General features: G+C 54.1%; 2 long non-coding RNA genes across 5 annotated transcripts in view; both read right to left on the bottom strand.

Annotated features, from left to right (window-relative positions):
* Positions 1-49,629: 49,629 nt before the first annotated feature.
* LOC142005042 (uncharacterized) lies at positions 49,630-55,251 on the bottom strand. 3 transcript variants are annotated; one of them, XR_012643054.1, is made up of 3 exons: positions 53,923-55,251; positions 51,240-53,297; positions 49,630-50,707 (listed from the first exon to the last, which is right to left on the bottom strand). It is a non-coding gene; the product is annotated as an uncharacterized LOC142005042 (long non-coding RNA). The 3 variants fall into 3 exon arrangements; XR_012643055.1 differs by having other exon boundaries at positions 49,630-51,400; positions 52,840-53,297; XR_012643053.1 differs by having other exon boundaries at positions 49,630-53,297; positions 53,923-53,988; positions 54,274-55,251.
* A 15,060-nt stretch (positions 55,252-70,311) lies between these two features.
* Positions 70,312-70,553, bottom strand: part of LOC142005043 (uncharacterized) — a 13,913-nt gene continuing 13,671 nt past the window's right edge. For both annotated transcript variants that reach the window (XR_012643056.1, XR_012643057.1), the window contains one exon: positions 70,312-70,553. This exon is cut by the window's right edge and continues 3,383 nt beyond it. This is a non-coding gene — a long non-coding RNA (uncharacterized LOC142005043).

The raw sequence follows: 70,553 nt of genomic DNA, 5'->3' as shown, positions 1-70,553 counted from the left end.
ATGTTTGAAACGGTGTTTGAATTGAGACGCGATTGTCGTGCTCTCGCTGTCTTTCACACTAGCTTCGATTTCTCCTTCCATTTCAATTAATTGTCAGTCTAGGTTTGAGCTCTAACTCTTGCAGTGTTTGACTGACTCTTTCGGTGCAGCTCTTTGTCAAGCCTCTCGTACTACCGCTGTTAGCAACTGCTTTTTCACTCTGCCCTATTTGTAGTTAACTTGGACTGTCATTCAGGCTGCAGCTCCTCATTGTCCTTGCGATAATAGCTAACGTTCAGTCTTTTGACTTGCGCTACATTTATTTCAAGGGAGCGCTCAAAAATCTCTCCAATATCTGCCAAGCCTCCAGGTTATCTCTCAGATTCCTTCCGAAGTCTGCCTTTGATTGTTGTTCTCCAGCAACCTTTGATTTATGCTTTTGATGCAGTTTAATTTTTGGCCTATGTTTTTACTGTCCTATGCTCTATTTTTCGGAATAACTTCCAAAGGCTCACTTGGAACATATCTCAGTTTTCAGATTTGCAACGTTTGACTCTGCTTTGCTCTGTGTCACTTAAAGTTATTCACTCATATTTTACAGTAGCTCTAATAAGGTGAGGTCTCAGAGTAAAGTCCTGCAACCCTTTTATACTATAGCTCTATTGTGAGCATAGCGTCCTTCTTGATTTAAAAATAGGTCTACATTCAAATGTTCTACATTTAAATCTGTGCTTAGAGCACTTTAAACCTGGGCATGACTGTCACCGACACCAGTGACTAAAGTCGGTTTTGACTATTAGTGTTAATACTATGTCATGTCCAGCTTGTCAGATAGACTTTGTCAGCTCTGGCCCACACCTTTCTCTGGAAAACGACTCTTTAAACACCCACTGAAAACACACCTTCCCACTTATGAATGTGATGAAGGAGGTCTTATCGTCCATAATATCTGTTAATCTATAAAAGGCTACAAGACTTCTTTTTCTCAAAGCTGCAGACTGACACAACTACCTCTCTCACAATTCTCTACTTTAAAGTTAACGAGTGTAATAGTTCGGTAAAACGTAGCGGAAGAGTACATCGAGGAGTGAGTGGAAAGTGCGCTGACTGGAAGAGGTAGACTGGTAATTACTTTCAAGCCTAACTAGGCAGTTAGTTTGAAAACTGAGATACATTGAAATATACGTGCAAGAAATCTATATATCTTAAATTAGTTCATATTTTTGTCAGGATGTTATGTCCAAAGCTGAGGTAAACGAAGTGGTAAAGAGAGGAGTTTTTCTCTCAGTTCTAAGTTCTATTTGAAAAAGACTGAAAACTGGCTTCTAATTGATCCCGAAAGCTATATTGACAATTGAACTACAATTGACACTAGATTCCATGTCAGAGGATGAGTATATCAAGAGATGACTGGGATTCAGCATAAAATAGAGACAAGGTAATCCGTAGTTAGAAAATGGGGAAAAGATGATCGCAAGGTCTACTCTAAGTGGCTTCCAAATGCGGCAACTTGCCATGCCCGCAAATGAGCTTTAGTGAAATCTATATTCAAAAATAATCTGACCATAGCAATTAGAAATTTGACTGCCCTCCCTTGCAAAAAAGAGCCTAAGCTAGTGACAACTGAAGCAAAATAAACAAATAGCGCCAAGCAGTAAAGATTTTTTCGGCTGCCAGCATTCAAAGTCACGGAGAGGACTTCAGTGCATCATAGTCAGAAACTTATTTGCAGATTTATGCAGGATATTAGACGAAAAACGGAGGTCTAGTCCAACCTGCACTCAATTAAATATAAGCCCACACTGAGAGCTAAACAAATAATTTTGTCAACCGGAGCTTGTGGGTGGAGCGATGAGAAAGCGGGGGCGTGGAGAGATGAGCCAGCCGGCCTGGGCAGGCGAGAGGGTGTGAGCGAAGCTGCAGAACATGTTTTAGGGTGCCTGAAGCCAGGTCTGAAGATACGCTGAGGCGGAGCAAGACCGGCTTATATTTGTTATGAACATTAAATTTACCCCATGAATATTACATATACACTGGCCTCAGTGCTACTCTTGCTGCGGGGTGGTTTTTGGGGGCGGGGTGGGTGATCTATTTGGCGCTGTCTTCAGAACATGAGGCTTTTTTTAAAAAAGAACTACAAATGAGTGCACGCCTGCTAACTCATCTTAAGTATAGTCCGGAGGCTGCAATAGAAAGTAGAGTCTCACTCAGTTTAACATTCAAGAAAATGAGCGTTCAAACTAAAAAACAGTCTTTCTAGCCGATTTAATTGAAAAACACCAATCGTTGACCCTGGTCGAGTCTTTAAAAAAAAAGGTTATTCCAATTTTGCCCTACTCTCTAATAACTTAATTTTCAAATTAGCGTCTACCCTATATTTGGAAACGTGAACTACAGTCAAACACCCGAGGATAAAATATTGAAATGTCTACTGAGAACACACTTCATAGCCAGACACTCTGGAGTCCAGGATTATACAAAAAAAAATCCCAAAAAAAAACTCCTAAAAATTGTGAAACGTATACAGAAAAGGGTAGGTGCAAACTTATCTGCAAACATTTCGAAATTTTGGAGCCTGACTACATACGTCCAAGAGTGCTATTTAGTAAAGTGTGACTGAGTAAAACGAAATACTGAGCACAATGATCGATTTTTTCCTAAAAGTAGGAGCTAAAAGAGGAGCCTGAGCTCTTTCAAAGGGCCAAAACTGAGCAAATTGAAAAGTATGGTCAAAAGACTGAATATTTGATATAATCCCAAGGACAATGAGGAGCTGACTACAAATAGGGCAGAGAGAAAAAGCAGTTGCTAACAGCGGTAGTACGAAAAGGCTTGACAAAGAGCTTCACCGAAAGAGTGAGTCAAACATTGCAAGAGTTAGAGCTCAAACATAGTTTCAAACATTGAGAGACTTCAAATCTGGCTTGGAAAATTGAGCTTCATTAAAACCCATATTCAAAAAAAGAAGAGGAAGGTCTACAGTCAAAGAGCTGTGCCCATTGACTACACCTAAAAAAAAAAAAAAAAAAAGGTGCTCCTCTAACTTGCGATCCTGTCCAAGTAAGCGCATGAACTAAAAAAAAAGGGATTGGTAAGTTTCAGTACTGAGTCTATGTTTAAAAAAATTTAATATATATATATACATATACATACACACACACACACCTATATATATATAGACACACACAAAGTGGCAGTCAAACATTGCAAGTGGACTACATCATAATTTCGGGTGAGGAAGGAAGAAAGGGAACTACTGTATGAGCAACATTCAGCGCTAGTGAAGACCGACGGCCGGGCTGAAATTTGAGCTACAGTCATAAGTATATTCAAAAAAACCCCGAGATCTCTACAGTTAAACAGGCTGAAGAGCAACTCTAGGTAAATAGGAGATATTAATAGCCAAGTATTAATAAGCATCAAAAGAATAGAAGCAGAAATCAGCGATCGACTGCTAGCTAGTTTTAAATACTCTCTGGAGGCTACAAAAGAAAGTAAAAGCACACTCAGTTTTACATTCGAAAGACTGAGAGTGCGGAGTAAATAGTTTCCATAGGAAGTTTAAAATTTAAGATGTAAAAAACTCAACTGCTTCTGCGTAAACTGAAAACTAGCAAAACCGTTTACCGTTGTCTCTGCTGAAAAAGAGCTAAATTCCAATCCTTCCCTAGCGTCTAATCACTTAATTTTCAAATTAGCAGCTACCTCATATTTGGCAAGAGCTTAGTTTTCAGCTTACTGTTTTCATTCTCGTTCAAACGCGTATTCAGTCGAGGTCGTAAGGCGATTGCCTTTCATGGTATCTGATTTCATTTTCGAGCGCTTGCTTGGTGTAAGGCTAATTTTCAGGCAAGCGTAGGATTCTGCCTACGGTTGAAGTTATGGACGGTACTATACATTTTAGTCTCAGTTTCTGCATCGTTTAAAGTAGCTGTCAGCATTGTTCTTCATATGTGTCAGTATATTTCACTTTTATTCTTGCTCTTGCCTATATGTGCAGGTTATTTTCTGCCTAGCTTTTAATGTTAGTTATCGTCCTATCTTTCCAGTTATCTTTGACTCACATTTTTTTTTAGGCTATGTAGCTAAAATTTGAAACTGGTTCGCATTCTACCACTTTAGTGTATTTACTTTAGTAGTCTTTAAGGCACTTATTATTTCATCCAAGTGTCTCTGTTTTAGGTTTTTGAGCTATATCTCAGTCTGAGCTTAATGCAGTCCTCTTCCTAACTTTGAAACTAACTTTCAATATATCTAAATTTTCAGCCTGCGGTCCTTCTTACAAGTTTAAAGATAATTTTAAATCCAGCCATCCACGTAGTTACCTTTGACAGCGCCTCAATTTTTAGCCCTTTGCCTTTTGTGTGTTTGAAAATTGGAAGGTAGCTGAATTTTTTTTCAGCTGAGGGTCATGCGCAAGTTTGTACATTTTTCTCTGCCTAGGTTTTAATGTGGCGTAGTCCACTCTTTGAATGCAGCTCAAGTTTCAGGTCTGCTTCTCCGTTGCGTATACGTTTGAGCGTTCTGGGCAAAAAAAGGGGCGGAGCGGGAGGCGGCGGCGGGGCCAACAAGAAAAGATTTCTGTTGAAAGATTTTTTTCGTAGACTTCTACTTTTTTCTGCTCAGTATTACAGATCAAAAATATGCGATATAATAAGCTGTCTGCAGTATACTCTGAAAGGGATGCAGTAAAGACTCAGCCTCTCAGTGAGAGAAGTTGAGCATGCTGAGCTGCCTTATTGCAGAACGGTCATTTTGTTTCCAGGCCAGAAATGGCAGTTCAATCACTCAGGTCTCTGTCTCCAGAAAGAGGAAACTCAGAAAAACGTAACTATATCACAAAAGGAAGAGAATAGCTTCACAAAGAAAACCCAAAGAATTTCAGAAATTAAGATTACATGAAAGTCTAATATGGGAAAAGGTTCAAATTTCATAAGTTGTTACACTGTAAATTGACATGTCCCATAATGCCAGGAAAGTCAGAGCGAGGTAATATAAAAAGTTAGTCTGGGAACAAATGACAGAACTCTTTGTGGCCAAAGAAGCTAAGTTGAAATAGAAATTCTGTGACAAAAATTTGGAAGAAAAATAAACTATGGGCAGGATGTTTGAGTTACACCAAAAGCAATTGACAACTACCCTAAAAGCTAGTGAGTGGCTTCCTTTAATTGATGCCCTGCAAAGCAGTCTCAAATAAGTCAAGGGCATACTGCTGAAAACTGACCTTTATTCCCAGATGGCAAAAATTTTACTCAAAGAAATTGACTGATAATCAGCTACAATGGAAAATTTTACTGATTAAAACTAAGCTAAACTCCTCAAAGTAGTTCGGGAATTACTTTGAAGGACAATCGGAGAACTAGCACGTATGATAGGAAAACGGGGTGGGGGAAGGGCTGAAATCTCTCAGATAACAAAATCTACTTTCAAAGGCAGCTAGTGGGCTATCCTCAAGAGTGGAATTGAAGCGACTGTCTAACACAACCCAGACGATAGGCTGAAAATAGAAATTTAGGCATGCTAGCTAGAAAAGTACTTTGCAAGCTAAGTTAGGAATGCACCTAAATGCAAGGCAGAACTGCGATACATAGCGAAGCAGCTTCAATGACAGAACGAACGCTGGAAACACTAACATAGTGACCACTCTTCTGAGCCCTTCAAACATAAACAGGACTCTGGACAAAATTTGAACTACTTCAAATAAAAAAAATTGGAGAGGCTGATGCGAAAGGGGAGCCAGAGAACTAGCTTTGGAATGTTGGATGGGTGTTAGACAGGAAGTTGACTTACGTCGAAGAATTAAAGCGGCCATCTTTCCTGAAATAGAAGGTAGGCTGAAAAAGGAGCGTGAGGACTTGGAAAGGCTCCGGAAGGGATATATTAAAAGTTTAGATATTCATTAAAACTATTGTAAGCCTGATCCAAAAAAAACAAACAAGAAAAAAAAAAGTTAAACTGACAATGACTCTAAATTCACATTTACTGAAACATGCAAAGAGCTAGAAAGAAGGCCAGTGCGCCTGGCTGTAAAGAGCCGTGCATTCCTGGTGACCGAGAGTGTGATAAGAAAAGCTAGACGGAGCAGTAGCTCACGAAAGGAATAGATGGCCAAGCTGGGATCAGATCTGCATTCAAGTCTTGCGAGGGGTTTACACTTAAAGCCACACTAAGAAATAGCTTCACCGGAGGAGGGGGCCAAAAGGCTAAACACTGAGCTGGACTCCAAAATTGCTGGAATGAATTAGGCAATCTTGACTGAGAATACTTAAAAGGAAACAGACTTAAGCTCGAGCTTTAGTGAAGCAGACCTAAAGTAAACTTTGGGCGGGACGTTAGTCTGAGCCCTAAAAATAATTTAAAGCTAGAGCTATAGCTAATGAGGTGCTTTCCTTCATTGAAATGGCGAAGCGCTTTCAAACAGAGCAAGGAAATATTGAAACAAATGCGTCTATAGTACCAGCTAGTGACAAAGTTGCGAAAGAGCTCCACTGAAAACTAGCTACAATAAGTGGCAGAGTCGCTCATGAAGATAAAGCCAAAAATCCTTAAAAAGGAACAATGTAGTCTGATGGCGCACCGAAGTACAAGCTCATAAAACTGTATAACTCTGGGGATGAAAAGTGTTCAAAAATCATTATGTAATTACTTTCCAATTTAGTGAGCAGGACGAAGATCAGCTCTGCTTTTCGTTTCCCCAGGCTTGTAACTCATGTTCATGGTGGCTGCAGGCCAAAAGTTCAAAGTCTCTGCGATTGTAGCTAACCATTTTCCCTTAGCTTCTTGATGTTGTTTAGCCTTCGTTAGTTTTTAATAGTCCGCCTCTGATTGAAATCTTTCTCTGTTTAAATTATCTCATTCTTTTTTCTCTGATTATTAGGCTACCGTTTCTTGTAACGCTCCCACGATCTTTGAACATAACTCAATTTTCAAGTCTCTTCTATCCCTAGCGTTGTAGCGAATGTTCACTCTACCTTAGAATGGGAAACTCTTTCTTTTTGACCTATACATTTGAACGTCGCTCAATTGTCATCCCAGACTGCGGTCACCTTTGCAGCTAATTTTAAATTTAATTTTCACACTAGTCCCCTTGCTAGGTTTTAAAGTTGTTGTTTCTCCCTTCGTTTGAAGTTATTTCTTAGCCTGGCTAGACTCTAGTCTTTCTAGCCTGTCTGTAGTTGAAACTATGACATCTCTGTGTGTCATTTAATTTAGTCGTCTCCCTTTCAAGCTTCTTTTTTTTTTTTTGGCTTCTAAGCCTGACGTCCTGCCACTGCTTTTTTATTTTCAAAGTGTCCTCACGCCAGCTTTCAAAGTAGCTCTGTTGTCATCCCAGCCTCCAGCTTATGCCTCACCTTCTTTTCCCCAATCTAGTTTTGGTTGTAGTGCAGCTTTTGTAATAGTCTTTCGTTACAAATCATTTTTTGTCCCCAAGTTTTTCTAGCTTTTGAGCTATTTCTCTGAATAGCCGGCAAAGGCTCACTTGGAGTATAGCTCAGTTTTCAAGAGTACGTCCTTCAATGTGTGACAAACGCCGCCCCCCCGTTCCTCACAGATATCACAAATATTACAGGTACATATAAGCGTAAAATGGAGTTTTAGGTACAATATGGACTCCAGTTCAAAGTGGCTTAAGCAATGAAATAAGAAATAGAAAAGCTAATATGAAGGTAGAAATTATTATATGCAATAAGAGATCTAATGCAAAAGGGAGCGTCTGAGATTGAGCTACATAAGAATGGAAAGTTTTTTCAAATTTAGGGTTGCTACATGTCCCCTTCTTGAGGCCTCAAGAACCGTTCTTGAGTGAGTCAAGTTTAAAATTTTGTGTGTTTGTTTCACGGCTACATGACTGCCGACTGGGTTTTTAATTTCAGGTATATTCTACTCCAACAGCACATAAAACACAATCTCACAAGGCACATTTGGAAAATATTAATACAAAGTGTGTGAACCACAATAGAAAATATAGGCATGTTCATGTAAAGTATATGAATTTGTACATTTGGCGAATTTATTTGTATACATCCACTTATACAGCTAAAAATTAATATTATTTGCGAGTATTAACTTTTTTTTCCGTACACTAGATAATAACCTGACAGCACAAAAATCACAGACAGAACATTCAACGTATAGAACACAAGTTTTGTTGCAATAGGAGATCCATGGTTTTTCCGGGGTGCTTGTCAGTTTGCATGAGGCTTCTTCTGCATTTTCTGAAAGACAAAAAGAACATATTTCCGCCCCTTTTAAGGCTGGAAGCTTTATTTTAAAATATTTATTTGGCAGTACAGGTATCTCTGTTGATTTCGGGGAAACAGGACTTACTTGTCTCAGAAGCCTGAAGCATTGATCTATGTTTCAAAAGCAAGTATTAGAGATCCTTTAAAAGCTAGTTAATGACTTCAATTATAGCACAGCAAAGCAGAGGCAAACATTGCAAGGACGTATTGTTGAAAATTGAGCTATACACCTAGTCAGCCTTTGTTGGGTATTCGGAGAAATAGCTCATAAGACACTTAGAAAGTGGGGTGGGGGGGCCAAAAACTGATTTATATCCGTAGATTCTTACAGAAGTTGCACTGCAGTCAGCTCTTGACTGGGGAAGTGAGCCATAAGCTGGAGAATAAGATAAAAAGAGAGCTATAGTTTCAAAGAAAGGAAGAACACTTGGCTGAAATGTGAGCGCTTATACAGAATTTAAATGTGGCTCAGTTTTCAGCAGACACGCCCATCAACGTTTTGCTAGTTTTCAATTTAGCTCTAAAAGCAGCTGATATTTTTAGCTTCCTTTAGGTTTTTGGTATAACCCTAATGCCTTGCAGTGATTGTTCAATATACCTCGATTTTAAGGCTAGCATCCTTTTTGGGTTAAAAAAATAGTTCTCACTCTAGGTGGCATTCTGTTGTTCTCTTACTTTTGAAGTAAGAGGCTTCTGAGCCTCGGCTCTTTCAGGCGCCAGAGAACTGTCAAATTGCACTGCCATGTGCTGCCAGAAAGGGGAAAGGCAGTCCTGCGAGGAGGGGAGCACAGCACCTTGAAGACCGCGCTGTCAACAGCGGTCGCTATAGTGCACGTCTCGAAACAGTGTGCAGTCGACAGCATGCTATGTCGCTGTAAGCTCTCAGCCTGCACGCATGCAAATAAAGTTTACTTTTAGCTCTCACTGCTTTGACTGCCAGCCTCGGCTTTTGGAGGACATTGTGCCCCAGGAGACTATGGGTTTTTCCAACCCTCCAGGGCTTGGGAAAGTTGCTGCCTAAGCTCTCAGGAACTGAAGGCGCCCCTGAAAGAGCCAGCCCCTCCGCAATCCCACGAGGACTGTTAGGGCTATAAGCGGAGGCCACTGGGAAGACAGAAGGATCTCATGTGACTAACTGACCGACGAGCTAATTCACCCTAAACTACCTTAAAAAGTTAAACACCATTAAAAAAAAAACCACGTCTGCTCACAGAACGGAGAAAAATAAGTCCTGTTTTTCCCCCAAAATCAGCAAAGATAGATGTACGGCCAAAGCGATATATTAACCCCCCCCCCCACTCTGCCCGCAAAAGGGGCAGAAAAATATGCTTGTTGCCTTTCAGAAACCTCAAAAGAAGCTAGTACAAGCTGAAGAGCACCCAGCAATATCATGGATCTGCTATTGCAGCAAACCTTGGTGTTCTATAGTTTAATGGTTTGTGGCGTTTGTCTTAGAGCTAGCATTATTGTGTATTGTGTCGGATATATATTTTCTCTGCCAATTAGCATACCCGATATACACTATGATGAAAGACTTTTGTGCAGTAAAATTATTAGCTAGTGAATGGAAATACATGTTAATACTTGCAAATAATGTTCCTTTTTACAGCACAATTGGATTTATACAAATAAATTAACCAACTAATGCCTCTGTACAAATGCATACACTTGACATCAACAAGCCTCCAAAGGGAGTTTTTCTATTGTGTTTCACTCACATTGTATTAATATTATCCAAATTTCCCTTGTGTCGTATGTGCTGTTGGATTAGCATATACCTCAAATTAAAGACCCAACCAGAAGTCATGTAGCCCTAAAACAGCTACATAAAAATGTAAATGTGACACACTCAAGAACGGTTCTTGAGACCTCAAAGAGGGGACATGTAGCAACCCTAAATAGCTAGGTACAGTTTAATAGAACTTTGTATTCCTATGTATCTTGGTCTCAGCCTGTCCCTTTTTAATATTTTGTATTACTCTTTAGATCTGTTATTTTATATAATACTTTGTACCTTCATATTTGCCTTTCCAGCGGTTATTTTATGTTCATAACACACTTTGAACTAGAGTCCATATTGTACCTAAAACTCCATTTTACTTTTGTATGCACCTATAACATTCGGGATGTCTGTGAGAGGCAGAGCGAGAGAGAAAGTGTGTGTGTGTGTGAGAGAGAGAGAGAGAGAGAGAGAGGCGTTGCAAGGACGTACTCTTGTACACTGAGCTATATTCCAAGTGAGCTTTTGAGGCTATTCAGAGCAATAGCTCAAAAAAACTAGTAAAAACTTTGGCCAAAATCTGATTTAGAGCAAAAGATTCTTACAAAGGTTGCACTACAATCAAAAGGAGACTGGGGAGAGGAAGGTGAGCCATAAGCTGGAGGTTCGGTGAAATCAGAGCTCTTTGGAAGGAGAGCTAGAGGACAATACTGAAAGTTAAGAAAGCATTGACGTAAATGTAAGGCGGGATCTTAGGCTTAAAACCAACAAAAAAAAAAAACAAGATAGAAAGCGAGACGACTAAAATCATTGATACATAGTGAAGTTTCAAAGAAAGGAAGAACACTAGGCTGAAACGTGAACTACAGTCAAAGATAGCGAGACAAGTATTGATCCCTCTACTGAGTACATGCTTAAGAGACAGTCTGGTCTGTCGGCTCAGAAAAAAAACTTCTAAAAATTGTGAGAGGAGTAGAGAAAAAGGGTAACTGGAAAATTAGCTTCAAGCGTAGGACGTGAGACAATGCTCGGAATTACAGTGCGAAGAAAGGCTGGTTGACTTATTGGATGAAAAAGAAGCTAAATGAAAAAGGAGCTTGCGGGCTTTAAGAGGTCTGCAAGCTGATAAAAATTAGAAGGGGCATTCAAAAGACTGAGCATTAGCTACAATGGCAAGGACAAGCAGAGCTGCAACATGAAGCGACATTCAAAGTTAAGTACAAGCAACGGTAGAGTGAAAAGCAGTTTCTAATAGCGGTAGTACCAGAGGTTTTAAAAAGACTGACCAGAAGTTGGAAGCGAAGGAAAAACGCTAAGATAAAAATCTCACCTAGTTTCCTAGACAGCGAGATGACTAAAATCACCACTGAATTCAAATCTAGTTTCAAACACTGACAGACTTGAAATCTGGCTTGGAAAAATTGAGCTTCATTAAAATCTATACTCAAAAGACGAGGAAAATTTACACTCAAAGACAGCTTGACCATTAACCAAACCTAAAGCAGCATTGCTGAAAACTGATTTTCCGTCCGAGGTAACGCGCGCACTAAAAGAAAGGGACTGCTAATAAGTTTCAATCATTAGTATGAGCCTATGTTAACAAAGCTGCCCGCATTCAAAGCTGCAGTCAATGTTGGTAATGAAGGGAGAATAGGAACTACTGTCTCAGCTAGATTCAACGATGGCGAGAGGACTATCGACAGGGCTGAAATTTGAACTACATTCACAAGTATATTCAAAAAAGAGAGCTCTCTAGTCTGCAAACAGACTAACCATTACCTGCAGCTCTCGGTAAAAGGGACTAAAAAAGATAAATAAGAGAAAAGAAACAGCAATCAGCGATAGACTGCAAACCAGTTACAAATATAGGCGAGAGGCTACTCGAGAAAGAAGAGCTAACTCAGGAGAAAGAGAGACTAAAGGACGTTACAAAACTTAAGCTAAACATCTCAAATGCGTATGTTTGGAACTAGCTTAGTTTTCATCTTACTGTTCTGACTAGCTTTGAAACGTGTCCTCAGCCGAGTTCGTAATACAGTTGTCTCACTGTCTTTCAATCTAACTGAAATTTCATACTCTTGTGCTGGCTTGGTTTGAAGTTAAAATTTAAGTCTAGCGTTTATTGTTTTCCTCATGTGAGATTTTAGGCTAGATTTGCACTTAGCTCAGTGGTTGAACGAAAAAGCTAAAAGCACAGTGAGAAGACAAAATTAAAAACAAGATTTTTACTAAAAATAGACAAAAATTACAATCTGAGCTAGAGTCACACAGAGTGCAATGATGATCATACCCCAGCCGCTACACTATGCGCTACGTGCAAAACTCCGTTCAAAGCGAATGAGAGGACTATACTAATTGGAAGATGGAGAACTACCTTCAAACATAGACCGGAATGCGATGCTGTAAACTAGGCTCATTAACCATATTAAAGCTAAAGTCAATAAAGCGAAAGAAATAAAGTACAGCCTGGCCCGAGCATTAGCTAGGCCGGTGCTAGGTTGAAAAATGAGGGAGAAGCAAAGTTATCTGGGTGACAAGAATAAAAGCTAGCTTGAGACAGAATTTCATAAACAGGCTAAAAGCTGAGCTAAATACAAATCTAGCTTAATATGTCACAGGAGGAAACCAATAAACGCTAGAGAGAAAAGTAGCATTATATCACGCCAGCACTCGAAAAAGAAATCTGAGTTAGATTGAAAGACAACGAGACAACTGCATGACAAGCTCGACTGAGCATGCACATCAAATAGTCAGAACAGTAAGATGAAAACTCAGCTATTTGCAAACATAGGCTCGCCGCTGATTTGAAAATTAATTCATAAGACTGTAGCTCGGAATTTAAACGTAGCTCAGTTTTCAGCAGACGCTTCCGTCAACGTTTTGCTAGTTGTCAACTTAGCTTTGAAAGCAGTTGAGATTTTTAGCTTAACTTTTTAACTGCCTTTAAAACCACTCTCTGCTTCCCACTCTCATTTTCTTCAATGTAGCCCTGTGTGTAGCTCATCTTTCCAGTGTAACCCCCCCGCCTATATTTGAAACTGGTTTGCAGTCTATCCTTGACTGCTGTTACCTTTCTCTTACTGATTTTTTTAGGTCACTTTTTAACCTCTTCTTTTTACTGAGAGCTGCAGGTAACGTTCAGTCTGTTTGAATGAGAGATCTCTGGTTTTTAAATGTACTTGTGAATGTAGCTCAAATTTCAGCACTGCCGGTAGTCCTCCCGCTAGCGTTGAATCTAGCTGATACAGTACTTCGCATTCTTCTTTCATTACCCAACATTAGGGTATAGTCCTCTTGCAACTTTAGACTGCAGCTTTGAACTTACGATTGAAACTTATTTGCAGTCCCTTGTTTGTAGTTCGCACGTTACCTCGGACGGAAAAATCAGTTTTCAGCAATGCTTTCTCTATAGGTTTGTAGTCAATGGTCAAGCTATCTTTGAATGTAAATCTTCCTCATCTTTTGAGTATAGATTTTAATGAAGCTCAATTTGCCAAGCCCGATTTCAAGTCTGTCAATGTTTGAAACTAGATTTGAATTCAGTGGTGATTTTAGTCCTCTCCCTGGTCTCACAGACATCACAAATGGTACAGGCGCATACAAGAGTAAAATGGAGTTTTAGGTACAATATGGACTCCAGTTCAAAGTGGCTTATGAATATAAAATAACCAATAGAAAAGATAATCTGAAGGTAGAAAGTATTATGCAAACTAAGAGATCTAACTAATAATACAAAAAAATTAAAAAGGGACAGCCTGAGACCAAGATGCATAGGAATACAAAGTTCTATTAAAATATACCTAGCTATTTAGGGTTGCTACATGTCCCCTCCATGACGCCTCAAGAACCGTTCTTAAGTGAGTCACATTTAAATTTTATGTATCTATCTGTTTTAGGGCTCATTGACTATACTACTCCAATAGCATATACACCACACTCCCACAAGGCAAATTTGGATAATATTAATACAATGCGAGAGAAACACAATAGAAAATATCCCTTTAGAGACTTGTTGATGTGAAGTGTATGCATTTGTACAGTGGCATTAGTTGGCTAATTTATTGTTATAAATCCATTATACAGCTAAAAGTTAGTATTATTTGCCAGTATTAACACATTTTTTCCTAACAATAGATAATAATATGACTGCACAAAATCTTTTGTCCTGGTATGTCTCGGGTATGCTAATTTGGCACAATATTCAACAATGCTATCAACACAGACAAAACATTAAACCTATAGAACACGACTTTTGTTGCAACAGCAGATCCTTGGTATTCCGGGGTGCTCTTCAGTTTGTACTAGCTTCCTCTGATTTTTCTGAAAGACAAAAAGAACATTTTTTTCTGCCTCTTTTGGGGGGGGTGGGGAAGGTTTTATTTTAAAATATTGCTTTGGCAGTACAAATATCTTTGCTGATTTGGAGAAAACAGGACTTAGTTTTTAATGGTGTTTACCGTTTTAAGTTGGTTTAGAGTGAATTAGCCCATTGATCAATTAGTTAAAATATTTGAGGTGATGTACCTCTCTTTCCTTTGTATACAGAGGATTGTATTTTAATAGTTTCTCTGTTGTGCTAATTATTTACAGCTGACTGAGAAGATTTATTACTATAGTTAGCCCCCCCCGCCACCTTGCCCATTTTATCATGCGTGTGTTTTCGTTACCATTTGCAACATGCTTAAAGGCTGTTCTTTCACCAAATCGTTTGTTACAGTTATTTATGAACATTAAATACACTTCAGTGTTAAACAGTGTTAAACAGTATTATTAGCATTAGATTATTAGCATTAGATTCACTTCCTGGACACTACTGTGCAGATAAGCGATGGTCCCATAAATATCAACCTATACCAAAATCCCACTGACCGCTATGCTTAGCTACACACACCTCCAGCTTCCATCCACAGCATACTACATAAACCATAGTTTACAGCCATGTACTAAGGTACAAGCGTATCTGCTCTGAGCCATCAAACAGAGACAAACATCTACAAGACCTTTAACAAGCCTTCCTCAAACTCCAGTACCCACCTAAGGAGTGAGGAAACAGACTGATAGAGCCAGTCGGGTATCCACCTGCTCCAGGGCAGGTCTTGCGAGGAAAACAAGAGGCCACCACTGCCCATCACATACAGCCCCCACCTAAGGCCTCTCCAGTACACCATCAGTGATCTGCAACCATCCTGAACAATGATCTTTCATTCTCACAGCCCTTGGGAGGCAGGCTTGTCCTCGCCTACAGACAGCCTGCCAACCTGAAACAGATCCTCACCAGCCGCTACAAATCGCAAACCAGGATCATCACAGGACCTAACATCAACCTTACCATTGGGACTGCCTCACCTGCACATCTACTAACCTAATACATGCCATCATGAGCCAGCAATGCCCCATTCCAATTTACATTGGACAATCTCTAAGTAAAAGAATAAATGGACATAGACTTCGACATCAGGAATGGTAATGTGCAGACCACTTCAATTTCCCTGGACACTCAGTAGCAGATTTAAGAGTAGCAGTCCTGAAAACAAGACATTTCAAAAATCAAAGAGAGAGACAGCTCTGAGCTAGACTTTATTTGTAAATTTGACTCCATTAACCAAGGAGTTAAAGAAACAAAGACTGGGAATAGCTTGCAGGTTACTAAGGCAGTTCTCTGCCATATCTCCCCCATTAGACTCTCACTCTGTCTGATCTGACTTGTTTTTTCCCCTTTTGCTATTGTGGCAGACCGCTGCATAGAAGCTGCAGGAGCCTTCTAGAAGACAGCTATGCTGGCTCTATTTGGGAACCAGGGAGGGGGGAACCTATTAAAACACTATGGCCCCACCAGAATACAGAGCAGAGCTAAAAGAAAAACAGAAACGGGAGGTCAAAGGTTTAAAACAAGGGAACCAGAGGGAGGGGACATTGAGCAGAGCAGAGAACCCTGGACAGCACCCACTGCTCCTCGAAGGCATCAAGAGAGTAACCCAAAGGAACTCTGCCTGGATTCGTGAGTGGAGGGCAGAGCGGAAATAGGCCCCATACTCAGAGGCTTCCCCCTGGCCAGCCTCCTCTCCTGGGTGTTATAAATGGATACCTTAGCCATAGCCAGGAGGAGGCTGACGAGGAGGTCCTGTGGCTTAGTGGGGGCCACAGCTGGGGTGTGCCAGGATAAGAAGGTGTGGGGAAAAGTGCAGCCAGAGGAGGAGCTGGAAGAGGGGCTGCAACCGGCACACTCAACGGAGAGGTGCACCAGGGTCTCCCTCACGCTGCCCACGCCAGGCCAGCCAAAACTCCCAGAAGGATGCCACAAAGCCCACATCCTCCAACAGCCTGTCATTAGAGTGCCAGTAGGCCACCCCTGCCCCCCTGCTTCCCTGGCGAAAGGGAAGACTTCACAGCCACCAAATGGCGGTCCGAGAAGGGGGCCAGCCACATGCTGGAGGAGTGGACCCACCAGAGATGTTGCCAGGAGATATAGATGCGGTCCAACCAGGAGTGTACGGATTTGTGGCCCACCACCCGGATGTAGGTGAAGACGTGGCCTGGCACTGCTCCATCCCCGTACGGTCCCGCTTCTTGAGGGTGCAGTTGAAATCCCCGCTGAGGACCAGCCAGATCGATGGAGTGAGGAAGTCCACCACCTGCCAGAATCATAGAATCATAGAAGAGTAGGACTGGAAGGGACCTTGAGAGGCCATTGACTCCAGCCCCCTGCCCTCATGTCAGGACCAAGCACTTCCTAGACCATCCCTGAAAGCCATCTATCTAACCTCTTCTTAAATAGCTCCAGTGATGGAGATTCCACCACCTCCCTTGGCAATTCGTTCCGGTGTTTGATCACCCTGACAGTTAGGAACTTTTTCCTAATGTCCAACCTGAACCTCCCCTGCTGCAATTTCAGTCCATTGCCTCTTGTTCTATCCTCAGAGGCAAGGACAAGTTCCTTCCCTCTGCCTTATGACACCCTTTTAAATACCTGAAAACTGCTATCATGTCCCCACTCAATCTTCTCTTTTCCAAACTAAACAAGCCCAATTCTTTCAGTCTTTCTTCATAGGTCATGTTCTCGAGACCTTTGATCATTCTCGTTGCTCTCCTCTGGACCCTCTCCAATTTCTCCACATCCTTCCTGAACTGCGGTGCCCAGAACTGGACACAATACTCCAGCTGAGGCCTAACCGGCGCAGAGTAGAGCAGGAGAATGACTTCTCGTGTCTTGTTCACAACACACCTGTTAATGCATCCTAGAATCATGTTTGCCTTTTTCGCAACAGCATCACACTGTTGACTCATATGTAACTTGTGGTCCACTATAACCCCCAGATCCCTTTCTGCTGTACTCATTCCTAGGCAGTCCTTTCCCATTGTGTGTGTGAGACACTGATTGTTCCTTCCTAAGTGGAGCACTTTGCATTTGTCCTTATTAAACTTCATCCTGTTTACCTCAGCCCATTTCTCCAGTTTATCCAGATCCTTTTGAATTATGACCCTATCCTCCAAAGAAGTTGCAACCCCTCCCAGCTTGGTATCATCTGCAAACTTAATAAGTGTACTTTCTATGTCAATATCTAAATCGTTAATGAAGATATTGAACAGAACCGGTCCGAAAACAGACCCCTGCGGAACCCCACTAGTTATACTTTTCCAGCCGGATTGAAAGCCATTAATAACTACTCTCTGGGTACGGCTATCCAGCCAGTTGTTCACCCACCTTATAGTAGCCCCATCTAAGTTGTATTTGCGTAGTTTATTGATAGAAGAAGGATGTTCTCTCCAGGCTGGATGTCAGGGTGTAGCCATTGACAAGGTGGAGGGGCAGCTCGTCCACCCGGACCCAGAGATACAGCAGGCGGCCCAGCATGACTTCGACGCTTTCCAGCACCTCCAGCTGCAGGTCTGGGGATAACAGGGTCGCTACCCCTGGCTTGATGGGCTGAGAGGTGACTAAGGTCGACCCCGTCTCCCCACTCCAGCCACCAGCTGGCTTCAGTGGCCGGAGTAGTGTGCGTCTCCAGTAGGAAGGTGACCGAGTACCCACCCTCGGAGGAAGAAGCGCACCCGGTACCTGCGGAGACCCGACCCACAGCCCATGGTGCTCTCAGTGACAGAGATGATCGGCGGCATTTGGAGGGCTGGGGAGGAACCTTGCCGGAAGGAGCACCAATGGTCCCCGTGGGGCCACGCAGCAAACCGAGGCCGACGCCAAAGGTGATCAGGGCGTCACGGAAGCTGTGGGCCTGTTGGTAGGTTGTGGCGTCCCTCCTCCCGGTCCCCTTGCCCTCTTCAAGAGGGCCCTCACAGACTCTAGAGCAAGCACTGGAGGGCAAGAGCCACCTTGTCCCTGGACCCATGAATGTCCTCCAGGAACTGGCACATCTCATCCCCCAGCGCGTGGGGCGCTGAGGCCTCGAGGTTCTGAGTACCTGTCGGCCTCTCGTCTCTACGGGTAGGGAGGGGTGAAGGTTGGGGGGGGGGGTCATCAGTGGACAGTGGGGTGGGGGGGGGTAAAGTGGGTGGCTGGGCATAGGCGGCCAGCCCACAGACTTTTCCTAACAGGCCGCCCGTGTCCAAGGCAGCCGGGGTCAGACCTAGGGCCTCGACCTCCTGCAACAGGAGGGCGAGGCCAACACCCACCTCTTCCGGGCACCCCCCCCAGGATGGTGTGGGTGGCAGCCAGAGAGGAGGCAGAAGAGGGCACGGGCAAAGGGCTAACCACCCCCGCCCCCTTGGGCTCAGGCTCCGGGGCAGGAGCAGCGCCTTCCTCCATCGCTGCCGTGGCAACCTCGTCCACCCCCGGCTGATGGTCTGTGGCCAGGGATCCAGCAGGGGGATCGGGGCTGGCGGCTCTCTTTAGCGCCTTGTGCGGCACGTCCATCCCGTCCTCCAACAGGGTGGAGTGCCGGGTGCATGCTTCTCTTTTTGCGCTCCCCCCTCACCAGCACCCTGTCCTCTGATGAGGTGGGCTGGGCAGTGGAAGAGGAAGGGCCAGGGGCAGCGAGGAGGGGGAGAAGGAGAAAGAGGGAGGGACAGTGAGGGAAAGGGATGGCCCGCCCTAGGGTGGGCCCTGTACCAGTCCTGCCGCCAGCCCTGCCTCCCTTTCCTCCACAGGCCCAGCTCTAGTGCCCGCTCGAGCACCAGCACCTGCTTCTTCATGCCCCTCCCCACGCACCTGGGCATCCTCCGATGCCCAAGTGGCTATGGTACCATCTGGGGTGGGAAGAGGGGGGGCGGTGCCAGGGCTCGCTGCGGTAGGGGCATCGCTGGGCAGTTGGCCGGCACTCCCCGGGTTGGTGGGGGTCCTGGACTCCTCTTCCTTGCACCAGGCCAGGGACCAATCCCTCTGGATGTGCCCCGCTGCCCGGCACACGAAGCACCAGGCCTCCCCCATGGTGTAGTACACCCAGTTTTGGGCCCCTTGATGGGGCACCAGTATAGTCCCCTCCTGGGCCACCCCATCCTGTGCTGTTGCTGGCAGCAGTTGGACTCGTGCCTGCTGGTGGAAGGAGAGCACGTGACATAGGTCGGGGTTCTTGCAGCCTAGAGGGAGGGGACTTAGGACCGACAAGGGCCGGCCCAGGGCCGTGAAGAAAGGCAGTAGGGCAGAGGTGGGGAAGAAGGGAGGATGGAGGAGACCACCCGCACACCCAGATCTTCCAGCGGCTCGAAGGGCACATGGACGCCCCTGACCGCCAAGCCCCTCTCCACCGTCTCCTGGGTGGAGGCCTTCAATGCTAGGAAGAAGACGATCTTCCCGAACATTCGAGAGGCTGTCTCTACGGCCGTGGGCCCCATCACCCACACCAACGCCCCCATGTAGGTCTCTACATGGGGCGAGGCAGACACCATGAGGCAGCGGACCCTGTGCCTCCTGGTGAGGGCAGGGAAGGGGCCGCGACTGTCAGGGATGGTATTCCGAGCGGAGGCGGAAGGAGCAGGGTGCGAGGCTGTGGTGGGTGTGGGGGCAGCGGTCCCCACCACGGGAGGTTTGGCTTTCTGGGTGGGGCTTTTGCCCTTTCTGGTCCCCTGGCCCTTCTTGCCTTTCTGGGGGGTGGTTTCGGGGTGGGGGCACAGGAGGAGGATGCCGGGGCAGGAACAGCAGGAACCCCAGAGCCCACTCCCGCACCCTTGACCATTGCAGGGGCAGAGTTCCCAGTGGCCTCGGACGGGCCGGCTGCTTTTGCAGAGGTGGGAGGCATGACAGTGGAGGCGGGGGTCTCCAGATGAGCCCCCGGTAGACATGAAGGCCATTGTGAGGGGTGTAGGGACTGGTGAAAAAAAATGGGGGTGGGTCCTTTAACAAGCGGGGGAGGGGAGAGGGGAAGGAGGGCGTGGCTGCCCCTCCCCCATCAGCCAGGCTGAGGACCTGGGCAGGCAGGGGTGGGGCAGGAGGAGAGGAACACAAGGATGGCCACAACTCCCAGCACCAGATGGAAAGACGGCTCCTGTATCTGCACTGGGATGTGGGGGGATTCAGTATGTGCAGTGTGGGGAGGTGAGTGCGAGGAAAGGGGAGGGGCTCAGGTGCCTAACAAAACAAAAGGGGGAGGGGTCACAGGCACAAAACGAAGGAGAGGAAGGGGGAGTGGCAGAGCCAGCCAGAAGGGGGGCAGCGGATGTACAGGGAAGGGTGTGCCCTGAGCAGGAGCCCACAGCAGCTGCTGCAGAGCCTCACAGAGTGGTGGGAGGAGGAAGGGGCAGAGGGTGATGGTGGGGCCTTGGTGGAAAGGGCCCCAGCGGCAGCTGGAGGGGGGGAGTAACGGAGGCAGTGGCAGTAGGGGTGGGGCAGGGACCACAGCCTAACACCCCACCCCAGCTATGTTGCTGCCCCTCTGGAGCCCCAGTGGAGAGGGGCCCCACCCGAACCCACCCCCCAAAGCCACTCCACAGCAAGCTGGGGAGGGAAGCCCAGCCCCTGCTTGAGAGCCCCTTACCTCCTTTGAGCTGTGAGGATGCAGCAGCCGCTGGAAGAATTGTGGGCCCAAGCGGGGGGCCAGCAGACTCCCCCCAGAGGTTGGAAAGGCAGGGAGCAAGAGTCCCCCGCACACCACCCACCCTGCAGTTCCAGAAAAAGCTGGCTGGAAAGGGTGGGGCAGGGGCAGGGGAGTTGCAGCCTACCCAGGGCAGGAGAGAAGCCAACCCAGAAAGGGGCCAAAAGGACAGCCCTGAGGGGGCCTGAAGCCACCAAAGGCTGCCCGCCCCCAGTACCTCATCTCCTGACCATGGGGCCCCCAAGGGGGATCCCCATGGCACCCCCCAGCCTGTGGAAACAGGCTGCAGGAGCCCCCCAGAAGGAAGATAGGCCAGCCAGTGGACTAATCTGCTCCTGACTAGGCCCGAGGAGGACAGGCAGCTGGGGCCTTGTGAGGAATCAGCCACAGCTGAGTGTAATCAGCCCTGGGTGGTCAGCTGAGGCCCTGCACTCCCTGTAAAAGGCTCCCCCAGCTGCTTGCAGGGGAAGGCACCCTGGAGAGTGAGACCGAGACAGTACCACCGGGAAGCGGTGGCCCAGTGTGAGGTTGTTACATTGGGGCAGGGGTGAAGGCCCTGCCAGCTGCCTCTTGACCTTGTAGGGACCCTGGGCTGGAGTCCAGGGTAGAGGGCAGGTCTGGACTCCCCCACGCTTCCCCAGAGGGTCATTCCACTGGAGCAGGCGCAGCCCTGCCAGGGGACTGGCTGGGTCCTCCCCATTCGGGACTTACCTGTGATGAGGATGGCTCGCTAATTCCTGCCTCTGGAAAGGCCTAGGCAGATGAGGGGTCTCCGTGAGTCTCTGAGGCACAACTGAGAGCCACCAGGCAGCACAGGCACCCACAGGGGCTGACAAGGGGGTTTGTCACACAATATGGACTACTGATAATGGGCCATTTCCATCTTGCTAAATAGGGCCAGAGGTGACAAGGTCTCCCTCTTACTGGGACCCCACTCTTTAAATACCCCTCTGAAACCAGGCCTCCCCGGCTCAGGCATCTGACGAAGCAGGTCTTTGCCCATGAAAGCTCATGCTCCAAAATATCTGTTAGTCTATAAGGTGCCCCAGGACCTCTTGTAGACATTGTGGTGGGGCTGGCCTGGCTCCCGGGCTCCAGGCCCCTGTTTGTCCACTTTCCCCCAGCCAGGTCACCATTGCCCTCAAGACAGGGGTGCTTGCCTGGGGGGGGCCTGGGCCCTACCCACTCATTCTGGGTTCGGAGCCTGTGTGGGTGGGGAGGGATCCCCTTGTTATGAGCACTGCAGCTCTTCCCTGGGTCACTTCCCCAGACCAGTCCTCCCACCTGTACCTTCTCCAGGTAGTGGCCGTGGCAGGAGCAGCAGCAACAGCAGCCGCCGCCTGTTCTTCCTTCTGGCTTGGCTGCTCCTGTGTGTTGAGCCAATTTAGCCTTTCCCCCAATCCCAGGGTCTCCTGGGCAGCACTTTAGCCCCTTGTGGATGAGCATTGCTCTCCTCCTCCTGCTGCCTCTGGAAAACTCCTCCTTCTGTTCTGTTCTGTTCAGCTAAAAGCAAGCTTAAGTGAGACCAGCTGTTCCCTATTCTCTCAGGGCAGCCCCCTCCCCAGCTGCTCACACCCTGTAGGAGACCTGCAGGACTCCTGTGGGGTCCATCCCCCCCTTGGGAACCCTCCCCACCTATTGGAGACTGGGAAGTGGGCAGGCGTGGTGCTGGGAGTGGGCAGCCCTTGGCTGCTTGAAGCCCCTGTGGGGTTGTCTTCTTGGGAACCCCCCCTTCTTGGGCCAGCTTCTCTCCTGCCCCAGCAGGCAGGCTGCTTTTTCCCTCCCCCGACTCCCCCACCCTTTCCAGCTACTTTTCTCAGGAGCTGCTGGGTGGCTGGAGTGTGGGGGACTCTTGCCTCCTGCCCCTTAGCAGGAGGGCCCCCCCCTTTCCATTCTTTGTGGGGAGACTGCTGGCCCCCTGTTCGGGTCCACACTCCCATCTACCAGCTGCTGCACCCTCACTGCTTCGGAGGAGGTAAGGGGCTTTCTTAAAGCGGCAGTTGGGCTCCCCTCCACAGCCTCCTGTAGAGTGGCTTGGGGAGCGGTGAGTTTAGGGAGCACCCCTCTACTTGGGGGCTCCAGAGGGGTGGCTGCATAGTCAGGGGGTGGGGTGTTAGGGTGTGGTCCCTACCCCACCCTGCACCCACGGCCTCCCCACACCCAGCCATTGCTGGGGCCCTTCCCATCTCAGCCCCACTCTAACCAGCTGCCTCTTCCTCCTCCTTGCTCCTGTGAGGCTCTGCAGCAGCTGTTGTGGGCCCACCCTCTGGCACCCGTGGGCACACTCCTCCCCCCAACCCCCCCTCCTTTGGCTGGTTCTACCCCCCTTCCATTTTGCCCCCCCCTTCCTGTGCCCACGGCCCCCCCTTTTTTCTTTCTGTTAGGTGCCTGAGCCCCTCCACTTCCACTCACTCACCACCCCCCCCCCGACACAAACATCCCAGTGCAGGTGGAGCAGCTGCTTATCATCTTGTGCTGGGAGTTGTGACCTTCCTTGCACCTCCCTTTCCTCCCTCTCTCCTCCTGCCCCGCCCCCACCTGACCAGGTCCTCAGCCTGGCCAATGGAGGAGGGGTAGGCAGCCACTTCCTTCCTCCCTTCTCCTCTCCTCCTCCCTTCCCCCACTTCGTTAAAGTGCCCCAACAATAAATTCCCTCACCCTTGCACCCCTCATCATGGCCTCTACAGCCACTGGGGGGTCATCTGGTGATGCCCTCCTCCTCCACTAGCACCGCCTCTACCCCTGAAATGGCGGCCTCCTCGTCCAGGGCCGCTGGGGTCCTCGCCATCTTGTTGGCCAAGGGGAAGGGTGTTGGCTCCGGGACTCCTGCCACCCCCACTGCAGCATCCTCCGGTGACCCCGCCCCGAACCCCACCCCCCCAAAGGGTACGAAGGGCCAGGGGAAAAAGAAAGGCAAGAGCCCAGCCCGGAAGGCTAAACCTCCCATGGCAGGGGCTCTTACCCCTGCTGCTGCAACATCCGGCGCAGCTCCCCCTTCTCCCTGCCCCACTGTTCCCACCACCACGCCTGGGGGCTCCGATTCTTCGGCCCCCAGGTTGTACGCCCAGGTGGCAGCTGCTGCCTCGCACCCTGCTCCCTCCACCTCCACCAGGACTACCACCCCCGACGGTCGCGGCCCCTTCCCCGCGCTCACCAGGAGGCATGGAGTCCGCTGCCTCCTGGTGGCTTCCTTGCCGCACGTGGAGACCAACGTACAAGCGTTGGCACGGGTGGTGGGGCCCGCGGCCGTGGTAATGGCCCCTGGATTTTCGGGAAGGTTGTTTTCTTCCTGGCTTCAAAGGCCACCGCCCAGGAGGCGGTGGAGAGGGGGTTGGCGGTAGGGGGCATGCACGTGCCCCTGGAGCCGTTGGAAGACCTGGGTGTGCGGTTGGTGTTCCCCTCCGTCCCGTCCTTCCTCCCCAACTCCGCCCTTCTGCCTTTCCTCACTGCCCTGGGCCGGCCTCTGTCGGTCCTGAGCCTCCTCCCCCTAGGCTTCAAGGATCCCGCCCTATGGCACGGCAGGGCGGGGTAGCCCAGGAGGGGGCTATACTGGTGCCCTACCAAGGGGCCCAGTATCGGGTATTTTATACCCTGGGGGAGGGCCAGTGTGTCTTGTGCCGGGGGACAGTGCACATCCGGAGACATAGTCCCCTGGCCTGGAGCGAAGAGGAGGCCGGGACCTCCTCCGACCCAGGGGGTGCCAGCCACAAAACCGGCGGTGCCCCAACCGCGACAGACCCTGGGACCGCCGCTCCGCCTCTCGTCCCAGATGGATCCATCGGTGCTCGGGCCTCGGAGGGCACCCAAACCGGTGGTGCCGGGCAAGAAGAAGCGGACACTGATGTCCAAGCAGGCACAAGAGCCGGGTCCGTGGAGGAGAGGGAGGCAGGGCTGGCAGCAGGAGCTGTGCAGGGTGCACCCCGGGGTGGGCAATCCCGTCTCCCTGCTGTCCCGGCTCCTCCCTCCCTCTTTGTTGCCTCAGCCCCCTGGCCCTTCCTCCTCTCCCGCCCAGCCCCCTTCCTTGGAGGACTGGGTGCTGGTAGAGGAAAAAAGAAAAAAAAGAAGTGCGCGTGACCGGCACCCCAGCCCATAGGAGGACGGAATGGGTGTGCCCCGCAATGCACCAAAAAGAGCCACCAGCCGCAGTCCACTGATCACCTGCCAGGGGTGACCGGGGTCACCGTGGAGGCCATAAAGGACACCACCCCTTTTGACCGGGAGCCGGAGCCTGAAAAAACAGAGACTCCCTCTTTCGCCCACTAGCCCCCCTCTGACACCCCTCTGGCCGCTGCACAGCTTGCCCCTCTGGAGCACCCAGAGGAGGTGAGCCTCGGCCTCGCCTTCCTCTCGCAGGAGGTAGAGGCCCTGGGTCTCGCCCCGTCGGACCTAGATGTGCACAGTTGACTACTGGAGGCCTGCAGGCTGTTAATCTACTCCCCACCCACCCTCGCTGCCCCCTCCCCGTTCATAAGCACCCCTTTAACTGCTCCCCTTCCCTTCTCCGTGCCGATGCAGGGTGCAGCCCCCTCTCAATCGGGGATGACCTCCCGGCGGGGGTTGGCCAGCCTCCGGACGCCCCAGGAGAACCGTTGTTCCCATTATGCCCTCCCTCCCCTCTCGGACCTGAAGACCCTACCACCATTCCCCCCACCCCGTCCGTGCCTGCCGCTGAGTGCGTGGGCACCTTGCCCCTAACCACAACTCCCCTTCCACCACCCTTGGAAGTTCCCCCTCCCGACATCCCTTCCGCTCCCATCCTAGCCCCTACCCCCACCCCTGATCCCCTCTCCAATCAATATCCCATCCAAAAACCTGCAACCCTCCCCCCTCCAGACCCCTTCCCTCCCCCTTCACCCCTCATCCTCCACACCTTTACCCCCTCCCCCTCTACCGTCCCCTCAACATGTGTCCACCGACGTCTGGCGCCGAGGCTGTGATTGCCTGGGAGGCCTCTGCTGTACCACCCACTCCCAGCACCTCCGGGGCCGTCGGTGCTCCCTCCAGCGAGGATCCTCCCCAGCCATCCAAATATCGCCGATCATCTTTGCCTCATTCAATTCCAGGGGCTGCGGGTCAGGTCTCCGCAGGTGCCGAGTGCTCTTCTTCGTCCGGGGGGAAGGGTTCTTGGTCACCTTCTTGCAGGATAACCACACTACTCTGGCCACCGAAGCCAGCTAGCGGCTGGAGTGGGAAGACGGGGGTCCATCTTAGTCACCTCTCGGCCCGTCGGGCCGGGGTAGTGACCCTGTTCTCCCCAGACCTGCAGCCCAAGGTGCTGAGGAGCATCGAGGTCGTGCTGGGCCGCTTGCTGTATCTCCAGGTGTGGGTGGAGGGGCTTCCCTCCACCTGGTCAAACTCTATGCCCCGACATCCGGCCCAGACAGAACATCCTTCTTCCAGCAGGCAGCGGCCTTCCTCGACTCCATCCGTCCTCGCGAGGGCCTGGTCCTGGTGGGGATTTCAACTGCACCCTCGAGGAGCGGGACTGTACGGGGACCAAGCAGTTCCAGGCTGCTGCGGACGTGCTCAGGGAGCTCATCAATCATCGCTCCCCAGTGGACATCTTGCAAAGCCACCACCACCCTGACAAGGACACGGTCTTTACCTACGTCCGGGTGGTGGGCCACAAATCCATGCAGTCCTGGTTGGACCGCATCTACATCTCCCGACAACATCTCTCTCGGGCCCACTCCTCCAGCGTGCAGCCAGCCCCCTTCTAGGAGCACCATTAGGTGGCCGTGAAGGCTTCCCTTTCTCCGGGGAAGCAGGGGTCGGCCTACTGGCATTTTAATAACAGCCTGCTGGAGGACGTGGGCTTCATGGAGTCCTTCCGGGAGTTCTGCCTGGCCTGGCTGGAGCAACGGCATGCCTTCCCCAGTGGCATGGCGGTGGTGGGATCTAGGAAAGTTGCACACGCGGCTCTTCTGCCGCGACTATACCCGGGGGGGCCAGCTGGCGGCGGGATGTGCTGATAGGGCAGCTGGAGCGGGAGGTTCTTGAGCAGGGGAGGCGCCTAGCTACCAGCCCTGGAGCTTCATCCCTCTGCGGCACGTACCGGGAGAACAGGGACGAGCTGAGCACCCTCGATGCCCTTCCGGCACAGGGGGCCTTGGTGAGGTTGCCAATCCACCTCCTTCGGGCGATAGATCGTGGCTTCTATGATTCTTCTACGCCCTGGAGAAAAAGAGGGTTGCCAAAACATATACACTCTGCCTTGTTCCGGAGGATGGCACCCCTCTTACGGATCCAGCGGAGATGCGCGAGATGGCTCGTGCCTTCTACGCCACCCTTTTCTCCCCGGATCCCATTGACGCCGACGCCCGCAGGGTGCTTTGGGACCGACTCCCTTCGGTCAGCACGGGCGACCGGGAACGGCTAGAGCTTCCTCTCGCTCTAGCTGAGTTCTCAGAAGCCCTCCGTCTCATGCCCGCCAATAAATACACAGGCATGGAGGGGTCGACCGTAGAGATTACCGCTGTTTGGGACGTCCTCGGCCCAGACCTGGTCAGCGTCTGGGCTGAGGCCTTGCAAAGCGGGGTCCTCCCCCTGTCGTGCAGGCAGGCTGTCCTGACCCTGCTGCCTAGAAAAGGGGACCCCCGCGAATTTCGGAACTGGCGTCCCATCTCGCTCCTCAGCACGGACGACAAGATAATCCCCCAAGCCATCTTCCGCCACTTGGGGTCCGTGCTGCGTGAGGAAAAAGGAAAAAGAAAAACTGCTGTCGGGGTTAAACTTTTTACTTTTCCACAATAACCAGACCCCACTCTGTGAGAGGATATTAGGGGGGTCATCTGCACCTCTTTGAAGTTCTTACCTTGTCACTTAGAGACAATTTACCCTGAACACTCCTTTCTTTTGGTCATCATGTACTTTTGTAGGGTAAACTGAAGTCAGCAGAGCTGGTGTTTGCAGACAGATCTCAGGAGAAGTTGGCTGAGACTTTGCTATGTTAAAGAAGACAATTAACTACCAAAGTGTCTCAACAAACTGTATAAAAAGGCCTGAAAACTGATTCTCAGGGCTCCCACTTCTCTGGAAGCTGGCAGCCTGCAGATATGCAAAGAAACTTTCCTTTTGGATCTCTCTCTTGCCTCACTGCTTTGACCTCCAGCCTCGGACCTTTGGGGAACTCTGTACCCCAGGGAAAAGTGGCTTCCCCGACAATTTGGCGACCACGAAGGGACGGCTTGGAACTCCAGCTGGAGAGGCTGACGATGGGGAACAGGATCGGGCCACAGCGCGCACCTAAAGGGTGAGGGATCCATTTAAAATCCCCGCTCCGCCTCCCTGTTCTCCTCGCTGGCTGAACCGGTTGGCGGTAAGAGTCATCTTTCCTTCCTAAATTTTCTCCAGGAGGCTCGAGAGAGATTTAAAACGTTGGGTATAGCCAAAATAGGGGTTGGGTTGTTGCCGACTGACTGGTGGCGAGTCCAGGCGCATGGTTTTTAGTGAGTGAAGTCTGGAATAGAACCGCAGCCGCACCGGCGCTGTCAGTGCTACTGAACAGCTGCCGAAAGCAAGGGCGGTTTCTCTCCGGCGTGTGATAAGTGTGAGTGAAGCTGAGAGTTTGTCTGGACTCCCACACTGTCCTTGGAGAGGGTAGTGTTGCTAGACGCCTGTGCTGCCCTTGGAGAGGGTAGAACTGCTGGGCTCCTGTGCTGTCCTTGGACAGGACAGTGCTAACATGGGTGGGACTGCTCCCTCCAGTTTGTCTCCAACTCAGGGGAAAGGCACCTCACAGCCTGGGACTCCCTTGTCTCAGATGATAATAATTTACAGTCAGCTTGGGAAATTGCCGGCAGGTTTGCAACTTCGGAGACTTAAGAAATTGATGGACATTTGGAATGGCTCTACTTATGGGAATCCCCGAAAACAGTGGCCACTAGAGGGCAGTTTTGATTTGGAAAAGCTTGCCCACCTTCGAGGTTTCCTCGAGGAAACACATCCTAACCAGATGGAATATTGGTACCTCTGGCAGGATGTGGCAGAAAAGAAAAAGAACCAAAGCATAATGGCTAGCCAAAAAGACTCTATTGAGAAGCTGCAGCAACAATTGGCTACTCTAAAGAAACAGCCCGATTCCCCAGAATCGCCGTCTGCGCCCCCACTCTCCCCAGCAATGGCACAATTATATCCTCAGTTGCCTGAGAATAAGGCTACCCCAGCCCCAATCCCTGACCCGCCAGAGGACCTTTTGGACATGTGGACAGGCTGGCTACCGCCACCCCTGCCTCCCACACATCCATCCCCTCCACCAGATCACACTGCTTCTTCCTCACGAATAAACCAGACACTGCCTAATCAGCCAGAACAGCCCCCATCTCTGCGCCAGGTTGAATTATCCCTCACCTTACTTAAACCAGACCATCCTGATATGATCTTTGTACCCATGAAGCCTCTTAAGGAACATACTCTTCAGGAGTTGATTAATAGCCTTAACCCTATATTGTTTAAAGCTGGTTGGAAGCCAACTGGAATCCACACTGACACAAACCCTGTTGCAATTGCGAAGGGTGCTCGCCCATCTAAAGTTTCCTTGGAGCAATGCTACTTCCCGACCTTATTTAAGAACTCACAAGAGTTGTCACCAGCCACCAATATTTCTGATCAGGGAAACTCATCACAAGTCATAGAGGCTCCCCTTAGACTGTTTCCAGGGGCTTCAGGAGAGGCTCCACAGCGAATCCATGCACCATGGACCGCTGCTGCTATTTTAAATTTTAAGAGCATTTTGCCTCCTTTCCGAGAGGACCCCCAAGGATTCCGTGAGGAAGTACAAAGGCTTATTAACATTGATAACCCCACGCATCGGGACATGGACTGGCTCTTAAGAGGTAATCTGCCTCCACATGATTATGCAGCTTTAATTCGGCAGGCTCAATTAGCAGCCCCACATCATGAGGGTGCTCAATGGCCAAATGATCCTCTCCCTGGCCCCCCCACTAACGATAATGAGCAAAATGTTTTAAATAATGACTTCACACGCTCCACTTCCCCACCCTCGTGTCCCGCCCTGACCATAAATGGCAGGACCGGTTGCCACCATCGGAGGGTGGGCCAGCTTCTATTTTCCCTTTATTCCGTGGCCCGCCAGGGACATCAGCTGGAGGATTCTGCAGGGAGTGGTGAGCACGGGCGTGTACTTGGCGCGCTTCACCCCAAGGCCAGACACCTACGCCTTCTGCAGTATGAGGGAGGACCTGGCGCACATGTACACTGAGTGCGCCAGGCTGCAGCCCCTCTTCCGGCTCCTCCACAACCTCCTCTTGAGGTTCTGGCTGCACTTCTCCCCACACCTCCTCATGTTATCACACCCTAGCCGTGGCCCCACAAAGTCGCAGGACCTCCTCGTCGGCTTCCTCCTGGCCATGGCCAAAGTGACCATTTACAAAAGCAGGGAGAGGAGGCTGGCAGAGGGGGCAACCTGCGTGTGTGGGGCCTACTTCCGTTCGTCCATCTGCTCACGAATCCGAGCAGAGTTCCTCTGGGCATCGCCCACCGACTCCCTGGACATCTTTGAGGAGCAGTGGGCACTGTCTGGAGTTCTCTGCTCGGTGTGCCCCTCTGGTTCCCTCATTTTAAACTTTGACCCTCACCACTGGCCTGGTTTCTCTTTTCTTGTTCCTCGGGTCTATTAGGAGTCGCGGTTCCTTTAGTGGGTCCCTCCTTGTCCCGAGAGGGGTCTTTCAGTTGTGGGCGGGCTGCGTCCGCCAACCCATCCAGCCTTCCAATAGGTGCTCACACCCTGCAGGAGACCCGCAGGACTGCTGTGGGGTCTGTCCCCCCCCTTGGGACCCTCCCCACGGTGGACAGGCGTGGTACTGGGGGGTGGGCAGCCCCTGGCTGCTTGAAGCCTCCGTGGGGCTGTCTTCTTGGGACACCACTCCCTTCTTGGGCCAGCTTCTCTCCTGCCCCGGCAGGCAGGCTGCTTCTGCCTCCCCCCACTCTCCCACCCTTTCCAGCTAGTTTTCTCAGGAGCTGCTGGGTGGCTGGAGTGTGGGGGACTCTTGCCCCCTGCCCCTTAGCAGGAGGGCTCCCCCTTTCCATCCTTTTGGGGGGAGACTGCTGGCCCCCTCTTTGGCTCCACCCTTTCATCTGCCAGCTGCGGCACCCTCACTGCTTCGGAGGTGGTAAGGGGCTTTCTTAAAGCAGCAGTTGGGCTCCCCTCCACAGCCTCCTGTGGAGCGGCTTGGGGAGCGGTGAGTTTGGCCGGGGCCCCTCTCCACCAGGGCTCCAGAGGGGTTTCTGCATAGCTGGGGGTGGGGTGTTAGGGTGTGGTCCCTGCCCTGCCCCTGCAGCCACCACCTTTCCCACTGGCCTTCCCACACCCAGCCACTACTGGGGCCCTTCCCATCTGAGCCCCACTCTTACCAGCTGCCCCTTCCTCCTCCTTGCTCCTGTGAGGCTCTGCAGCAGCTGTTTTGGGCCCACCCTCTGGCACCCGTGGGCACACTCCTCCCCCCAAGCCCCCCTCCTTTGGCTGTTTCTACCCCCCTTCCATTTTGCCCCCCCCTTCTTGAGCCCATGGCTCCCCCCTTTTTGCTTTCTGTTAGGTGCCTGAGCCCCTCCCCTTCCACTCACTCACCACCCCCTCCCCCCCCATCCCTGCACAACTGGAGGAGCAGCTTACCATCTTGAGCTGGGAGCTCTGACCTTCCTTGCACCTCCCTTTCCTCCCTCTCTCCTGCTGCCCCGCCCCCACCTGACGAGGTCCTCAGCCTGGCCACTGGGGGAGGGGAGGCAGCCACTTCCTTCCTCCCTTCTCCTCTCCTCCCGCTCTCTTAAAGTGCCCCAACAATAAATTCCCTCACCCTTGCACCTCTCATCATGGCCTCTATAGTCACTGGGGAGTCGTCTGCTGATGTCCTCCTCCTCCACTAGCACCCCCTCTGCCCCTGAAATGGTGGACTCCGCATGCAGGGCCGTTGGGGTCCTCGCCATCTTGTTGGCCAAGGGGAAGGGCGTAGGCTGCAGGGCTCCTGCCACCCCCGCTGCGACATCCTCCGGTGACCCCACCCAGAACCAAACCCCCTAAAGCATACGAAGGGCCAGGGGAAAAAGAAAAGCAAGAGCCCAGCCCGCAAGTCTAAACCTCCTATGGAAGGGACTCTTACCCCTGCTGCTGCAACATCTGGTGCAGCTCCCCCTTCTCCCTGCCCCACTGTTCCCACCACTGCTCCTGGAGGCTCTGATTTTTCGGCGCCCAGGTCGTACACCCAGGTGGCAGCTGCTGCCTCGCACCCTGCTCCCTTCACCTCCACCAGGACTACCACCCCCGACGGTCGCGGCCCTTTCCCTGTGCTCAACAGGAGGCACGGAGTCCGCTGCCTCCTGGTGGCTGCCTTGCCGCACGTGGAGACCTACATGCGAGCGTTGGCACGGGTGGTGGGGCCTGCGGCCATGGTGGCGGCCCCCGTATTTTTGGGAAGATTGTTTTCTTCCTGGCTTCAAAGGCCACCACCCAGGAGGCGGTGGACAGGGGCTTGGCAGTAGGGGGCATGTACGTGCCCCTAGAGCCGGTGGAAGACCTGGGTGTGCGGTTGGTGTTCCCCTCCGTCCTGTTCTTCCTCCCTAACTCCGCCCTTCTGCCTTTCCTCACTGCCCTGGGCCGGCCTCTGTTGGTCCTGAGCTCCCTCCCCCTCGGCTGTAAGGATCCAGCGGTAGCCCAGGAGGGGGCTATACTGCTGCCCTACCAAGGGGCCCAGTATCGGGTCTTTTATGCCCTGGGGGAGGCCCAGTGTTTCGTGTGCCCGGCCACGGGGCACATCCGGAGGGATTGTCCCCTGGCCTGGCCCGAAGAGGAGCCCAAGACCTCCTCCGACCCAGGGGGCACCAGCCACGAGACCGGCGGTGCCCCAACAGCAAGAGACCCTGTGACCGCCCCTCCTCTTCTCTTCCCGGATGGATCCGTCGCTGCACGGGCCTGGGAGGGCACCCAAACTGGTGGTGCCGGGAAAGAAGAAGTGGACGCTGGCGTCCGAGCGGGCACAAGAGCTGGGTCCCTGGAGGAGAGGGAGGCAGGGCCAGCAGCAGGAACTGGGCAGGGCGCACACCAGGGTGGGCCGTCCCTTCTCCCTGCTGTCCCGGCCCCTCCCTTCCTCCCACCCTCTTTGTTGCCTCAGCCCCCTGGCCCTTCCTCCTCTGCCACCCAGCCCCCCTCCTTGGAGGACTGGGTGCTGGTAGAAGCAAAAAGACAAAAAAGAAGTGCGCGCGACCGGCACCCCACCCCATCGGAGGACAGCCATAAAGGACACCACCCCTTCTGCCCCGGAGCTGGAGCCTCAAAAAACAGAGACTGCCTCTGTCACCCCCTTGCCCCCCCTCTGACACCCCCCTGTCCACTGCCCAGCTTGCCCCTGTGGAGCATCCGGAGGAGGTGAGCCTCAGCCTTGCCCTCCTGTCGCAGGAGGTCGAGGCCCCGGGTCTTGCCCCGACAGCCCTGGATGCGCACGGCCAACTATTGGAGGTCCGCGGGCCGTCCCTCTACTCCCCACCCCCATCGCTGCCCCCTCCCCGCCCATTAGCACCCCTTTAAGCGCCCTCCCCCTTCGCTGCTCCGGGACGTCACAGGGTGCGGCCCCCCCTCTCAATCGGGGATGACCTCTCGGCGGGGGTCGGCCAGCCCCCGGATGCCCCGGGAGAACTGGTGTTCCTATTATATCCTCCCTCCCCTCTCAGACCTGACGACCCTACCAGCATTCCCCCCACCCCATCGGTGGCCGCCGCTGAGTGCGTGGGCACCTTGCCGCTAACCCCAACTCCCCTTGCACCGCCCGTGGAAGTTCCCCCTCCCAAGATCCCCTACACTCCCATCCCAGCCCCTACCCCCACCCCGATCCCCTCTCCAATCAATGTCCCATGCAAAAACCTGCATCCCTCCCCGCTCCAGGCCCTCCCCTTCCCCCTCTTCCGCCACTCCCACCTCCTCCAGACCCCTTCCCTCCTCCTTCAACCCTCATCCACAACACCTTTACCCCTCCCCTCTCTACCCCTCCCCTCAAAACTTCTCCACCCACATCTGGTGCCGAGGCTGTGATTGCCTGGTAGGCCTCTGCTGTACCACCCACTCCCAGCACCTCCGGGGCTGCTCTCCCTCTGCCGCCCGCATCCCCCCCCGAACTTGGACCCCACCCTCCACTTTGATTGCTTTTCCCGCCATGGGGCCCATAAGAAAACGGGGCTCATGGGTGCTCGGCACTCCGAAACCCCAGCACCCCATGCGCTGGCGGGCGAGATACACCAGGTCTTGGATGACGTTCACGGGTCCAAGAAGAAGGTCGCTCTCGTCCTCCAGCCCTGGGGTGACTTCCACGCCATCCTAGAGTCCGTGAGCCCTTTTAATAGAGGGCAAGGGGACCGGGAGGAGGGATGCCATGGTCTACCAACGGGCTCTTGGCTTCCATGATGCCTTAATTGCTTTCGGCGTCGGTCACGGTTTGCTGTGTGGCCCCACGGGGGCCTTCGGTGCTCCCTCCGGCGAGGATCTTCCCCAGCCGTCCAAATATCGCTGATCATCTTTGCCTGATTAAATTCCAGGGGCTGTGGGTCGGGTCTCCGCAGGTGCCGAGTGCTCTTCTTCCTCCGGAAGGCGGGGGGTACTTGGTCACCTTCTTGCTGGAGACCCACACTACTCCCGCCGCCAAAGCCAGTTGGCGGCTGGAGTGGGGAGACTGGGTCCCTCTTAGTCACCTCTTGGCCCGTCCGGCCGGGGTAGCGACCCTGTTCTCCCCAGACCTGCAGCCCGAGGTGCTGGGGAGCATCGAGGTTGTGCCGGGCTGCCTGCTGTATCTCCAGGTGTGGGTGGAGAGGCTGCCTCTCCACCTGGTCAAAGTCTATGCCCTGACATCCGGCCCGGAGAGAACATCCTTCTTCCAGCAGGCGGCGGCCTTCCTCGACTCCATCCGTCCTCGCGAGTGCCTGGTCCTGGTGGGGCTTTCCACTGCACCCTTGAGGATCAGTACCGTACAGGGACCGAGCAGTTCCAGGCTGCTGCGGGCGTCCTCAGGGAGCTCATCAATCATTGCTCCCTAGTGGACGTCTGGCACAGCCACCACCTGGACGAGGACACCGTCTTTACCTACGTCCGGGTGGTGGGCTACAAATCCATGCAGTCCCGTTTGGACCGCATCTACATCTCCCGACAACATCTCTCTCGGGCCCACTCCTCCAGCGCGTGGCCAGCCCCCTTCTAGGAGCACCATTTGGTGGCCGTGAAGGCTTCCCTTTCTCCAGGGAAGCAGGGGTCGGCCTACTGGCACTTTAATAACAGCCTGCTGGAGGACGTGGGCTTCATGCAGTCCTTCCAGGAGTTCTGGCTGGCCTGGCGGGGGCAACGTCATGGCGGTGGTATGATCTGGGAAAGTATCACAGGCGGCTCTTCTGCTGCGACTATACCCGGAGGGCCAGGCGGTGGCGGGATGCGCTGATAGGGCAGCTGGAGCAGGAGGTTCTTGAGTTGCAGAGGCACCTAACTGCCAGCCCAGGAGATTAATTCCTGTGCGGTACGTACCAGGAGAAGAGAGACGAGACGAGCGCCCTCGATGCCCTTCCGGCACAGGGGGCCTTGGTGAGGTTCGAATCCACTTCCTTCGGGCGATGGATTGTGGCTTCTATGATTCTTCTAAGCCCTGGAGAAAAAGAGGGTTGCCAAAAAATATATGCTCTGCCTTGTTGTGGAGGATGGCACCCCTCTTACGGATCCAGTGGAGATGCGCGACACGGCTCGCGCCTTCTACGCCACCCTTTTCTTCCCGGATCCCACTGACGCCGACGCCCACAGGGTGCTTTGGGACCGACTCCCTTTGGTCAGCATGGGCGACCGGGAAGGGCTAGAGCTTCCTCTCACTCTAGCTGAGTTCTCAGAAGCCGTCCGTCTCATGCCCGCCAATAAATACCCGGGCATGGAGGGTCTGACCGTGGAGTTTTACCGCTGTTTGGGATGTCCTCGGCCCAGACCTGGTCAGCGTCTGGGCTGAGGCCTTGCAAAGCGGGGTCCTCCCCCTGTCGTGCAGGCAGGCTGTCCTCACCCTGCTACCTAAAAAAGGGGACCCCCGCGAATTTCGGAACTGGCGTCCCATCTCGCTCCTCAGCACGGACTACAAGATAATCGCCAAAGCCATCTTCTGCCACTTGGGGTCCGTGCTGCAAGACGTGGTCCACCCCTACCATACCTACCTCGTCCCAGGCCACACCATTCTCCATAACCTGGACTTGGTCCAAGATCTCTTAGAGCTTGGGTGTAGGGATGGCCTGTCATTCACCCTCCTGTCCTTGGACCAGGAGAAGGTGTTAGACAGGGTGGACCATGGGTATCGCCTGGGCACGCTGCAGCCCCTTGGCTTCGGGGCCCACTTCATCGGGTGTCTCCGAGTGCTGTACGTTGCCTCGGAGTGTATGGTCAAGCTCAACTGGACCCTGACCGCTCCGGTCGGGGAGTACAACAATGCTGCCCCTCTCAGGACAGCTCTATGCCCTGGCCATCGAGCCCTTACTCTGCCTCCTTCGTCGAAGGCTGATGGGGTAGGTGCTTTGAGAGGTGAGGTTGCGGCTGGTTCTGTCAGCGTACGGCGACGACGTGCTCATCTTGGTTCAGGACCCGGGAGACCTGGAGTGGCTAGAGGCTTGCCAAGCCATCTACTTGGCAGCCTCCTCCGCCTGGGTCAACTGGGTCAAGAGCTCTGGCCTCGTGGTCGAAGCTGAATGGTAGACGAGCCGCCCCCCCCCAACCCTCGCTCCAGGCCATCTGGTGGACTGTGGGTCTGCTGCTGTATCTCGGCATTAATTTATCTACCACGCATCCCTCCCCGCCGGAAAACTGGCAAGGTTTAGGGAGCGGGGTGGCTGAGCGGTTGCAGAGGTGGACAGGACTACTCCCGTGTCTCTCCCTGCATGGGAGGCCACTGGTTCACAACCAGCTCATCCTGTCCATGCCCTGGCACCGCCTCAACACCCTGGTCCCACTCCCGGAGTTCCTGGTCCAGCTCCAGAGGCCAACCCTGGAGTTCTTCTGGCCAGGACTGCGCTGGGTCCCTGCAGGGGTACTCCATCTTCCCCTGGAGGAGGGAGGACAGGGCATGACTTGCATGCGCACTCTGGTCCATTTCCTCTGCCTCCAGGCCCTGCAGAGACTGCTCAACACCAGCAGTGCAGATAGTCCGGCATGGAGTACGCTGGCGCATGCTTTCCTCCACTGTTACTGGGGGCTCCAATATGATTGGCAGCTCCTTTCTACACCCAAGAGACTGTCCGTGAGGCCTTTCGGAGCTGCCGGCCTTCTACCAGGACCTCCTGCGCACTTGGCGGCTGCTCGCAGCCTCCAGGTCCTTAGGGGCCGCCACGGGGGAAGACCTCCTCATGGAGCCCCTGCTACACAACCCTTACCTTTATGTGCAGGCATCAGAGTCTCCCGCGGTGCACTGGAGGTTGGTCCTCGGTGGAATCACCAGGGTCGGAGACCTCCTGGACTACGACCAGGGATATTGGATGGAGGCCCCGGCACTCGCTCAGCGCATGGGGCTCTCCACCCTACGTTTCCCCCAGCACGTACTCGAGGAGGTGAAGGCTTCCCTGCCGCCCACTGGTCATGTCTACCTCGATTGGGTCCTGCGAGAGGGTGCGCCACGTCACCCTCCTACTCCTGGCCCTCCGGATCTCTGCGTGGGCCCCCAGCCTCGTGACCCCACCCACCACCCCCCTCCTCATCATCCCAGCCGTCTGCACACCTTGCAGCCGGTCCCCTTCCCAACTGCGCCTAGACATCTTTTCTACATGCTCGTGCTTTACACACCCCACTTCCCCACCCTCGTGTCCCGCCCTGACCATAAATGGCGGGACCGGTTGCCACCATCGGAGGGTGGGCCAGCTTCTATTTTCCCTTTATTCCGTGGCCCGCCAGGGACATCAGCTGGAGGATTCTGCAGGGAGTGGTGAGCACGGGCGTGTACTTGACGCGGTTCACCCCTACCCCAGACACCTACGCATTCTGCAGTATGAGGGAGGACCTGGCGCACATCTACAATGAGTGCGCCAGGCTGCAGCCCCTCTTCCGGCTCCTCCACAACCTCCTCTTGAGGTTCTGGCTGCACGTCTCCCCACACCTCCTCATGTTATCACACCCTAGCCGTGGCCCCACAAAGTCACAGGACCTCCTCGTTTGCCTCCTCCTGTCCATGGCCGAAGTGGCCATTTAGAAAACCAGGGAGAAGGAGGTTGGCAGAGGGGCCAACCTGCGACTGTGGGGCCTACTTCCTTTCCTCCATCTGCTCACGAATCTGAGCAGAGTTCCTCTGGGCGTTGCCCACCGACTCCCTGGACACTTTTGAGGAGCAGTGGGCACTGTCCGGGGTTCTGTGCTCAGTGTCCCCCTCTGGTTCCCTCATTTTAAACTTTGACCCTCACCACTGCCCTGGTTTCTCTTTTGTTGTTCCTCATGTCTATGTGGAGCCACGGTTCCTTTAGTGGGTCCCTCCTTGTCCCGAGAGGGGTCTTTCAGTTGTGGGCGGGCTGTGTCCGCCAACCCATCCAGCCTTCCAATAGGTGCTCACACCCTGCAGGTGACCTGCAGGACTGCTGTGGGGTCTGTCCCCCCCGCCCCCAGGAACCCTCCCTACGGTGGAGAGGTGTGGTGCTGGGGGGTGGGCAGTTCCTGGCTGCTTGAAGCCTCCGTGGGGCTGTCTTCTTGGGACACCACCCCCGCTTCTTGGGCCAGCTTGTCTCCTGCCCCGGCAGGCAGGCTGCTTCTGCCTCCCCCAACTCCCCCACCCTTTCCAGCTAGTTTTATCAGGAGCTGCTGGGTGGCTGGAGTGTGGGGGACTCTTGCCCCCTGCCCCTTAGCAGGAGGACCCCCCCTTTCCATCCTTTTGGGGGGAGACTGCTGGCCCCGTTTGTGTCCACGCTTTCACCTACCAGCTGCTGCACCCTCACTGCTTTGGAGGAGGTGAGGGGCTTTCTTAAAGTGGCAGTTGGGCTCCCCTCCACAGCCTTCTGTGGAGTGGCTTGGGGAACGGTTGATTTGGGCGGGACCCCTCTCCACCGGGGCTCCAGAGGGGTGGCTGCATAGTCAGGGGTGGGCTGTTAGAGCTCAGTCCCTGCCCCAGCCCTGCCGCCACTGCCTCCCTTATTGCCCTTCCCACCTCCAGCTGCTGCTGGGGCCCTTTCCATGTAGGCCCCCTGCAACGAGCTGCCCCTTCCTCCTCCCCCCGCTGTCTGTGAGGCTCTGCAGCAGCTACTGTGGGCCCACCCCTCAGGTGTCGGTGGGCACAGCCCTCCCTTTAAGTCCTGCCCCTTGGTCAGCTTTGCCACTCCCCCCCCTTCTTCTGAGTGCCCACGCTCCCCCGCTTCTGCTTTTTTAGGCACCTGAGCCCCCCCCACTCACACCCCCACACATGCACATATTTTGAATCCCACCCCCCACGCCCCAGTGCAGAAACAGGAGCCATCTTCACCATCTACTGCTGGGAGTTGTGGCCATTTCTGTGCTCCCCTTTCCCTGTCTCACTTCCCTCTCTCCCTTCCATTGCCCTTCCCCCACCTGACCAGGTCCCTGGCCACTGTTGGAGGGGCAGCTACATTTCTCCTTCCCCTCTCCTCTCCTCTCCCCCTTCCCCCGCTCTCTTAAAGACCCTCACTCTTAATAAATTTCCTCCCTCTTACAGAGGCCATCACGGCCTCCGTGCCCACTGGGGGGTCATCCAGTGTTGCCCCCTCCCCCTCTCCTCCACTGCTACCCCTCCCTCCCATCAAACGGTGGCCGACTCGTCCAGAGCTGCCAGGATTGTTACCATCATGGCGGATGAGGGCGCAGGCTCTTGGGCTCCTCTAAAGCTGAGCCCGCGGAGGAGGAGGTTGCCCCCTTCCCTTGCCGCCCTGCCCTCTCTTTCCCTCCCTCCTCGTTGCCTCAGTCCCCTGGCCCCTCCGCCTCTATCGCCCAGCCCCTCTCCTGGAGCCAAAAACCCAGACACCCACCCCTCCACTTTTGTTGGTGCCTCCTGCTGAGTGCGCTGGCCCCTTGCCCTTAACCCCTCTTCGTCTCCCACCACCTGAGGAAGCCCCCACCCCAAGACCCCTTCCATTCACATCCCCTGCCCCCCTCCAACCTTAGCGCCTCCCCTCACTCCCACCCCTACTCCTTTCTCCAACCAATGTCCTGCTCCAGACCCTGCAATTTTACCCCTTCCAGACCCTCCTCTTCCTCCACTCCCTCCTCTCCCCACGACCCTCCCACTATAATCTCCATCCTCCCTGTCCCCACCCCTCCCCCAGATCTCTGCCTATCAATAACTGCCCCCGAGGCTGCGACTCCACGGGAGGCCTGCCTTGCATCGCCCTCTCTCAGCACTTCTGGGGCTCCTCTCCCTCCACCACCCCCATCCCTCCCAAAATTAAACCCCAGCCCCTGCCTAGATCTCTCTTCCAGCCATGGGCCCTAGAAGAACACAAGGCCAATGCGTACCCAGGATCCCAAGGGCTCGGCACCCCACGCTCTGCTTGGCGAGATGCGTCAGTTCTTGGAGGATGTTCACGGCTCCAAGAAGAAGGTAGCTCTCGCCCTCCAGCACTGGGGCGACTTCCATTCCAGCCTAGAGTCCGTGAGGGCCCTTCTGAAGGAGGGCAAGGGGACCCCGAGGAGGGATGCCACAGCCTACCACTGGGCCCGCAGCTTCTGTGACACCCCAATTGCTTTTGGGGTCGGTCACGGTTTGTTGTGTGGCCCCGGTGGACCGTCGGCACTCCGTCTGGCGGGGATCCTCCCCAGCCCTCCAAATGGCGCTTATCATCTTTGCCACACTAAATGCCAGGGGCTGCGGCGCGGGTCTCCACAGGTGCCGAGTGCTCTCCTTCCTCCGGGGGGGAGGGTACTCGGTCACCTTTCTGCAGGAGACCCACACTATCCCAGCTGCCAAAGCCAGGTGGCGGCTGGAGTGGGGAAACAGGGCCTATTTTAGCCATCTCTCGGCCCACCGGGCTGGGGTAGCAACGCTGTTCTCCCCAGACCTGCAGCCCGAGGTGCTGGGGAACGACCGAGGTCATGCCGCGCCGTCTGCTGTATCTCCAGGTGCGGGTGGAGCGGCTGCCCCTTCACCCTCTTAACATCCATGTCCCGACACTCCCCCCGGAGAGACCACCCTTCTTCCGGCAGGTGGCGGCCTTCCTCGGCACTATTGATCCTCACGAGTGCCTGGTCCTCAGCGGGGATTTCAATTAAACCGTACAGGAACGGAACCGCATGGGGACTGAGCAGTGCCAGGCTGCTGCGGACATCCTCAGGAGGCTCATCAACCATCATTCCCTGGTGGTGTTGGTGAAGCCACTTTCCCCTGGGGTACAGTGTTCCCACAGGTTCGAGGCTGGAGGTCAAAGCAGTGAGGCAAGAGTGAGATCTAAAAGGAAAGTTGATTTGCATATATGCAGGCTGCCAACTTCCAGCGAAGTGGGACCCCTGAGAATCAGTTTTCAGGCCTTTTTATACAGTTGGTTCAGATACTTTGGTAGTTAATTGTCTTCTTTAACATACCAAAGTCTCAGCCAAGTTCTCCTGAGATCTGTCTGCAAACACCAGCTCTGCTGACTTCAGTTTACCCTACAAAGGTAGATGATGACAAAAACAAAGGAGTGTTCAGGGTAAATTGTCTCTAAGTGACAAGGTAAGAACTTCAAAGAGGTGCAGATGACCCCCTAATTTCCTCTCACAGAGTGGGGTCTGGTTATTGTGGAAAAGTAAAAATTATAACCCCTACAGCAGTTTTCCTTTTTCCCCCACAGTGGACGTCCAGCGTAGCCACCACCCGGACGAGGACACCATCTTCACCTACGTCTGGGTGGTGGGCCATAAATCTGTACACTCCTGGTTGGACTGCATTTATATTACCCGTCAACATTTCTCTCGGGCCCACTCCTCCAGTGTGCAGCCAGCCCCCTTCTTGGACCACAATTTGGGGGTCATAAAAGCTTCCCTTTCACAGGGGAAGCGGGGGTCGTCCTACTGGCATTTCAACGACAGTTTGCTGGAGGACGTGGGCTTCATTGCATCCTTCCGGGAGTTCTGGCTGGCCTGGTGCGGGCAACGGTGCTTCTTACCCTTGGCACGGCAGTGGTGGGATCTGGGAAAGGTGCACGCGCAGCTTTTTTGCTTCAACTATACCCGGGGGGCCAGCCAGCGGCGGGATGCGCTGATAGGGCAGCTGGAGTGGCAGGTTTTTGAGCTGGAGAGGCGCCTAGCCGCCAGCCCCAGAGATCCATCCCTCCACGGCACATACTGGGAGAAGAGGGACGAGCTCAGGCCCCTCGATGCCTTTCAGTCACAGGGGGCCTTGGTGAGGTCGCGAATCCAACTCCTTTGGGAAATGGGCCGCGGCTCCCGCTTCTTTTATGCCCTGGAGAAAAAGAGGGTTGGCAAGAAACATATCCTCGGCCTTCTTGCAGACGATGGCACCCCTCTTACGGATCCCGCGGAGATGCACGAGAGGGCCCGTGCCTTCTATGCCACCCTTTTCTCCCAAGATCCGACCGACCCTGACGCCTTCAGGGTGCTTTGGGACCAACTCCCCTCGGTCAGCGTGGGCGACCGGGACTGGCTGAAGCTTCCTCTCACTCTATCCGAGTTGTCGGAAGCCCTCCGTCTCATGCCCGCCAAAAAATACCTGGGCATGGATGGGCTGACAGTGGAGTTTTACCGAGTGTTTTGGAACGTCCTCGGCCCAGACCTGCTCAGCGTCTGCTCCGAGTCCTTGCAAAGGGGGGTCCTCCCCCTATTGTTCAGGCGAGCCGTCCTCACCCTGCTGCCCAAGAAGCGGGACCCCTGCGACCTCAGGAATTGGCGTCTCTTCTCGCTCCTCAGCACGGACTACAAGATCATCACTAAAGCCATTTCCCGCTGCTTGGGGTCCAGGCTGCAGGACGTTGTTCACCCCAACCAGACCTACACCGTCCTGGGCCGTACCATCCTCCATAATCTGCATTTGGTTCAGGATATCCTTGAGCTTGGGTGTAGGGATGGCCTGTGGTTCGCCCTCCTGTCCTTACACCAGGAGAAGGCGTTTGACAGGGTGGACCACGGGTATCTCCTGGGCACCCTGCAGGCCTTTGGCTTCGGGCCTCACTTTTTCAGGTTTCTACAGGTGCCGTACGCTGCCTCAGAGTGCATGGTCAAGCTCAACTGGACCCAGACCACCCCAGTCATCTTCGGACGGGGAGTATGACAAGGCTGCCCGCTCTCAGGCAAATTCTACGCCCTGGCTGTTGAACCCTTCCTATTCCTCCTTTGCCGAAGGGTGACAGGGATGGTGATTCCATAGCCGAGACTGTGGCTGGTCCTCTCGGCGTATGCCGACGACGTGCTCCTTGTGGTTCATGATCCAGGAGACCTGGCACGCCTGGAGGCCTGCCAAGCTCTTTACTCAGCAGCCTCCTCTGCCTGGGTTAGCTGGGTCAAGAGCTCTGGCCTGGGGGTTGGGACTGGATGGCAGGCGGGCTGCCTCCCACCCATGCTTCAGGCCATCCAAAGGAACACAAGTCCGCTGCTCTATCTCGGCATCTTTTTATCTGCCATGCATCCCTCTCCACCGGAAAACTGGCAAGTTTTGAGAAGCAGGGTGGTTGAGCGGATGTGGAGGTGGACACGCCTGCTCAGGTGTCTCTCCCTGTGTGAGAGGGCACTGGTGCTTCACCAGATGATCCTGTCCATGCTCTGGCACCATCTCAACACCCTGGTCCCACCCCCGGAGTTCCTGGCCCAGTTCCAGAGGTCAACCCTGCAGTTCTTCTGGCCAGGACTGCACTGGGTCTCTGCAGGGGTTCTCCCTCTTCCCCCAGAGGAGGGAGGGCAGGGCCTGACTTGCTTGCGCACTCAGGTCCACGTCTTCCGCCTCCGGGCCCTGCAGGCACATGTCATTACTAACACCAACAGTGCAGATGGTCCGGCATGGAGCACACTGGCTCAAGCATTTCTCTGTTGTTACCGAGGGCTCTGATATGAGCGGCAGCTCCTTTATTTATTCCTGAGAGATCATCCGTGAGGCCTCTCGGAGCTGCCAGCCTTCCACCAGGACGTCCTCCGTGCCAGGCGGCGGCTTGCAGCTGCCAGGCCCTTAGGAGCTGCCGCAGGGGAAGACCTCCTCACAGAGCCCCTGCTACATAACCCCTACCTTCGTGTGCAGGCGACAGAGTCACCCGCGGTGCACTGGAGGTTGGTCGTAGGTGGAATAACCAGGGTCAGAAACTTCCTGGACTACGACCGGGGGGACTGGATGGGAGCCCCGGCAGTCGCCCTGTGCATGGGACTCTCCACCCTACGCTCCCCCTGACATTTACTCGAGGAGGTGAAGGCCGCCCAAACGCCTACTGCTCATGTTTTCCTCAGGCGAGTCCTGTGAGAGGGTGTGCCCTGCCCCCTTTAACTCCTTGCCCTCCGCACCTCTCTGTGGGCCCCCGGCCCCGCACCACCACCCTCCCTCCTTCCCCTCATCATCCCAGGCGGCTGCATACCCTGCAGCCGGTCCGCTTCCGAACCACGCCTAGACATCTCTTGAACACGCTCGTGCTTCACACGCTCCACTTCCCCACCCTCATGTCCCACCCTGACTATAAACGACAGGACCTCTCAATGCCTTCAGAGGGTGGGGAGCCCCGATGGACCAACCTCTATGCCACATTGGTTCCGCGGCCTGCCGGGGGCTTCAGCTGGAGTTCTCCATGGAGCAGTGAGCACGGGCATGTACCTGGCGGTGTTCACCCCTACCCCAGACACTTGCACCTTTTGCAGCATGAGGGAGACCATGGCGCACATTTTCATCGAATGCGCCAAGGCAACAGCTCCTCCTCCAGTTCCTCCTTCTGAGGGTCTGGCTGCAATTCTACCCACATCTTCTCATCCTCTCACACCCAATCCGTGGCCCGACGAAGTCGCGAGACCACCTCGTCAGCCTCCTCCTGGCTGTGGCTAAAATGGCCATTTATAAGACTAGAGAGAGGAGGCTGGCAGAGGGGGCAACTGGCGACTGTGGGGCCTACTTCTGTTCCTACCTCCAGTCACGAATCTGGGCAGAGTTCCTCTGGGTGGCGTCCACCCACTCCCACGATACCTTTGAGGAGCGGTGGGCGCTCTCTCGGGTTCTCTGCTCGGTGTCTCCCTCTGGTTCCCTCATTTTGAATCTCTGACCCTCACTCACTCTGACCCTGTTCTTTCTCTTTTGTTGTCCCCCGAACTCACTTGGGGCCGTTTCTTTTCGCAGGTCCCTCCTCGGCGTCCAACAGGTTTTCCCTCTCGTCCTCTAGGCCTCATGGTTGGCTCCTGCAGGGCTGCCGTGGGATCCCCCTTGGGACCCTCCCCCCCACAACTGGGAGGTTCGGTTATGGGGGGGGGGGTGGACGTCCCTTGAATGCTTCAAGCTCCCATGGGGCTGTCTTTTTGCCCCCCCCAACTTCTTGGGCCAGGTTCCCTCGTGCCTCGGGTAGGCTGCTCCATCCCCCCCCCCACTCCCCCTCCCTTTGCAGCTGGTTTCCTCTAGAGCTGCTGGTTGGGTGGAGTGTGGGGGACTCTTGCCCCCTACCCCTTCCATCCCCTGGGGGAGACTGCTGGCCCTGTATTTGGGCCCACGCTTTCATCGGGCAGTTGCTGCCCCTCACTGGTTTAGAGGCGGTAAGGGACCTGTTCAGGTGGTGGCTGATGGTTTCATGGAGGGGTGAGTTGGGGCTCCAGAGGGGTGGCTGCATAGATGGGGGTGAAGAGGCATCCACACAAGACCCCACAGTACGAAACTTTACCAGTGCCAGACAAGATATTTAGAAAACACACTTCTTCCATCTAAAAAAAGGAAAAGAGAATAAATTTTCTTCATTACTTCAGTCCTCAGGATACTTCAACCACAAGAACAGTAGCTCAACCAACAACATTGTTAACCTCTCAAACTACCAGCTCAGCCCCGCAGAGGAGTTTCTCTTATCCCGGGGTCTTTCCTTCTGCCCTACTTCCCCCACAAACTTCATACAATTCTGTGAGGACCCTGAAGCCTTCTTTCGCCGCCTCCGTCTAAAGGAATTTTTCCAGCACACCTAGCAACAACAGTCTGACTCTCTCAACCCCCACTACCAACAAAAAAAGAAGAAGAACTCTACGTGGACTCCCCCTGAGGCTGGTAGTGAAAGTCCGGACTTCTACGTACACTGCTTCCGCAACCGTGCTCAGTCTGACCTCATACACAAACAATGTGAAAGGAGACCCAATCTCAACTATGCTGAACGCTATGCTGTTCAGAGTCTCAAAAATATCCAAGACATCCAAATCAAACCAGCTGACAAAGGGGGTGCTGTTGTCATCCTGAAGAAGTCAGACTAGGAACAGGAGGCATCCAGACAACTCTCCAACACCACATTTTACAGACCTCTGTCTGCTGATCCCACTTGGGAATTCTAAAGGAAATTACAACTACTGAAGGAAATCCCTGCTGCTACTCGGGACCTCATTAACTCACACGCACCATCTGAGCCGCAGCCTGGATTATTCTCTTTACTTTCCAAAATCCACAAACCTGGAAACCCTGAACGCCCTAACATTTCAGGTATTGGCACCCTTACCACCGCACTATCCAGTTACGTGGACTCCCTCCTCAAACCCTATGCCACCAACGCTCCCAGCTATATCCGAGATACCACCGACTTCCTGAGGAAATTACAAAACATCGGAGAAGTTCCTGATAACGCCATCCTTGCCACAATGGATGGAGAGGCTCTGTACACTCATATTCCACATAAAGATGGATTACAAGCAATCAGGAACACCATCCCTGATGCCACCACAGCCAATCTGGTGTCTGACCTCTGTTACTTTCTTCTCACACAAAATCATTTCCATTTTGGGGACAATTTATACCTCCACATTAGGGGAACTGCTATGGGCACCCGCATGGCCTCACCACATGCTAATATATTTATGGCTCACCTGGAACAACATTTCCTCAGCTCTCATCCCCTATTACCACTCCTGTACTTAAGATACATTCATGACATCTTTATGATTTGGACCCATGGGACAGAGGCTCTAGAACAATTCCACAGAGACTTGAACAATCTACACCCCACCATCAACTTATGCCTCCATTACAACATGCAAGAGATACATTTCCTGGACACTACAGTACTAATCAAGGATGGCCTGATCAGTACCACACTGTACCGAAAACCTACTGATCGCTATACTTATCTACACCCTTCTCGTTTCCATCCTGCACACGTGACTAGATCCATTCTTTACAGTCAAGCTCTTAGGTATAATCGCAATTGCTGTGATCCAACTGACAGACACCAAAAACTACAAGAACTTTACCAAATATTCATAAACCTGAATTACCCACCAGGAGAAGTAAAAAAACAAATCGACAGGGCCAGACACGTACCCAGAAACCAGCTACTCCAAGATCAGCCCAGAAAAGCCAAGAACAGAACTCCACTGCTCATCACTTACAGCCCGCAACTCAGATCACTGCAACGAATTATTAAAGACCTACAACCTATTCTTAATCAGGATGCTACACTCCAGAAGGCCCTGGGTGACATGCCTGTTGTCTCCTACAGACAACCTCCCAACCCGATGAGGATCCTTACTAACAGCCACAGTCTATACCACAGGAACACCAGTCCTGGAACCTTTCCCTGCAACAAAGCCTGCTGTCAGCTTTGTCCACATATCTTCTCTGGAAACACCATCATTGGACCTAACCAGGTTACTCACAGAATCACGGGCACTTTCTCATGCTCCTCTACGAGCATCATATATGCCATCATGTGTCAACAATGCCCAAATGCTTTGTATATTGGGCAGACTTCTAACTCCCTGAGACAAAGGGTCAACGGGCACAAAACAGACATTAAAACACTCCAGATCCACAAACCACTTCGTTAACATTTTAATGGAATGGGCTGTTCTGTCAACGACCTCAAGGTATGTGTTTTACTGAAAAGTAATTATCGCTCCTTTCTAGAAAGGGAAGCGGACGAATTGACATTTATATTCAAATTCGGAACGTTAACGCATGGTTTCAATCAGGATGTGAACTTTCTGAGTCACTATAGGGGCTCGTCTGCATGCTTAACGCAATCTAATGCTTGATCTTGCCCCCCACCCCTCCACTCTCTGATTTGCTCACCTTAATTATCTTTTTCTGATTTGTCCTCCTTGCTTACTGTTTTTGGTTCTTTGTGTCTTAAATATTGAATCTCTTCTGGTCTGGATATGGTCTGAAGAAGTGGGTCTGTCCCACGAAAGCTCACCTAATAAACTATTTTGCTAGTCTTTAAAGTGCTACTTGACTGCTTTTTGTTGTGATCAAGACTCTTTATACAGTTTGTTCAGACAGTTGAGTAATTAATTGTTTTCTTTAACATGTGAAAGTCTCAGAAGACTTGTCCTGAGAAGTGTCTGCAAACAGCAGCTATGCTTGAGGCCAGTTTACACTACAAAAGGTACATGATAACCCAGACTGAGGAGCTTACAGGATAAATTGTCTCAATGCAGCAAGGTAGGGACTTCAAAGAGGTGCAGATGACCCCCTAGTATTCTCCTACAGAGTGGGGTCTCGTTATTGTGGGAAAGAAAAATTTTAACCCTTACAGCAGTTTTTTCCCCCCAGCCTTCAGTGAGACTTCTTTAAAATACTTCCAGTTCTCTTCAACTCTTTTCCCCTTCATCTTTGTTTCCCAAGGGATCCTGCTCATCCAGTCTCTCAGGGAGTCCAAGTCTGCTCTTCTGAAATCAAGGGGTTGTATGTTACTGCTCACCTTTCTACTTTTGTCCGGATCCTGAAATCTACGATCTCATGGTCGCTGCAGCCCAGGTTCCCTCCCACTTCTATTTCTTCTGCTAGTTCTTCCCTGTTTGTGAGCAGCAGGTCAAGTTGTGCATGGCCCCTGGTCGGTTCCTTGAGCGCTTGTCCCGAGAAGTTATCCCCAACATTGTTCAAAAACTTCCTGGATTGTCTGCATGCTGATCTATTGGGCTTCCAACAAATGTCCAGATGATTCAAGTCTCTCATGAGAACCAGGGCCTGTGATTTGGAAGCTTCACTTCGCTGCCTGAAGAAAGCCTCATCTATCTCCTGTCCCTGATGCGACGGTCTGAAACAGACACCAACTACAACATCATCACCTCCCTAACGTCCACCTCTAAGCTTAACCCAAAGACACACAACTGGATTTTCTCCTTCCTTGTGCTGGAGCTCTGAGCAATCATACTGCTGCCTCACACAGAGCGCAACTCCTCCTCCACCTTTTCTCCCCTATCTGGCCTTCCATGACCATTCTCCCATTATGCAAATCATCATGGGGCTGGCGTGGTTCCTGGGCTCCAGGCCTCTGCTTGTCCACGTTTCCCCGGCCAGGTCACCATTGCCCTCGAGATCGGGGAAGGGGAGGGAGATGGTGGCCTGGGGGAAACCCGGGCTGTCATGGCTCCTTCCCCACTCTCACAAGATAAATGTAGAAATAGGGGGCAGCAAAAGTACCTCCAAAATCTTATCTACCGGGTTTTGGAATAAACTTTCCCCCAAAATCCTAAAAACCTTAGATTCTGGGGATAAAATTCGCTGCCACCACCCAAGTAATAATAAGGAAACCAGGAAGCGACTACTTCGGAAATCTCAGCCCCAGAAGTAAAAACCAGGACACAAACTTTCACGAATACCAAGTTAATAAATAGAAAAAGAGAGAACTTTTATTATGACAACAATATTTGTGTTGCGAGCCTCATGACTAGATGGAAGAGTCAAAGTAAAACACGTGGGGAGTCTCCACCATGGGCCTAGATCTTAGTTACAAAGAGAGTAAAATGACATTTCTAAAAAGGGCACAGACATCAGACCCCACTTCCCAAACCATAAAACAGTCAAGCCTAATGGATCTATCTAAACTTTAGCCGACTTACAGAAGATTGGAGGGCCTGTTCTTGGAGGGAGATATTCTGTCTCTCTCTCCCTCATGGCTGGAAAGAAGAAGAAAAGAAAGCAGAGAACAGAAGAGGGAGGAGCCAAAATTTAATTGTGACCTACATTCCTATAGGAATATAGGCCAACCCCACCTGGCTTAGGAGGTTAACCCTTTTACTCCCAGGGTGCTGGAGAACCCTCATGATCATCACACGCCCCTCCAAATCACACACAGTGCTGGACAGCCTCTGGCCACACTGGCTGTGATTTCTGCCTGATGGTCTGACAGAAGACATAGAAAACAAGTACATGCACGCTTTACATTCTTAGCAACTACATGAGAAATAACAAAATGTTTCCACATTCGTGGAGTACCAACACAGATAGAGAGAATGTCCTTTGTAATTGAGTCCAGAAATTCCTTTCGGGAGAGGGAGTCAGCTGCCTCATTTGCGACTCCTGAAATGTGCTGGACATCAAGGTCAAAGTCTTGGAGTGCCAAACTCCACCGAAGGAGTTTCTTGCTGGTTCTTTTGACTGAAGGAAGCCATTGAAGAACAGAGTGGTCAATCGGAAGATGGAAGCGCTGTCCAAAAACATACGGTCTTAGCTTAACTAGCGCATATACAATCGCATAGCTCTCTTTCTCTGAGACAGACCAGTGGCTTTCTGTTACAGACAATTTTTTGCTGAGAAATAGAAGAGGGTGCAGTTGTTAATCTGGTCCTTCCTGCATCAGAATTGCTCCTACTCCCCACTCAGAAGCATCTGTGGTGATGACGAAAGGCATATCATAGTCTGGGGTCCTCAGCACAGGCTCAGACATCAGAGCCATCTTGAGCTGGTTAAAAGCTTCCGAGAGGTGTTTCATTGCCCCTGCCAGGGAATTGGTCCCAGAATCAGTGAGGATCTGAGGGCCAACCTACCCTGGCAAAGATATCTGTCAGTGCCTGGGCCATGTTCCGAGCTGTCATGCTGCCTAGGGCCATGGCTTCCAGCCATCGGGTGGCAAAGTCCACTAGGGTCAATATGAACTGTTTCCCTCTGGGGGTTTTCTTCTGGAATGGATCCATAATATCCACAGCTACCCATTGGAATGGGACCTCTATGATGGGGAGGGGTTGGAGGGGTGCCTTGATCCGGTGTCGGGGCTTTCCCACCGACTGGCACATCTTACAAGTACGGACATAGCTAGTGGCCTCCTGGCCCATCCCCTCCCAGTAGACTGACCTTCTCAACCAGGCTTTGGTTCGGCTCACCCCAGCATGGCCACTAGGATGATCATTGGCTAAGCTTCAGAGCTTTTCCTGGTACTTAGTAGGGACCACCAACTGTCTCTGAGGATGCCAGTCCTCTTGGTGCCCATGGGAAAGGGACTCCCGGTATAAGTCCTCTTTCTACCACAAACCTGGTTCTGTTCGAAGAGCTGAGAGGCAGGGGGTCATTTCTGGCCGCCGTCCAAGATCCTTGGAGGCTCTCATCTCGTTCTGGTTCTGCCTGGAACTGGTCTCTGAGAGCTGGAGACATCAGATCAGGTCCCACAAGAGGCAATGTAGGAGCAGAGGGCACCTGTACAGAGGAGGGATCACTTTTTTCTGGTGTATGGGGGAGCATTGTAGATTCAGCTGTCACCGCCAACTCCATGGTGTCCCTCGTGGCCAACTCTGACCATGGCACTGGCTGTGCCACCCCCTCTGGGTCTGGAGCCAACCTGGCCTGGGGCTCAGGAACTGGGTTACAGGCCGTGTTTGCAGCTACTGGTCTGAGTTCAGGCACAATCACTGCAGGGTCCAGGGTGTTTGGTAATACAGCCTGATCCCTGTTAGGCTCAGGAGAGGTTTTAGGTGTGGAGGTCTGGTTAGCCTTGCTTCATGTGATCACTCCCACCCTCTTAACCTGGTTCACGTGGTTGCCTAAATCTTCCCCCAGCAGGATAGGAACAGGGTAGTCATCATGGACTGCAAAAGTCCAAGTCCCTGACCAGACCTCGTACTGCACTGGTAACTAGGAAGTAGGGAGGTGAAAGGGGTTATCCTTGAAGGGTTGAATGGTGACCAGAGTCTGTGGGTCTATGGCCTTGGGGTGCACTACAGATTGGTGGATCGCTGACACCTGTGCTCCGGTGTCCCTCCAGGCAATAATCTCCCTCCCTCCCACACTCACAGACTCCTGCTGCTCTGGGGGGATCTGTGAGACATCGGAGGCCTGAGGCTTCTGGAGGCAACCCCAGAGTGATGAGCTGCAGCCTATTGGTACTCTTGGGACAGTTGGCCTTGACATGCCCCATTTCATTCCATTTAAAGCATCACACCATGAGTGCACCACTGGAGCAGGGAAGGTTCCCAGGGGATGGAATGGAGGGACAGGGGGAACCCCAGAGTCTTGCTGGAGGTGTGTCGGGCTCTTCCCTGCAAAGTGGGGGTCTGGATGGTCCCCGGTTGTTGAAGGTCCCTCTCAGACTGCTCTCCTGGCTGCTTTTCCCCCTCAGCTCAATCCATTGGGCACTGAGTACTCCTGCCTCTCTTAGGTTTTTCGGTTTTCCATCCAGGATGTATCCTCTAATTTCTCCCGGAACCCCCTCAAGGAACTGTTCCCTCTGCATCAGGAGAGATATTTCTTCCTGGGTGTGGGCTTTCTCTCCAGAGAGCCATGTTTCCCAGTTTTTTTAGTACACAACTGGCATGTTTGGGGAAGGGTATGGTTGGGGTCCACTTGGAGGCCCTGAAGCGACACGGGGCCTGTTCAGGAATGAGTCCCATCCTGAGTCTGGCCTCTTGCTTAAACAGTTCATAATCATTTGCCAGGCCCCCTGGCAGGTCAGCTGCCACCACCAGTAGAGGACCAGTGATTTGTGATCTTAAGTCCATCATGTACTGACAAGGAGGAATGTGGTACCCATGGCAGGTCCTCTCAAAGTTGAGGAAAAAGTCATCGACATCATCCCCTACTTGGTACACGGGGAGTCTCCTGGGGGGGCAGAATGGTGATGGGGTTGTTGGGTGGAGTACCTGAAACATCCGCCCGCTTTGCTTTTTCCAGTGCAACTTGGGCCTCTAGTTCCGCGCTCCTCGTCTCTGCGGCTATCTCGGCCGGCTTTACTTGTGCACGTCTGTCCTCCATCTGCATGAGGAACTCCATCTCTTTGTCAGTTAGAGTCCGGCCTGCACTTGAGGCATAATCCCACATAGAGAGAGCTGGGGAGGGGGAAGTAGGGCGGTTGCTGACCCCTCCTGCCTCCTCAAGGTCACTTCCCCTTGGACTCATCAGAACATGCTCCTGTTTCCCCTCTCCAGTGTCTGAATCTTCCCTGGAGCTGGACATCTTGCCTTGCTCTGAGGCTGCTTCCACCTCAGGGTGTTGTTTAGGAAGGGTTGGTTTCTCTAGGGCTACTTTGCCCGATCGCAAAAGCATTTACTGGGCTCCTTCCCTGCCCTCTTCTAGCTTAACCATCCAGTTGTCCTGAAAGCTAGGAAAAAAACCCAACTCTTTGGGGTGGTCTGTGTGTGGCTAAAAGTTAACCTTCTGTCTGCCCCACCCTGAGGCAGCACAAAAACAAAACAACAAAAACAAAGGGGAAAAAAAAAAAGAAAAAAATTGCAGATCTTGCAGCTCAAAAGAAAAACTTGTGTCCTTTTAAAAATCCTGGGTTCTCAACACCACTGCCACCATGTCATGGCTCCTTCCCCACTCTAGCAAGATAAATGCACAAATGGGGGCCAGCAAAAGTACCACCAAAACCTCATCTACCAGGGTTTGGTATAAACTTTCCCCAAAAATCCTAAAAACCTTAGATTTTGGGGATAAAATTCGCTGCCACCACCCAAGTAATAATAAGGAAACCAGGGAGAGACGACGTCGGAAATCTTAGCCTCAGAAGTAAAAACCAGGACACAAATATTAACCAATACCAAGTTAATAAAAGGAAAAGAGAGAACTTCTATTTTGACAACAGTATTTGTGTTGCAAACCTCATGACTAGATTACAAAGTTACAAAGAAAGTGAAAGAACATTTCTAAAAATGGCCCAGACATCAGACCCCTCTTCCCAAACCATAAAACAATCAAGCCTAACAGATCTATCTTAATTTTACCTGACTGACAGAAGATTGGAGGGCCTGTTCTTGGAGGGAGATATTCTGTGTCTCTCTCCCTTATGGCTGGAAAGAAGAAGAAAAGAAAGCAGAGAACAGAAGAGGGAGGAGCCAAAATTCAATTCTTACCTACATTCCTATAGGCCAACCCCACCTGGCTAAGGAGGTTAACCCTTTTACTCCCAGGCTGCTGGCTAACCCTCATGATCATCACACAGGCCCTCCCCGCTCGTTCCCAGTTCCGACCTAGGGAGCCTGTGTGGCTGCTGGTGGGTGGGGAGGGTCCCCCTTGTTATGAACACTGCAGCTCTTTCCTGGGTCACTTCCCCAGACCAGTTCTCCCACCTGTACCTTCTCCAGGTAGTGGCCGTGGCAGGAGCAGGAGCAGCAGCAGCAGCCGCCTGTTCTTCCTTCTGGCTTGGCTGCTCCTGTGTGTTGAGCCCACTTAGCCTTTCCCCCAATCCCAGGGCCTCCTGGGCAGCACTTTAGCCCCTTGTGGATGAGCATTGCTCTCCTCCTCCTGCTGCCTCTGGAAAACTCCTCCTTCTGTTCTGTTCTGTTCTGCTAAAAGCAAGCTTAAGTGAGACCAGCTGGCCCCTATTCTCTCAGTGCAGCCCCCTCCCCAGCTGCTCACACCCTGTAGGAAACCAGAAGGACTCCTGTGGTATCGTCCCCCCTCTTGGGAACCCTTCCCAAATATTGGAGACCAGGAGGCGGGCAGGCGTGGTGCTGGGACTGGGCAGCTCCTGGCTGCTTGAAGCCCCTGTGGGGCTGTCTTCTTGGGACCCCCCCGCTTCTTCTGCCAGCTTCTCTCCTGCCCTGGCAGGTAGGCTGCTTCTGCCTCTCGCCACTCCCCCACCCTTTCCAGATAGTTTTCTCAGGAGCTGCTGGGTGGCTGGAGTGTGGGGGACTCTTGCCCCCTGCCCCTTAGCAGGAGGGCCCCCCCCTTTCCATCCTTTGGGGGGAGACTGCTGCCCTCGTTTCGGTCCACGCTTTCATCTGCCAGCTGCGGCACCCTCACTGCTTCGGAGGTGGTAAGGGGCTTTCTTAAAGCGGCAGTTGGGCTCCTCTCCACAGCCTCCTGTGGAGCGGCTCGGGAAGCGGTGAGTTTGGGCGGGGCCCCTCTCCACCAGGGCTCCAGAGGGGTTTCTGCATAGCTGGGGGTGGGGTGTTAGGGTGTAGTCCCTGCCCTACCCCTGCAGCCACCGCCTTTCCCACTGGCCTTCCCACACCCAGCCACTGCTGGGGCCCTTCCCATCTGAGACCCACTCTTACCAGCTGCCCCTTCCTCCTCCTTGCTCCTGTGAGGCTCTGCAGCAGCTGTTTTGGGCCCACCCTCTGGCACCCGTGGGCACACTCCTCCCCCCAACCCCCCCTCCTTTGGCTGGTTCTACCCCCCTTCCATTTTGCCCCCCCCCTTCTTGAGCCCATGGCTCCCCCCTTTTTGCTTTCTGTTAGGTGCCTGAGCCCCTCCCCTTCCACTCACTCACCCCACCCCCCCACATCCCTGCACAACTGGAGGAGCAGCTTACGATCTTGAGCTGGGAGCTCTGACCTTCCTTGCACCTCCCTTTACTCCCGCCCCACCCCCACCTGACCCGGTCCTCAGCCTGGCCAGTGGGGGAAGGATAGGCAGCCACTTCCTTCCTCTCCTCCTCCCTTCCCCCACTCTCTTAAAGTGCCCCAACAATAAATTCCGTCACCCTTGCACCCCTCATCATGGCCTCTACAGCCACTGGGGGCTCATCTTGTGACGCCCTCCTCCTCCACTAGCACCCCCCTACTCTGAAATGGCGGCCTCCTCATCTAGGGCTGCTGGGGTCCTTGCCATCTTGTTGGCCAAGGGCAAGGGAGTAGGCTCCGGGGCTCCTGCCATCCCCGCTGCGGTGTCCTCTGGCGACCCCGCCCCGAACCCAACCCCCTGAAAGGGTAGGAAGGATCAGGGGAAAAAGGAAGGCAAGAGCCCAGCCCAGAAGTCTAAACCTCTTATGACAGGGGCTCTTACCCCTGCTGCTGCAACATCCGGTGCAGCTCCCCCTTCTCCCTGCCCCACTGTTCCCACCACCGCACCTGGGGGCTCTGAATCTTCGGCCCCCAGGTTGTATGCCCAGATGGCAGCTGCTGCCTCGCACCCTGCTCCCTCCACCTCCACCAAGATTACCACCCCCGACGGTCACAACCCCTTCCCCATGCTCACCAGAAGGCACGGAGTCCGCTGCCTCCTGGTGGCTGTCTTACCTCACGTAGAGACCTACGTGCGAGCGTTGGCACAGGTGGTGGGGCCCGCAGCCGTGGTGGCGGCCCCCGGATTTTTGGGAAGATTGTTTTCTTCCTGGCTTCAAAGCCCACCACCCAGGAGGCGGTGGACAGGGGCTTGGCGGTAGGGGGCATGCATGCGCCCCAGGAGCCGCTGGAAGACCTGGGTGTGCAGTTGGTGTTCCCTTCAGTCCCGTCCTTCCTCCCTAACTCTGCCCTTCCGCCTTTCCTCACTTCCCTGGGCCGGCCTCTCTCGGTCCTGAGCCCCCTTCCCCTAGGCTGCAAGGATCCCGCCGTATGGCACGGCAGGGCAGGGTAGCCTTGGAGGGGGATAAACTGGTGCCCTACCAAGGGGCCCAGTATTGGGTCTTTTATACCCTGGGGGAGGGCCAGTGTTTCGTGTGCCAGGTGACGGGGCACATCCTGAGGGATTGTCCCCTGGCCTGGCGCAAAGAGGAGCCCAGGACCTCCTCCAACCCGGGGGGTGCCAGCCACAAGACCGGCGGTGCCCCAACCGTGACAGACCCTGGGACCACCCCTCCTCTTCTCGTCCCAGAGGGATCCATCGCTGCTGGGGCGTCGGCGGGCGCCCAAATCGGTGGTGCCGAGCAAGAAGAATCGGATGCTTGCGTCCAAGTGGGCACAAGAGCCGGGTCTGTGGAGGAGAAGGAGGCAGGGCCAGCAGCAGGACCTGGGCAGGGTGCACCCCAGGGTGGGCTGTCCCTTCCCCCTGCTGTCCCGGCCCCAACCTTCCTCCCTCCCTCTTTGTTGCCTCAGCCCCCTGGCCCTTCCTCCTCTGCCACCCAGCCCCCCTCCTTGGAGTACGGGGTGATGGTCGAGGGAAAAAAGAAAAAAAAAGAAGTGCGCGCGACCGGCACCCCATCCCATCAGAGGACGGGGTGGGTGTGCCCCGCAAGGCACCAAAAAGAGCCACCAGCCCCAGTCCACTGATCACCTGCCAGGGGTGACCTGGGTCGCCGTGGTGGCCATAAAGGACACCACCCCTTCTGCCCCAGAGCTGGAACCTCAAAAAACAGAGACTTCCTCTGTCGCCCCTCGCCGCCCTCTGACACCCCTCTGGCCACTACCCAGCTTGCCCCTGTGGAGCATCCGGAGGAGGTGAGCCTTGGCCTCGCCCTCCTCTCGCAGGAGGTCGAGGCCCTGGGTCTCGCCCAGTCGGCTCTGGATGTGCACAGCCGACTACTGGAGGCCTGCGGGCTGTCCCTCCACTCCCCACCCCCCTCGCTGCCCTCTCCCCTTCCATTAACACCCCTTTAATTCTCCCCCTTCCCTGCTCTGGGACGTAGCAGAGTGCGTCCCCCCTCTCAATCGGCGATGACCTCCCGGTGTCGTGTTCCCATTATGCCCTCCCTCCCCTCTCGGACCTGAAGACCCTACCACCATTCCCCGCAACCCGTCAGTGCCCACCACCGAGTGCGTGGGCACCTTGCCCCTAACCCCAACTCGCCTTCCACCACCCATGGAAGTTCCCCCTCCCAAGATCCCCTCCGCTCCCATCCCAGCCTCTACCCCCACCCGATCCCCTCTCCAATCAATGTTTCATCCAAAAAACTGCAACCCTCCCCCCTCCAGGCCCCCCGCTTCCCCCTCTTCCGCCACTCCCACCCCTTCCTCCTCCCCCTCCTCCCCCCACCCCCTCCAGACCTCTTCCCTCCCCCTTCAACCCTCATCCTCCACACCTTTACCCATCCCCTCTCTACCCCTACCCTCAACACTTGTATACCCACGTCTGGCCCCAATGCTGTAATTGCCAGGGAGGCCTCTGCTGTACCACCCACTCCCAGCACCTCCGGGGCTGCTCTCCCTCTGCCGCCCTCATCCCCCCCGAACTTGGACCCCACCCTCCGCTTTGACTTTTTTTTCGGGCCGTGGGGCCCAGAAGAAAACGGGGCTCATGGGTGCTTGGCCCCCAGAAACCCCAGCACCCCATGCGCTGGCGGGCAAAATACACCAGTTCTTGGAAGAAGGTCGCTCTCGCTCTCCAGCGCTGGGGTGACTTCCACACAATCCTAGAGTCCGTGAGCCCTTTTAAAAGAGGGCAAGGGGACCGGGAGGATGGATGCCACAGCCGACCAATGGGCCTGCGGCTTCCGTGACGCCTTAATTGCTTTCAGCATTGGTCACGGCTTGCTGCGTGGCCCCACGGGGGCCGTCGGCGCTCCCTCCAGAGAGGATCCTCCCCAGCCCTCCAAATATCGCCGATCATCTTTGCCTGATTAAATTCCAGGGGCTGCGGGTCAGGTCTCCGCAGGTGCCGAGTACTCTCCTTCCTCCGGCAAGGGGGGTACTCGGTCACCTTCTTGCTGGAGACCCACACTACTCCGGCCGCCGAAGCCAGCTAGCGGCTGGAGTGGGAAGATGGGATCCACCTGAGTCACCTCTCGGCAGGTCGGGCCGGGGTAGCGACCCTGTTCTCCCCAGACCTGCAGTCCGAGGTGCTGGGGAGCATCGAGGTTGTGCCGGGCCGCCTGCTGGATCTCCAGGTGTGGGTGGAGGGGCTGCCCCTCCACCTGGTCAAAGTCTATGCCCCGACATCTGGCCTGGAGAGAACATCCTTCTTCCAGCAGGCAGCAGCTTTCCTCGACTCCATCCATCCTCGTGAGTGCCTGGTCCTCGTGGGGATTTCAACTCTACCCTCGAGGAACGGGACTGTAGAGGGACCGAGCAGTTCCAGGCTGCTGCGGACTTCCTCAGGGAGCTCAGCAATCATCGCTCCCTAGTGGACGTCTGGCACAGCCACCACATGGACGAGGACACTGTCTTTACCTCCGTCTGGGTGGCGGGACACAAATCCATGCAGTCCCGGTTGGACCGCACCTACATCTCCTGACAACATCTCTCTCGGGCCCACTCCTCCAGCGTGCGGCCGGCCCCCTTCTCGGAGCACCATTTGGTGGCCGTGAAGCCTTCCCTTTCTCCGGGGAAGCAGGGGTCGGCCTACTGGCATTTTAATAACAGCCTGCTGGAGGACGTGGGCTTCATGGTGTCCTTCCGGGAGTTCTGGCTGGGACAACGGCACGCCTTTTCCTTGGCACGGCGGTGGTGGGATCTGGGAAAGTTGCACACGTGGCTTTTCAGCTGCGACTATACCCGGGGGGCAGGCGGCGGCGGGATGTGCTGATAGGGCAGCTGGAGCTGGAGGTTCTTGAGCTGGAGAGGCGCCTAGCTGCCAGTCCCGGAGCTTCATCCCTCTGCGGCACGTACCGGGAGAAGAGGGACGACCCGAGCGCCCTCGATGCCCTTCCGGCACAGGGGACTTGGTGAGGTTGCGAATCCACCTCCTTCGGGAGATGGATCGTGGCTTCTATGATTCTTCTAAGCCCTGGAGAAAAAGAGGGGTGCGAAAAAATATATGCTCTGCCTTGTTGCGGAGGATGGCACCCCTCTTACGGATCCAGTGGAGATGCGCGACACGGCTCGCGCCTTCTACGCCACCCTTTTCTCCCCGGATCCCACTGACGCCGACGCCCGCAGGGTGCTTTGGGACCGACTCCCTTCGGTCAGCACGGGCGACCGGGAACGGCTAGAGCTTCCTCTCACTCTCGCTGAGTTCTCAGAAGCCCTCTGTCTCATGCCCGCCAATAAATACCTGGGCATGGAGGGGCCGACCGTGGAGTTTTACCGCTGTTTGGGACGTCCTCGGCCCAGACCTGGTCAGCGTCTGGGCTGAGGCGTTGCAAAGCGGGGTCCTCCCCCTGTCGTGCAGGCAGGCTGTCCTCACCCTGCTGCCTAAAAAAGGGGACCCCCGCCACCTTCGGAACTGGCGTCCCATCTCGCTCCTCAGCACGGACGACAAGATAATCGCCAAAGCCATCTTCCGCCACTTGGGGTTCGTGCTGCAGGACGTGGTCCACCCCGACCAGACCTACCTCGTCCCAGGTCGCACCATCCTCCACATCCTGTACGTGGTCCAGGATCTCTTAGACCTTGGGTGTAGGAATGGCCTGTGGTTCGCCCTCCTGTCCTTACACCAGGAGAAGGCGTGTGACAGGGTGGACCACGGGTATCTCCTGGGCACCCTGCAGGCGTTCGGCTTCGGGCCTCACTTTTTCAGGTTTCTCTAGGTGCCGTACACTGCCTCAGAGTACATGGTCAAGCTCAACTGGAGCCAGACCACCACGGTCATCTTTGGACGGGGAGTACGACAAGGCTGCCCGCTCTCAGGCCAGTTCTGCGCCCTGGCTATCAAACACTTCCTGTGCCTCCTTCGCCGAAGGGTGACAGGGATGGTGTTTCCACAGCTGAGGCTGCAGCTGGTCCTGTCGGCGTATGTCGACGACGTGCTCCTTGTGGTTCATGATCCAGGACACCTGGCGTGCCTGGAGGCCTGCCAAGCTCTTTACTCGGCAGCCTCCTCTGCCTGGGTTAGCTGGGTCAAGAGCTCTGGCCTGGTGGTCGGGACTGGATGGCAGGCGGGCTGCCTCCCACCCATGCTTCAGGCCATCCAATGGAGCGCAGGTCCGCTGCTCTATCTCGGCATCTTTTTATCCGCCATGCATCCCTCTCCACTGGAAAACTGGCAAGTTTTGAGGAGCAGCGTGGTTGAGGGGATGCGGAGGTGGACACGGCTGCTCAGGTGTCTCTCCCTGTGCGAGAGGGCACTGGTGCTTCACCAGATGATCCTGTCCATGCTCTGGCACCATCTCAACACCCTGGTCCCGCCCCCGGAGTTCCTGGCCCAGTTCCAGAGGTCAACCCTGCAGTTCTTCTGGCCAGGACTGCACTGGGTCTCTGCAGGGGTTCTCCCTCTTCCCCCAGAGGAGGGAGGGCAGAGCCTGACTTGCTTGCGCACTCAGGTCCATGTCTTCTGCCTCCAGGCCCTGCAGGCACTTGTCATTACTAACACCAACAATGCAGATAGTCCGGCATGGAGCACGCTGGCACACACATTTCTCCGTTGTTACCGAGGGCTCTGATACGAGCGACAGCTCTTTTATTTATCCCTGAGAGACCATCCGCGAGGCCTCTCGGAGCTGCCAGCCTTCTACCAGGACCTCCTCCATGCCTGGTGGCTGCGCGCAGCTGCCAGACCCTTAGGGGCTGCCGCAGGGGAAGACCTCCTCACAGAGCCCCTGCTACATAACCCCTACCTTCGTGTGCAGGCGGCAGAGTCACCCGCGGTGTGCTGGAGGTTGGTCCTTGGCGGAATAACCAGGGTCAGAGACCTCCTGGACTACGACCGGGGGGACTGGACGGGAGCCCCGGCAGTCGCCCTGCGCATGGGACTCTCCACCCTATGCTCCCCCTGACACTTACTCGAGGAGGTGAAGGCCGCCCTAATGCCTACTGCTCACGTTTACCTTGGGCGAGTCCTGTGGGAGGGTGTGCCCCGCCCCCTCTAACTTCTTGCCCTCCGCACCTCTCTGTGGGCCCCCAGCCCCGCACCCCCACCCTCCCTCCTTCCCCTCATCATCCCAGGCGGCTGCATACCCTGCAGCCGGTCCCCTTCCGAACCACGCCTAGACATCTCTTGTACACGCTTGTGCTTCACACGCCCCACTTCCCCACCCTCATGTCCCACCCTGACCATAAACGACAGGAGCTCTCAATGCCTTCAGAGGGTGGGGACCCCGGTGGGCCAGCCTGTATGCCACATTGGTTCTGTGGCCTGCCGGGGGCTTCAGCTGGAGTTCTCCATGGAGCAGTGAGCACGGGCATGTACCTGGAGCTGTTCACCCCCAGCCCAGACACTTGCACTTTTTGCAACATGAGGGAGAACCTGGCGCACATTTACATCAAATGCGCCAAGGCAGCAGCCCCTCCTCAGGCTCCTCCAGAACCTCCTTCTGAGGGTCTGGCTGCATTTCTACCCACATCTTCTCATCCTCTCACACCCAATCCATGTCCCCACGAAGTTGCGAGACCACTTCGTCAGCCTCCTCCAGGCTGTGGCTAAAATGGCCATTTGTAAGACTTGAGAGAGGAGGCTGGCAGAGGGGGCAACTGGCGACTGTGGGGCCTACTTCTGTTCCTCCCTCCAGTCACGAATCTGGGCAGAGTTCCTCTGGGCGGCGTCCACCCACTCCCACGATACCTTTGAGGAGCGGTGGGCGCTCTCTGGGGTTCTCTGCTCGGTGTCCCCCTCTGGTTCCCTCATTTTGAACTGCTGACCCTCACTCACATCCCTGTTTTTTTCTCTTTTGTTGTCCCCCGAACTCATTTGGGGCCGTTTCTTTTCGCAGGTCCCTCCTTGGCCTCCAACAGGTTTTCCCTCTCGTCCTCTAGGCCTCATGGTTGGCTCCTGTAGGGCTGCCGTGGGATCCCCCCTTGGGACCCTCCCCCGCACAACTGGGAAGTTCGATTCTGACGGGGGGGGTGGATGTCCCTTGAATGCTTCAAGCTCCCATGGGGCTGTCTTTTTGCCCCTCCCGCCTTCTTCTTGGGCCAGGTTCCCTCCTGCCTCAGGCAGGCTGCTCCTTCCTCCCCCCCACTGCCCCACCCTTTCCAGCTAGTTTCCTCTAGAGCTGCTGGGTGGGTGGAGTGTGCAGGACTCTTGCCCTCTGCCCCTTGGCAGGAGGGCCCCCCCTCCCCCCTTCCATTCCCTGGGGGGAGACTGCTGGCCTTGTATTTGGGCCCACGCTTTCATCAGGCAGCTGCTGCACCCTCACTTCTTTGGAGGCGGTAAGGGACTTATTCAGGCGGTGGCTGGAGGCGGGGCCCCTCCCCATTGGGAATTGTCGGGGAAGCCACTTTCCTCTGGGGTACAGGGTTCCCCAAATGTCCGAGGCTGGAGGTCAAAGCAGTGAGGCAAGAGTGAGATGTAAAAGGAAAGTTTGTTTGCATATATGCAGGCTGCCAACTTCCAGAGAAGTGGGAGCCCTGAGAATTAGTTTTCAGGCCTTTTTATACAGTTTGTTTAGATAGTTTGGTAATTAATTGTCTTCTTTAACATTCCAAAGTCTCAGCCAAGTTATCCTGAGATCTGTCTGCAAACACCAGCTCTGCTGACTTCAGTTTACCCTACAAAGGTAGATGATGACCAAAACAAAGGAGTCTCCAGGGTAAATTGTCTCTAAGTGACAAGGTAACAACTTCAAAGAGGTGCAGATGACCCCCTAATTTCCTCTCACAGAGTGGGGTCTGGTTATTGTGGAAAAGAAAAAAATGTAACTCCTACTGCAGTTGTTCTTTTTCCTTTTTCCCCCCACAGGCTCCAGAGAGGTGGCTGCACAGCTGGGGGTGGGGTGTTAGGGTGCAGTCCCTGCCCCACCCCTGTGGCTACCGCCTCCCTTACTGCCCTTCCACACCCAGCTGACACCGGGGCCCTCCATATCTGGGTTCCCCCCAACCATTTGCACCTTCCTCCTCCCCCTTGCTCTGTGAGGCTCTACAGCAGCTGCTGTGGGCTCACCTCTCAGGTGCCCATGGGCACACTCTCTCTCCCCCTTAACCCGCCCCCCCGGGTTGGCTTTGCCACCCCTGCCCCTAACCCCCACCTCCTCTTTTGTGTGCCTGCAGGCCCCCCTTTTTGCTTTGTTAGGTTCCTGAGCCCCGCACACTGACACCCCCACACACGCCCATTCTCTGAATTCCCCCCCTGCCCCTCCGCCCCATGTCCCAGTGCAGAAAAAGGAGCCATCTTACCCTCTTGTGTTGGGAGTTGTGGCCACTTTTGTGATCCCCTTTCCCTGGTCTCACTTCCCTTCCTCCCTGCCCCCCCCGCCCTTCCCCCACCTGACTGCGTCCTCAACCCAACCAGTGGAGTGGGAGGGGGCAGCTACTTTCCTCCTTCCTTCTCCTCTCTTCTCCCCTCCCGCTGCTCTCTCTTAAAGGTCCCCTCCCTCAACAAATTCCCTCCCTCTTACACCCACTGTTATGGCCTACATGCTCACTGGGGGGTCATCCAGCGATGCCCCCCTCCCCTCCACTGCCACCCCTTCCACCCCTGAAAAGGTGGCCCATATGTCCAGGACTGCTGGGAACTCTGCCACCACGTCAGTCGAGAGTGCAAGTGCAGGCTGCAGGGCTGCTGCAGCCCCCGCCGCGGCGTCTTCCAGCACCGCTGCCCTGAACTCACCCCCCAAAAGGGCAGGGGACCAAAAAAGGCAAGAGCCCTGCCCGGAAGGCCAAACCTCCCGTGGCAGGACCTCTGACCCCAGCTGCCCAAACACCCAGCGCAGCTTCCCCTTCTCCCTGTCCCTCTGTTCCCTCCACCAAACCTGGGGCCTCCGACTCCTCCGCCCCCAGGTCATACGCCCAGGTGGCGGCCGCTGCCTCGCACCCTGCTCCTTCCGCCTGTGCCAGGACTACCATCGCCCGACGGTCGTGGCCCCTTCCCCACGCTCATCAGGAGGCATGGAATTCGCTGCCTCCTGGTGGCTGCCTCGTTGCACGTGAAGACGTACGTGTGGGCGTTGGCAGAGGTGGTGGGGCCCGCGGCCGTGGTGGTGGCCTCCCGGATGTCCCCTCCCCCTCAGTCCCCTCGCCCTTCCCCCTCTACCACACAGCCCCCTCCTCGGAGGACTGGGGGCTAGCGTGGGGAAAGGGGAAGAAAAGGAGTGCACGCACCTGGCACTCCACCCCCTCGGAGGATGGGGTGGATTGTGCCCTGCAAGGCACCAAAAGGGCCGCTAGCCCCAGCCCACCCGCTGAACCCTTGGCCACTGACCACCTGCTGGGGGTGCCCAAGGCCGCCGTAGCAGCTGTGAAGTATACCACCCCTTCTGCCCCGGAGCCAGTACTCCAAAAAGTGGGAACGGCCTCCGTTGCCCCCTCGCCCTCCTCTGACACCCCTCTGGCCGCTGCCCAGCTTGAAGCTGCGGAGCATCCAGAGGAAGTAAGCCCTGGCCTCGCCCTCCTCTCGCAGGAGGTCGAGGCCCTAGGACTCAGCCCGGCATCCCTGGATGTGGACGGCCTTCTATTGGAGGCCTGCGGGCGATCCGTCGACTCCCCACTCCCCTCGTCTTCCTTCTCCCCGTTCACCAGCAACACCCTAACTGTCACCCCCACTCTTTTCTGGGACATCGCAGGGAGCGGCCCCCACCCGCCTTAGCCGGAGATGACCTCCCAGCAGGGGGTCGGCCATCCCCTGGACGTCCCAGAGGAGCTCGTGCTCTCCTTATACCCCCCTTCCCCTCTTGGACCCAAAGACACCAACACCATTCCCCTTGCTCTGCCGGTGTCCACCGCCAAATGTGCAGGCACCTCGCCCTTAACCCCCCTCTCCTCTCCTACCACCTATGGAAGACCCCCCCGATACCCCCTCCGCTCCCCCCTATGCCCCCTGCTCCCAACTTGGCTCCCCCCTTCACCCTCACCCTCACCCTACTCCCTCCTCCAATCAGTGTGCCACCCCAGGACCCGCAACCCTCCCCTCAGATGTCCCCCTTCCCCAACTCCCTCCCCTTCCTCTCCCTGTTCCTCCTCCACCCCCCGCTTCCCCAAGACCCTCCTCCCCTTCAAACCCCCATCTTCCCCACCCCTCCTCTTACCCCCCTCCATCTACATCTGCCCCCAAGGCTGTGATTGCACAGGAGGCCCCTGCCGCATCGGCCTCTCCCAGAACTTCTGGGGCTGTTCCCCCTCTGCCGCCCCCATCCCTACCAAATTCAGACCCTATCCCACGCTTCAAACTTTTTTCTGGCTGTGGGCCCACAAGAAAATGAGGCCGACACGTACTCGATACCCCGAGGCCTCAGTACCCCACGCGCTAGTGGGCGAGATGCACCAGTTCTTGGAGGACGTTCGTGGCTCCAAGAACAAGGTTACTCTCGCCCCCCAGCACTGGGGCGACTTCCACATCATACTTGAGTCCTTGAGGGCCCTTCTGAAGGAGGACAAAGGGACTGGGAGGAGGGATGCCACGGCCTACCAACAGGCCCGTGGTTTCTGTGATGCCCTGATTCCTTTCGGGGTTGGTCATGGACTGCTGCGTGGCTCCACAGGGACCGTTGGCATTCCTTCCAGCGAGAATCGTCCCCAGTCCTCCATATGGCGCCGATCCTCTTTGCCACACTAAATGCCAGGGGCTGCGGGTTGGTTCTCCGCAGGTGCCGAGTCCTCTTCTTCCTCCGGGTGGGGGGCTTGGTCACCTTTCTGCAGGAGACCCACACTACCGCAGCTGCCGAAGCCAACTGGCAGCTGGAATTGGAAGATGGGGGTCCATCTGGACCATCTCTCGGCCCGTTGGGCCGGGGTAGTGACCCTTTTCTCCCCAGACCTGCAGACGGAGGTGCTGGGGAGCGTTGAGGTTGTGCCGGGCCACCTCCTGTATCTGGGTGTGGGTGGAGGGGCTGCCCCTCCACCTTGTTAATGTCTATGCCCCGACATTCCCCACCCCCCACCAGAGAGAACACCCTTCTTCCGGCAGGCAGCAGCCTTCCTTGACAATTTTGATCCTCCCAAGTGCCTGGTCCTTGGCGGGGATTTCAATTGCACCCTCGAACAACGGGACTTCTTCCAGGCCACTGCGGACATCCTCAGGGAGCTCATCAACCATTGCTCCCTGGTGGACGTCTAGCGCAGCTACCACCCCGACAAGGACACCGTTTTCACCTACGTCTGGGTGGTGGGCCATAAATCTGTACACTCCCGGTTAGACTGCATTTATATTACCCGTCAACATTTCTCTCGGGCCCACTCCTCCAGCATATGGCCGGCCCCCTTCTCGGACCACCATCTGGTGGTCATAAAAGCTTCCCTTTCACCAGCGAAGCCGGGGGGGAAAGGGAGGTGGGGGTTGGCCTACTGGCACTTCAACAACAGCCTGCTGGAGGATGTGGGTTTCCTGGAGTCCTTCCGGGAGTTCTGGCTGGCCTGGTGTGGGCAACAGTGTGCCTTTCCCTCGGCACGGTGGTGGTGGGATCTGGGAAAGGTGCTCACATGGCTTTTTTGCTGCGTCTATACCCGGGGGCTGGGGGGAGCAGCTAGTGGTGGCATGCGTTGATAAGGCAGCTGGAGCAGGAGATTCTTGAGCTGGAGAGGCATCTCGCCGCCAGCCCTGGCACTCTATCACTCTGCAACATGTACCGAAAGAAGAGGGATGAGCTCAGCGCCCTCGATGCCCTTCGGGCACAGGGGGCCTTGGTGAGGTCGCAAATGCACTTCCTTCAGGAGATGGATCTTGGCTTCTATGATTCTTCTAAGCCCTGGAAAAAAAGAGGTGTGCCAAAAAATACAGGCTCTGCCTTCTTGCGGAGGATGGCACCACTCTTACGGATCTGGGGGAGATGCACGAGAGGTCCCATGCCTTCTACTCCACCCTTTTCTCCCCCGATCCGACCAACGCAGACGCCTGCAGGGTGCTTTGGGACCAACTTCCTTCGGTCATCACGGGCAACCGGGACCGGCTAGAGCTTCCTCTCACTCTAGCTGAGCTCCCAAAAGCCCTCCGTCTCATGCCCGCCAACAAATTCCCGGGCATGAATGGGCTGACTGCGGAGTTTTAGTGCTTGTTTTGGGACATCTCACTCCTCAGCACGGACGACAACATAATCGCCAAAGCCATCTCTTGTCGCTTGGGGTCCGTGCTGCAGGAAGTGGTCCGCCCTGACCAGACCTACACCATCCCGGACCGCACCATCTTCCATAATCTGTGCTTGGTCTGGGATCTCAGAGCTTGGGTGTAGGGATGGCCTGTCGTTCACCCTCCTGTCCCTGGACCAGGAGAAGGCGTTCGACAGGGTGGACCATGGGTATCTCCTGGGCACCTTGCGGGCCTTCGGCTTCGGGCCCTGCTTCATAGGGTTTCTCCGGGTGCTGTATGCTGCCTCAGAGTGCGTGGTCAAGCTCAACTGGACCCTGACCGCTCCGGTCAGCTTTGGACGGGGAGTACGACAAGGCAGCCCGCTCTCAGGACAGCTTTACGCCTTGGCCATCGAGCCTTTCCTCTGTCTCCTTCATCAGAGGTTGATGGGATTGGTGCTTTGGGAGCTGAGGCTGCAGCTGGTCCTGTTGGCGTACGCTGACGACGTGCTTCTCGTGGTTCAGGACCCAGGAGACCTGGCGCGGCTGGATGCTTGCCAAGCTGTCTACTCGGCAGCCTCTTCCGCCCGGGTCAACTGGGTTGAGAGCTGTGGCCTGGTGGTCAGGGCTGGATGGCAGACAAGCCACTTCCCACCCGTGCTTCAGGCCATCCGGTGCAGCACGGGTCAGCTGCTCTATCCCGGCGTCTATTTATCTGCCACTAACGATGGTACCTCCCAATATCTTTGGAGGGTGGGGAGCCTCGGTGGGCCAGCCTCTATTCCACCTTGGTTCCGTGGCCCGCTGGGGACATCATCTGGAGAATCCTTCATGGAGCGGTGAGCACGGGCGTCTACCTGGTGTGGTTCACCCCTACACCGGACACGTGTACCTTTTGCGGCATGAGGGAGACCTTGAAGCATATTTATGTCGAGTGCACGACACGGCAGCCCCTCTTCTGGCTCGTTCAGAACCTCCTCCTGAAGTTCTGGCTGCATTTTTCCTCACAACTCTTTAGCCTCTCACACCCTATCCCTGGCCCCATGAAGGCGCGGGACCTCCTCATCAGCCTCCTCCTGGCTGTGGCCAAAATGGCCATCTCAAACTCGGGAAAGGAGGCTGGCAGAGGGGGCGACCTGCGACTGTGGGGCCTAATTTCGTTCCTCCCTCCAGTCACGAATCTGGGCAGAGTTCCTCTGGGCAGCATCCACCGACTCCTTTAAGGAGCAGTGAACACTGTCTGGGGTTCTCTGCTCGGCATGCCCCTCCTGCTCCCTCATTTTGAACCTTTGACCTTCTCTCAGATCCCTGTTTTTTCTTTCACTGTTCCCTGGAGTCATTTGAAGCCAGTTTTATCCAGTAGGTCCCCCCTCGCTGTGAGAGGAGCCTTTTAGTCATGGGCGGGCTACACCCGCGCACCCACCCGGCCTTCCAATCGGTCTTCCCTCTTCTTCTTACTCCTTCCAGCCTTACCTTGTCACATATCCCCTCTCCCCAGCTCAACACCATGGGCTTCAGCTACCTGCCTTAGGGCTCTAATACCCAGGCCCAGGGAGTGGGAGGCGCCTCCTTGCTGCACCTTCCTTCCTCCACAAGGGGTCATGTGAGAGCTCAGGTGCTTGTCTGTCTCTCCATGAGAGCCACCATTTCCTCGTATGAGGATGGGTCATTCAGGCAGACCCATCCCTGAAGTTCCAGTGGTGGCCCCCGTCATGTACCGGTCCAACACAATGGTCTGCAGGATCTTTTCTGGGCCATGAGTCTTGGGCTGTAGCCATTTTCTGGCCAGATTGATTAAGGCGAACAACTGGGCCCTCAGTGTTTTTTTTTCCCGGTACTTCCATTTGTGGAACCTCTGGGCTCTGACGGCCATTGTCACCCAAGTCCGGGCCAGGATCTCGGCCTTCAGCTGGGTGTAATCTGCAGTCACCCACTCCAATGGGTGGAAGTAGGCCTCCTGGGGCTCTGCGCAGAGGAATGGAGCCAGGATGCTGGCCCATTGGTCTCGGGGCCAGCCTTCCCGTATGGCCGTCCTCTCAAAGGCCAAAAGGTATGCTTCTCCATTGTCCTCTGCTCTCATCTTCTGGAGGTAGTTGTTAGTCTGTGTCGGGGAACTCCTTTCCCCTGGGGTACAGTGTCCCCTAGAGGTCTGAGGCTGGAGGTTAAAGAAGTGAGGCAAGAGTGAGATCTAAAAGGAAACTTTATGATGTATGCATGCAGGCTGCCAGATTCCAAAGAAGTGGGAGCCCTGAGGACCACTTCCAAGGAGTCTTTATAGAGTTTGTTTAGATGGTTGAGTAATTAATTGTCTTCTTTCACATATGAAAGTCTCAGCAGAATTGCCCGCAGACGTGTCTGCAAGCACCAGCTCTTCTTGAGGCCACTTTATACTAGAAAGGTACATGATAACCCAGACAGAGGAGCCTACAGGATAAATTGTCTTGTGGTGACAAGGAAGGGACTTCAAAGAAGTGCAGATGACCCTCCCCTCTGGTATCCCCTTACAGAATGAGGCTAGTGAGCGTGGGAAAAAAACTCTTTTTACCCTTCGAGCAGTTTTTCCCCCACAGATCTCCCCTTTGATGCTCATCAGCAGTATCACTCTAATTCTATGTTGGACATTCTCAGCTATTCTTCTTCTGCTAAGATGCTTAACCCATCCTTATCTTCTAAATCTACCATCACCAGTACTACTTTGGTTGTGTTCTGAGCAAATCTTTGGGTTTTCTTATTGCATTGTTTCATCGTGCACTTAGTACAAGTAAGGCAGCAGTTAACGAGCACATACACGATAACAAATATAACAAGAATGATTATCAGGTATTACAGTAAGATTTTTAAGCTTCCTCCAAACCATCCTCCAACATCTGGGATCCAGTTCCATGGGTCCCATGTTTGGACCTCACCGGCCCTTTTAAACCTTGGATTGCTGATTTAATTTTTGAGGGATC

This window comes from Carettochelys insculpta, chromosome 32, assembly GCF_033958435.1.
Source record: "Carettochelys insculpta isolate YL-2023 chromosome 32, ASM3395843v1, whole genome shotgun sequence".
Lineage (NCBI taxonomy): Eukaryota > Metazoa > Chordata > Testudines > Carettochelyidae > Carettochelys > Carettochelys insculpta.
This window is presented reverse-complemented; position numbering and strand designations above follow the sequence as displayed.